At 46.7% G+C, this 70,630-nt stretch overlaps 2 protein-coding genes across 4 annotated transcripts in view; both read right to left on the bottom strand.

The window, feature by feature from the left end:
- TNFAIP2 (TNF alpha induced protein 2) overlaps nt 1-6,680 on the bottom strand; it is a 17,435-nt gene extending 10,755 nt beyond the window's left edge. Inside the window, exons 1-2 of the mRNA XM_030240656.2 lie at nt 6,570-6,680; nt 627-975 (exon numbers count right to left, since the gene is read on the bottom strand). Coding sequence (XP_030096516.1) covers nt 627-963 — 337 coding nt within the window. The 5' untranslated portion in view covers nt 964-975; nt 6,570-6,680. The remainder of the gene's footprint in view (nt 1-626; nt 976-6,569) is intronic.
- A 9,653-nt stretch (nt 6,681-16,333) lies between these two features.
- On the bottom strand, nt 16,334-42,845 carry EXOC3L4 (exocyst complex component 3 like 4). Of its 3 annotated transcripts, none has more exons than XM_009101728.4 (12): nt 42,506-42,845; nt 40,578-40,974; nt 36,965-37,616; nt 34,277-34,394; nt 33,158-33,283; nt 31,811-31,911; nt 30,346-30,441; nt 28,601-28,715; nt 26,523-26,645; nt 26,088-26,240; nt 24,508-24,629; nt 16,334-22,351 (listed from the first exon to the last, which is right to left on the bottom strand). In XM_009101728.4, exons 2-12 carry the CDS (start codon nt 40,915-40,917, stop codon nt 22,189-22,191), a joined length of 2,109 nt encoding a protein of 702 aa, XP_009099976.1. In that variant the 5' UTR covers nt 40,918-40,974; nt 42,506-42,845; the 3' UTR covers nt 16,334-22,188. The 3 variants fall into 3 exon arrangements, with proteins under 3 accessions (XP_009099976.1, XP_018762750.1, XP_018762749.1); XM_018907205.3 differs by lacking the exon at nt 16,334-22,351 and adding an exon at nt 23,084-23,695; XM_018907204.3 differs by lacking the exon at nt 16,334-22,351 and adding an exon at nt 23,716-23,825.
- Nucleotides 42,846-70,630: the final 27,785 nt, after the last annotated feature.

The following is a 70,630-nucleotide window of genomic DNA, read 5'->3' as shown; positions in this document are numbered from 1 at the left end:
AGAGACACCTGGAGAATTAGTAAATCCTTACTGGGAAGTGGTAGTGAACATGTCAGTTATGACCCCAGGATGTACTCAGTGAGAAAGATCCAGCTGAGATAGGAAAATAGGAATATATTGTACCACATATTGGTGGTGTCTCATCTGGAATATTTTCTGCAATTCTGGTTGCTTAAAAAAAAAAAAAAAAAAAAAGACAGTGAGGCAATGCAGTGGATGGAGAGAGAGATGCCAATTAGACAGGTAAAGGCTTGTCTGGAAATGAAATAATTTGTACTAAAACAATGAGACTTTGTAGGAGGAGATGGAGGAACAGAGCTGAGAGTTACACCTTGGTCTCTCACCCACCTGCAGTTCTCTGTGCCCCCATGAGAAGCAGAAATAAGTTTGTTTTGGACAGAAAACCTGCAAATGGACAGTTCCTCAAGGACTGTGTCCTTGGAACTAAAAGACTAGGACTTGAGGTCATGTCTCCCTCAGGCCAGTTTTCCCCAGGCTTCTTGGTAAAGTCACTTCAATCTATCAGTACCTTTGTTTCCCTAGCAGACAATACCCTGCCTTATACAGTCCCTCTGGAGGAAACTATGGCCCATGAAATGCTGCAAGGAGGATGGAGGAGCACTTACCACTGGGTGGCTTGGTCTTTTTAACTATTTTAAATGCACTTTTAAGCATTCCCTTTATTCCTTTGTTTCCCTTCTCAGGGCTGTCCCCGGCAGAGATGCAACTCTCATTGCTGGTGATGGAAGAGGCACGTGAGGCTCTGCAGGCTGCCTCTGGCCTTTCTCTCATCTTCTCCTGGTCCCTGGACCAGATGTCATCTGCAGAAGGTTCAGGACAGGCAGGGACTTGCTCAGCTACTGATGGTGAAGTGTTTTCAAAAGGCCTGTTTGCATCAATGCAACCCTCTGATCCACTGCGTATTCCAAAAGGACTTTGGAAAAAAGGTAACATTTTCATCATTTTCCTTCTAGCCTGTAAATTTCAGAGAAAAAAAAATCAGATTATAACACTTAGGAAGAAAAATACCAAGGAGAAAAGTGTGGCAAGGCATATGTGTGGGCAACATGGAGAATGTTACACATCTGATGTGAGCACAGGAGAATTCCTGAGCAACACCATCCCGGCTAATGTCCAGTCTAAATTAGAGAAAAATCAAAGAGCATGTACTTGGTGATTCAGATGTCCTGATTGGAGACCTTGAGGTTGTCAGGCTCTCCCATGGGATGTGTGTGTCTATGGACATGAGCATGGATGGGCACATGAATGATGTGGGTGGGATAAGTGTCCTGTGCCTTCAAAGCAACCACAAAACTCTCATACTCTTACATGGCATTGGGATCAATTCCCACCTTACTCAGGGCCTTTTTTCTTGATCTGTGCTCAAGATAAGTGGGAACAAGGCACGAGGATCAGGGTAGTTCAGCCTTGTTTAAACAAACATGATCCTGCCAGAGTCCTGCATTATCACCAACACTCTTACACTACAAATAATTAACAACAAAAATTTGTTATTGTTACAGCTTCTTCTCAGAATTCATATTTAGAATTATGTTCCTCTATAATTCAATAGATTGCAAAATATTTATTTGCATAACTATAACCATTTGTATAATGATTATAAATATGCAATTATTGTAAATAAATAAAGTGACTCACAGTTTCCAATTCTTATTCTAATACTGCTTTATTTAAAGTGAATTGCTAGGAGACTGAAGCAAATCTGTTCAAAGAACTCTCAGGCAAGCTTTGGTTTGCTTTGTACTGAGTAATGGCAGAAAAATTAGACTTCAAACAAATGAAGAATTTGGCTTCAGTTATACAGCCACAATGTGGTGATCTTCAAATACCTTTGTAAAGTTTATAATGTTGATATGTGTCATGCTGAAACAAAAGTTGATATTTATCTCTGGGAAAACTGGTTGGAAGACTGTGGCTTTTCATTCTAAGTTATACAGAGAGCAGTGAGAGCCTGGCTTTGCTGAGAGCTTTCCTTCTCCCTGCTTTGGATGCCAGGCCATGTCCAGGATTAGTAATGCTATTACCTTCTAAACACAACAAATATGAAAACTCATTTGGGAAGGAGTTCTGCTTGCATGAGCAAGCAAAGGGGGCCTGAGCACCAGAGCTCAGCTGTCAGGAGTTATAGAGTAGTCTGAGCTGGAAAGGACCCAAAGGATCACCAATTCCAACTCTGAAGTGAATGGCCCATACAGGGATTGAACCCACAACCAAAGATACAGGGATTGAACCCACAACCAAAGGCATTATTAGCACCATACTCTTAACTAACTGAGCTAATCCCAGGTTAGCCAGCAGCTGTGCCATGGCTGAATCTGTGCACATACATCTCCCTAGCACATGTACTGAGGAGGGGAGGGGAAAGGAAACCCCCTGCAGTTCACTCCAGCTATGGCCCCACACGATGCCCCACAAGAATCCTGAAAGCAGTGGAAAAAGAGTTCCTTTTTGTTACATTTCCACTACAAAAACACCCAAAATTACAACCAACCAGCCCAAAAAAATTATGGCAACAGGCATGCTCTGCAAGTGACCTGGACTTGCCTAATTTTTGTAAGGCTCTTTTCATAACCTGCGTTTCCCAACACAAAACTGTGCTTAGATTAATTCTGCCAAATCCCTTCCTTCCTGTTTGTTCAAGCACAGACTTGGACTCAGCTGAGTGTTTTCTCTCTCTCCTATTATTTCAAACAAAGCATTATTGGGTTTTTTGTTTGTTGGTTTGTTTCTTTTTTCTAACCAAGGAAAGTACCTCATCCCTTCCAAAAGGCTAAGGTCTTTCATTTTAATGAATGATGATCAGAAAGGTGGACTTTGAAGTTTTGATTCTTCTTCAATGCCAAGATAAATGCACTAGATCTTTGAAAAGCATTGAAGTGACACTACACGTACAAGCCTCCCTAAGGGAATGATTAAGCTAGTTAGAAGCTGAGTTTTAACATCTGTCAGAACTTTGTCATGGTAGTGCTCAAAAAAAGCCAGCCTCAAGCACCTAGGTCAGGCTGTCAATGCAAAGCTGCCATGCTCTCCCATTTGGCCAGCTTGAACTCTTGCTCAGGGATTATCATATGCCACTGCTGGTAGGCCTGCGTTTGTATCTGCAGCAGGAAGAACCAGTAAACCCCAGCTCCCACTTCTGCCTTGAAATGCAGCCCCTGTCTTAATGTCAAGGGGTACCAAACATTCCCTGTCGATCTCATTATTGCTAGATAACCAAGACCTTACTGTAAGAAATACTTTTAAGAAACTTACAGAAAAAAATGCCGACACTTTCTACAAGAAATACTCAGCTAAAAGGAGGTGGTCCTGGTTACATCTGGGGTGCACAGGCAAGAGATGCTTTGCTAGCACTGCACCTCCTGCCTCTGTCAGGATGTGCTCCTGCCCAATGCAGCAGACAGAACATGCCAGGAGATGGCTTTGGCGTGGAGGGCTGCAGGCTGCTCCTCTATGCCTGTGCTCTTCTTACAAATGAAAGCCTGCTGAAACTCCAGCAGGCTTCTGATTTTTTTAGCAGGAGAAATGCTACATCATTTCCCAGAATTCAAATTCAGGTATTGGGAAATGTAATGATTTGAGGTCAAGAGCTGACATTGTTCCCAACTCAGTATTATTACTAATTTACTGTTATCATCATCATCCTCATTATTGTTATGTGGCAACACGGTTTGTGCCAGGGGAGCCTTTAGCTCCAATTATTTCTGACACAGCATATTCAGCTTGTGGTTTCAAACCAGAAGAGCAGCACAGCTCAGAGAACACCCTCTGCCACCCTGTCCAGAAGCCCTGCAGCACTGAGACTGTAGTGCTGTGACTGCTGGTGTGGCTGTGGTGGGATACAGCGAGCTCTCTGCTGATCACAGCACCTACCTCTGAGTTGGAGCTTTTCTGGGGTGGGCAGCATGGGCAAGGAAAACACTTGGAGCAGAGTCAAGACACACAAGGACCCAGCCTGGACTCTGGGCACAGTGGCTGGCTTCCCATTTTCTCCTTTTCCTCTTCAAAGGAAACAGCTTTCATGCAGAATGATCTCATTGGTCAGGGGTAGCTCATGGTGTGCCATGAGCACTCAGGGGAAGAAATTTATTAATTATCCCAATTCTGAATTTTTTTGCTGAACTTTTTCTTGACTTCTTTTTCCTGAGCTGCTGCCAATATTAACAAGCATTTGTTTGGATTTTTGGTCCTCTCCAGCCTGCTGACCTTACTAGGTCATGAGGATTTATCTCATTTTAGTGAGTATCTCCCTTTCTCGCACAGCCTCTCAGAAATCCAGAGTTATCTAGCAGAGTTATCTAGCAAAGTTATCTATCTGCCCACACAAGAGAATTGCACTAGGCCAAGCAGTAGAGCAGTGCAGGCAGTTTGAGTTTAGTGTACCTTAGATCATGTGCTGACACCTAAACAAACTGCTAATTCATCAAAGCAAAGAGGTCCAAAAACATGCCAGACTCAGTCTCTGCAAGCTGGCAATCCTCCTAGGAGGTGAGAGTTTTTTCCTACCATTTTTGTTATCTGGGTTGAGTACTAAATGGAGACACCACAAATCTGAGGGTTCCCATTTGGCTCTGCCTGGGAAATCACAGCCTATAGAAGAGCTGGGCCACCCAGTGCCCATCTTGACCCTCTACTGTGCTGCTCAAATCCATAGTCCTATCTGTAGACACCTGTGAGACACCCACCACCCAATATGTGCTCCAGCAGCATCCTGATGGTGGCCAAGTTCTGCTCCTAATGGGGAGCTGAGAGAAAAAAAACTTGTCTCCAAAGAAGTCAAGGCAGGAGCAGAAACTCTCCAGAGGACTCACTCCATGTGCCTCAGCATCACCAGGCAGCTCTACAGGGCTGGGGGTGATGGGGAACCCAAGGGATTCAGGGGAATGGTAGTGGCAGAGCAGGGAGAGGACCCCAGGGCATCTCACCTGGCATGAGAGAGATGCTTTAAGCCAGCATAAAACCATGTGTAGATACAGCTGTGCAGTGCAGCAGTCATTTCCAAACGAGACTCTGATTTCCCTAAATTACTGACACACATCTGAAAACCATCCAGAAACCATCATTTCCGTTGTTACTGAGAATCTTTCATACAGAGAAAGAGAAAATTCTATATATACACTGTTATTGGGAAAAACCAGAGAGAATGCACTGTAATACTCTATTTTTTTCTTCTTGCTTCAAATCTGAGCAGCATAATTTTGAACTGTTGCTGTTCAAAGAGCAACCAGCTTCTGCTGTCTAGAGTTTTGTTTTCATGATACAGTTCCAAAGCCAAATCCTTCTTTAAGGCCTGGAGTTTGCAAAGTTCACTGCTAGAGCTAACAGCAGCTGAGAAGATAAACAAATTCCCTGGGAGCTTCTCTCGGCACTTTCAGATTCTTTGGCTTTCCAGGCATCTTTTATAGAGAGGGTAAATTAAGCAAACCCAAACCTGAGCTCTCTGCTCCCTTGTGATTTTCTTTAACAGAGCTGAAAAGCCTCGAAATCCCTTGCTGGGGGGCAGGCAGTTGACACTTTGGACAGTGTTTGTTCAGTTTTTCTGTCCTGAACTCGGGTATCAAAGTGAGGCACCATGGCTTCTAGATCAGCCATATGCTCCAGTCACAGAAAGTCTCTTCTTCACTTTGCAGCAGCCTCAAAAAGAAATTCTGCTTTGAACACCAAGGATCCTAACCCTGGGGCTGAACTTTTCAATTTGTGCTGAGGAGCTGATGCAATGGATATGGGGCAGCTGCACAAAGACAGAAGGGAATTTCTACAAGTTTTTCAGTGCTCTGGGAAAGGCAGATCCTAGGAGCTGTGGGACATCCCTGACAAAGAAAAAGCAGTCACAAAAGGGTAAGCGTGGCAATGCAGAAATGTGCCAGCTTGGCACAGTGACCCTGGCAGGGCGCAAGTCCCAGGGGCTGCCCAGGGCCATCCAGGTCCAGGCTCTGAAATGGTGTTTTCAGTGCAGCCAAACTGAGTGAATCACAGTCCAATTACTTTCCTGTGGTTTGGGGGAATACCACTTCCTTTAAATAGAGACAAAAAAGAGAGGGCAGAAGTGCCATACTGAATCTGGAATCCAGTGCCTGATCTGGGTTTAGGACACTTTGGTGCCCAATACCTACATCTGGATTTTAGGAAAGGTGTTGAAAAGCAGAAGGGTAGGAAGGAGGTGAATGGCTTACAGTAGTCATGACTTGAGCCTGTGCCCTGAAATTTAGGGGAAAAGCCGCACAAATCAGACCCAGCTGTCACAATGGAATTACCAGACACAAATCCTTGCAGAGCCCAGCCCTGGGATATGCCTGGAGCTGCTGTCTGCCAGCGGTCCGATTTATTCCCCATTCTTATAATTACAAAGTGGGGCTGAAACCCGTCCCTGTGCCCGGCAACCCACCCTCCGTGGGTGCCCCTCGTTCCCCACTTTTAGACCCAGCAGAGAGCCCCCAAGCTCCCCAGCAAGTGAGCCCGGAGCGGGGCAGCGGCTCGGGATACGCCGGGGCAGCGAAGCGGGATACGCCGGCCCGAGGGGAAGGGGAAAGACTCGAGACTGTCGGACTTACTCTGCGGCGGCTCCCGGGCGGCGGGGCTGGACGCGGGCCAGCAGCACTGTCACTGTCACCAGCACTGTCAGAGGGTCTGTGCCCGGGGCGGGGGCAGCCCGGCTATAAGGGGACGAAAGCGGGGGCGGGACCAGCTGCCGGGAAACTCCAGTTGCACCTCCTCCCGAGAGAAGGGAAGCGAGAAATCCGCTCGGCAGGAAAGCGGCCGGCAGCGGAGTGCCTGGTGCCGAGGGTCGGTCCGTGCGCAGGGGCTGAGCCCCGGCGCCCTGTCCCGACAGAGCGCTGAACGCCGGGCCCTGCGCTCCCTGTCCGAGGGCTTGGCTGTGCGATGTGTCCCATTGCGGACTTGGAAACGCGCCGTCGGGATAGAGCAGGTGCCTCCAAAAATGCCGTGTTCTGCCCCTGAGGTGGTCATCTCTGGGTGTGCAAACAGCTTGGGGAATGAGGAAAGGGACCTGAGACTCTTGGTCGACGGCAAGTTGAGCATGAACCAGCAGTGCCCTGGCAGCCAGGAGGGCCAGCCGTGTCCTGGGGAGGATTAGGTACAGCATGGCTAGCCGGGCAAGGAAGGGGATTGTTCTGCTCTGCTCTGCACTGGGGCCGCCTCACCTCGCGTGCTGGGGGCAGTTTTGGGTGCCACAATGTAAGAAAGGAATAAAGCTATTAGAGAGTGTCCAAGGGAGGGCAACAAAGATGGTGAAGGGTCTGTAGGGGAAGCCATATGTGGAGCAGTTGAGGTCACTAGACTTGTTCAGCCTGGAGAAGACAAGACTTAGGGAGACCTCATCGCAGCCTACAGCCTCCTCACAAAGGGAAAGAGATGAGGCAGGCACTGTTCTCTTCCCTATGGCCACCAGTGACAGGACCTAAGGGAATGGAAGCTGTGTCAGAGGAGGTTTAGGTTGGATATCAGGAACAGGTTCTTTACTCAGAGGGTGGTTGGGCCCTGGAACAAGATCACCAGGGGAGTGGTCATGGCATCAAGCATGCCAGAGTTCAAGAAGCATTTGGGCAATGCTCTCAGACACATGGTGTAACTTTTTGGTGTAACTTTTGAGGTTGTCCAGTGCAGAAATGGGTGTTGGACTTGGTAATCCCTGTAGGTCCTTTCCAGTCAGGGTATTCCATGATTCTTGAAAGCTTTGCTTTCTGAGCAGGGCACTGCCACCAGCAGGCTGTTGGGGATGAGGTGTATGCCTGAAAGCACATCGCCTGTATCCGGGTCCTGCATCGTGCCTTCCCCAGAGCAGGGCTCACGGCACTCCCAGGAGACATGAACACCCTCCAGCACCTTCAGAGTGGGGACTGACTCCCTGCCTAGAGACTGAAAAGGACAGCTTGCCTTCCTTACCCCAAAGCCTCCAAAAATCTGTGTTCCACTTGTGGGTGGGAGACCTTCTTGAGCCTTTCAGTACTTGAAGGGGGCAGGGGACAAAGGTTTTAGCAGGGCCTGTTGCAATAGGACAAAGGGTAATGGTTTGGAGCTGAAGAAGGGTTGATTTAGATGATAGAAAAGGAAGACATATTTTATGATGAGGGTGATGAAACACTGGAACAGGTTGCCCAGAGAGGTGAGAGTTGCTCTCTCCCTGGATACATTCAAGGTCAAGTTGGACAGGAATCTGAGCAACCCGATGTCGCTGAAGATGTCCCTGCTCATTGCAGGGAGGTTGGATTAAATGACCTTTAAAGACCTCTTGTAACCCAAACTATTCCATGATTCTGTGACTTGTTTTCCTTATTTCTGTTCCTGATTTCTAGCCACCAGCATCCCTGGCCATGGAGAGTGGCTCCCCTGTTACCTGGAGAACCATGCTGCCACAGCAGGGGCTGACTGGAGGGCCGGGGTGACAGCAATGGCTGTGGGGGACCTTTTCAAAGGGTCTGTGAAGGCTGTGAGGGCTGTGCTGTCCCTTGCTTAGATAGCTTCAATGGAAAGCATCTTCTGCACACATCTGGATGAGATCTGGGTGGAAGCAGTTGCCCTGCAGGCAGAAAATCAAAATATTGTGGTCCTGCAGAGCCTACCTCTTCCCCCTTTCCTGGGAGGCTGCTGTGGGGCAGGGAGTGGGGCAGGTAGAAAGTCCAAGTGCCTGGTTACTGTGCTTGGGAGAATTTCTGGTTTACATCTGATAGGTTTGGTCTGATGCAAAATGTAAAAAAATGGTCCAGGGATTTAAAGGTGAGTGTGAACAATGAGCTTACCTGGTGCTCCTGATGCCCTCACTCAGCACTTGTATGGCCACACAACTTTTGAAGGGGCTGCTCAGGTCCTGTGTGGGGACATCCCCAGCAGCAGACATGGTTTGGAGCCATGGTTTGTGCTGGAAGGAAGTGCCCAGTTGAGCTGGCACAGTGCTGGAGAGCAGATGCCTCTCCTGGTCTGTGCTTTTTGGCAGGCATCCTCTCGTCTGGCACAGCCACTTTCCTCTCTGGCACTCTTTTTCCAAGAAGTCTATAGTAGCAGGGAAAAACCTCACCCTCAGCAACGTCTGCCAAGACAGGAAGCAGAAGCAGAGGGGCCGCCCTGATGGGCAAACCCATGATCTTGAAAACACTGATTCATGTCATGCCAGCCTTTGGCTGTGCTGAGCAGAGGGTTCCCCTCTGGGATTGCCCCAGGGTTGGGTCCCCTTACTCCTTGACAACCAGTGACCAGGAATAACCATGTTCACGGGATGGAAATGCTGAGTGCTACATGAGCCTGAAAATCACTGGAAACAGTCCAAGATTTGGCCCTGGAGTGCTGGAACTTCCTCTGTGTTTCATCACCTCCTCCAATGCTAGTGAGAAAGGGAGAGGAGAAAATGTTTGAAATCTGCAGTTAGAGCTGGTTTGAGGACAGCTGGAGGTGAGTTTGATGCTGCATCCAATAACCTTTTGATGCAGGAGGTGAAGGTATATGGCTCCTGGGAGGAACCAGGGTGTCTGGTGTGCTCCAAGGGTTACACACACACACATACACACACACACACAGAGCTCTGGGCATGGCTGGGAAGGCAGTGTTTGTGACTGTCTGAAAGCATAGGATGCTGTTCTGGATGCAGGAGGGAACCTGGGGCTGGTTCCTCACATCCTCAATTATGTGATCCCTGAAGGATGCAGGGATGTCTATCACAGATGTGCTGGGAATCTGCATTGGGAAGTGGCTCAGTGACACATCTCAGATCCACTGAAACCTCTCTTTAAATATTCAGAGGGTCTTTGCACTTGGCTCAGACAAATGTCTCATCCCAGATTACCCACTGGGGCCCTGACTGTAGGAGAATTCCAGTTAGGGATGGGGGAAGTCAAGGGAGTCTGATGCTCAGCTGGTATATACGTGCAGCAAATGTAGCTGCTGATTTGTGGGCATCCTGGGTTATTTTCTTGAATAAATGTTTGTATAGAATGATTTATGTGGGATCCAAATTAGATTAATGTAATGGGATCTGTTGCTGGGCCTCATCTCCATCTGTTTTAAGTTAATTTCGGTGGGGTCAGGGCATTTCTGCTAGCAGAGAAGGGAACAAGAAGCATCTTGTAATTGGGTTTTAAATTACACACAGAGTTTGGGTGACATCCCCTGGCTGCCCTTGTTTACCCAAACCAAATGTATCACAGCAGTTTGACCTCCTGCTGTTACAGCAGCATGACATTGCTTGTCTGTGTAACCTGGTTCCTGACACAAGTATCTTGTACCTACTTAAATAATATTGGGTAGTGGGTAACCAGGTTAAACCAGGCTGCACATCTTTCCAGTGCTTCACAGCAACTTTTCTGTGCTCTGTAGCTACTCAGTATATTGCACAGGGCTACACTGATATCTGTGTTTATGGCTTATGCTATCTTAGAAGTTAACTGAGGTCTGGAATCCCTGGAATCCAGGGGTTTACGCCTCACTTCTCTAATACACAGGATATATTTCTCGCCTGAAACTTACACTTAAAAGCAAGATGTGCTTCAGAGATTTGTAACTTTATTTCCCAGTTGCTTTCTTAAATTTGAACAGTGACTTGCCTAGGATTGTTTCCCCCTTCTCAGTTGAGCATCAAAGTCAATTTTACTGCCAGTCCTAATATCCAAATTTAGCTGAACAGGAGCCTGCAAATGGGGTGTGCCTCTACTACAAAAAGTTGTGAATTCTTTGCATTAGACAAAGAAAGATCTACCTGTAAAAATTAAGATACTACCAACAAGAAGCATTTATAAGGAAATTAATTTTGAAGTGCAGTTTTATTTCCTCTTTCAGGGTCCTGAAGAGCTGTTATCCTCATTGTTAGCTAAAGGTGTGTCAAGAAGCAGATTGTCATGAGGGTAAAGATGCTCCTCCTGGAGTCCATAAATTCAATATGCTTATTCATTGAATGGTATTTGAGATTTTTGTTCAAACTTGTTTTCATTACCTTTATTACCAGACAGGAAAGATAATAATTTTCCTGTGGGATTTTTTACGAGTTTAACTCATTTGCACCAAGCAATTCCAGCTCTGCACATTTCAGAGTAGAAAAGCAGCAGGTCTGGGTGCAGGTGGCTGGCAGCAGCTTTCTGAGTAAGCAGGCTCTCCTTGCCACCTTCTGCTGGGAATGTGTGGCTATCTCCTGGAGCTGGGGGGACACACAAAGCCCAAGTAGAGGGGCCTGAGTTGGTGTTTGGAAGAATCAGTAAATACTCTCAGTTGGGGTTGGACTGAAAAATCAGGGTCAGGTAATATCCAGCAGCTTTTCCATGTGGGATAGGGTATGCAGCAGCTTGGGGAGGGAAACAGGGAAGGATGTCCCTAGTGTGGTTGACCTTCCTGCAGTGCTGGGGAGGCATGTGAGGCAGCATGGGGTGAGGGTTGCATGTGCTATGACACAAGCTGCTTGTAGCTCATTGCTTTTCATCCTCCTGTGCTGGAAATAGCTCTTTCATTTCTGTGCAATTTTATAGAAGTGGGGTCGCGTGCAAAAAGGGGTAGCAGAAGAGGATTTGGGGTCCTCATTAGAATGTGAGGTAAAAGACCAAGAAATCACACCTGCCACATTTCTCTGGCTCTTTTCAAAACTTATTAAGTTTTAGGTCAGCAGAAGAATGAAAGTTTGAGTTCTGAAGGCTGGCTCAGCTCTGCAGACCAGAGCAATGTCAGCTAGGTCATGAAGGGGCCCAGGTCTTCTCTGTAAGTACAGGGACATGACAGATCAATAAGTTGTGGAGGAACTTGCTGGCTCCAAAGGCACTGTCACTGCTCAGCAGCTGGGGCAGAGCAGCCAGTAAGTGGTTGGGGGTCTGGAAGAGGTGGATCCGCCTTTCAAGACTTTTGAACGTTTTAACTCTGATCACTTGGGTCAGCTTGCAACAGTATTATTTCCAACTGATTGAGGTGTCTTCCTCTTCCCTGTTTATGATGACTACAAGTAATAAAAAGGATTTCTTTTTCTCCATCAGCAACCAGGCTGAGAGGAGCTATGTGTATATACCCAAATGCTGGCCTTACAGCAGAGGGACAGGAGCAGAGTCTGGGCAATGGGGCTCTGAGTTCACCAGCAGATTGTGTCACACAGTGTTTACCACTGAGGGAAAAGTTCCCGAGACAGGCCATGCTTTGTGTAAAAAGAGACATAACCAAGGAGTGATGGGCAAAGACTGGATACCCAGGACTTCCCAGACAATAGCAGAAATCACTAGGATGAAGTTTCACTCTCTCTTCCAGTTTCTGTATGTGTCAGGGAAGTGAAAACCTCCTAGACTGCAGCTAACTGGACTTCCTCTTGATGCCCTAGAGGAAGGTGGGTGAATGGAGAGCACCTCCTGGGGTCCAAGTCTGAAACCTTTCAGTCTGAGGGCACTGTTGTTTCTAGACAGTCTGAGACACCTGTGAGACCACAGGATACAACCTCTCACTTTTCCTCTTATTTAGTGACCACCTTCCCAGCCCCAACTTTGTTTTCATTTGTTCTTTATAAGCCTTGATAATTATGCATGTGTGAAATGATATGCTTTTAGTACAACATCTTTTGTCTTTCAAAATTATCACAGAAGCACACCAAGGGATGGAAGTCTGCTGTCTTTGAAGCTTGCTTTTGGCCTTCTCCAAAGAATTCCATGCAGGCTATGTTTTGTGGTAGGCAGGGAGCAGACTTTTCAGTCACACCTATGGAAGCTCACTCTGAGGTTAGAGGGAACCATCAAGTTGGCCAATTCTAGCATTATCTTACTACTTGAAAGCAACATGTAAACCCAAGATCATGAAGCCAACCAATATGAAATATTTAAGTACTAAAGCACTTACCTAACCTAATGTTCTCAGATACAAAAAGTTTCCTTCCTCCTGCAAAATACTTTGTCCTTTCCAACATGGACCCTATTGCCACAGGGAGAATCCTGATCTTGTGCTGAAAAGATTGATCTGCTTGTGATTTTTTTCAATCCAGGTGTGAAAGCCAAGCAGAACCATGTTCAGCAGAAACATCCTTGGCAGCAGTTGATCTTCATCCTCTTGTCATAGTTCTGCCTCTGTTGTCTTCCTCTCCAAGTGATGAAAACCTGTTTTTTTCCTTGGTCTGTTTGAAGGAGGTTGGTGTTAGAGGTTTGACCTGCAGCAAAACTGTGATTTGATAACTTCAACAGTGTGAACCCCTCTGGGGAACTTTTCTGCCAGTGGTACCAGCCTCACATGATGATAGTTTTGTCCTCTCTGGTCATATCTGAACCAAGATAACCCCAGAGAACTTTCCTGATTTTGGTTTCTTCTGGCATTAGAGATACAACATGCCTGAGTAATGAACCAGGAGTTCAAAACTGACAGAAATGTCCTAAACCTTCATCAAAGGAAAGGCTTGTATTCAAGCATGGTCTGCATCCCCATCCTGGTATTTCTGCTTGAGGAGTGGTCGTAGCTGAGGCTGCTGACACCTTTGCTGATATTCTGGTGGAGGAGGCATCTGTCCTTGAGGCTATCCTGGCACCCTCCCCTGGCATTTGAGCGAGGGAGGTGTGCATTTCTGTGGTTGTTCTGACATGGATAGGGAAGAGGGATTCATGTCAGAGATTTCTGGCTGGGGTCAGCTGTCCCTGACATGCTCACAATGGGCAGGAGACATCACGTGCTGGAAGGGAAATCCCCTTGACCTGGCAGCCCTGGCAGACAGCTGTTCCCAGTGTGCTATGTCTGGACCTTCAGCCAGGCATCTTCATAGCCTGGGAAAAGTCACCCTGCCCCATGGGTCAGAGGGAGTGATATTGTCCTCTGTGACTCAGAAGGAGTGATATTGTCCCTGTGTTTGGTGCTGCTTGCAGTCTGATGGGCATCCTCAACACCTGGCATGTGACGACTTGGGGAGGAACAACAGGTGCTGAGGGAAGGGTGTAGCTTTTTCCTTTTCACCTGAGAGAAACCAGAAGTGTTCTTCCTGTGTGGAAGTTCAGTTATCTAAGCACAATTCACCCCAGAGGAGTGGGAACTCCTTCCTTCTATCTTGCTCCTGTTGGGAAATGGAGGGCAAGTTGTGGGGTCACAGCACCAGGCTTGGGCTTCAGAGCAGATCTGGAAGAACTCTTGGCTGGGGCCATTGTGGGGGATTCACAACTGCCTGTAGTACAGATATTCTGAAAAACATAGCTGCTTTGGAGATGGTTGACTGAAAAGCAGAATTATTTTTAGCATCTCGTTTTAAAGGTACTCCAGTGTCCCACAGTCCTTTCTTTATATCAGCTTACACTTGTTTCTTTCTATAAACACTGCTTCTCTGTTTACAGCTTCCTAATGCCTTTGAGGTTCAGCATGAAGACACAAGGGGCAACTCCCTGTGAAGCCAGAAAAATTTGTATGTGTGCTTCCAAGATGCAAGTTGCTTTTCTTACAGTGCCCCTGCATTAAATAGGGGTCTCTAAGTTGGGGACGTTTTTCACATGGGCTGAGGGAAGGCAAATGCCTCATCAATTAAGCTACAAGAAATGGTGCAAGGAGCCACATCCTGAGCAGCATCAGACACTTGTGCTGTCTGCAATGTGGCTCAGAGCTCCAGATGTGATAGCACAGCCGTGCTGCGCAGCACAGGGCTGGGTGTCCTGACAGAGCTACTCTGTCAGCTGAGCCCAGGAACTGCCAAACCCACCCTGTGTGGTTTCCTGACACCCAGCCGTGTCAGCAGCTCCCGTGGTGTGAGAGGAATGTGTTCATCCATATTTAAGAGCTGGGGCCAGGCCATGCCTGTCCTCACCAGTGCTCAGCTGGTGGATCCTGTCCGGTCACCCACGGCTGTATCTGGGCTGACACAGGGCTTGTGTGCAGGGGATGAGAGGCCTAATTTTAGATCAGGGAATGCAATACTGGAAAGGTCACTGGATGGGACCAAATCCCAACTGGTCCTCATGATGGCAGCAGCATCGTGTTTAGGCCTGGTAGAACTAACCATGACCTCTTTTCACTGCAGTTGTTTTACCCCAGCCCAGGTACCTCTCCTGGCCCAGGGCTCTCTCCCTTGGGGCCTCTCTTTTTGCCCAGCAGGAAAGGCTGTTCGTGAACTCCCCATCACAGGATGGTGGAAAGTACTGGGGGAAAGCACCCAGGAAACTGCAAAAACAGTATTTCTGTTTGAGGTCTTGACAGTGAAACACCAAGAAGTTCTTCTGTTTTGAACTTCCTGTGGCTCCTCAAGGTTTGTCCCTTCCTGTTCCTCGCCTCTCTCCTGTGGTATTATGCTCATGTGCCCAAGCAAACTTGGGCTTGATAAATGGTGCAGAGGGAAGTTTCCAGGGGAAATCCAAGTAGCCATGAGGACAGCCTGTGTTTCAAGCCCTCTGACTCAGCAAGGAGCTTATTGCTTATATTTCACTGTTGAAATCAACAGGGTTGTTGCTGCCAAGTTTACTGACAGAAGAGAACAGCCCTTCACTTCTTTGTAAATAGGGACATATTTCTGAAGGAGATTTACAGTTCTCCTGATGACTGAAATTCCCACTGATCAGGCAATGAAATATTCCTTTTCTCAAAAAAACATCTGAGGAATCTTGTTGGATCTTCAGGGCAGTGACCTTTTCTTTTGCCTCCCCTGCCTTGGCACAACCTGCACCCTAGGGCTGGGTAAGGTGCTTTGCTCCTAGGATTTTTCCCAATAACACAGTGGCCAGACATGGATTCTTCTAAACCACTTCCTAAATGCATGGGGTTGTCATAATTATTTTGAGCATCACCTTCAGAGATAAGATGAAAATATCTAAAGTAAATAAATGCGAAGTGCTGGATAGGAAATCCAGTGTTGCAATGTAAACTCAATAATTTGGATGCAGTATGTAAAGATAAGTCCTGTGTGTGTGTTTTTAACTCCTCCAAGCTTCTCTCTACCTGCATCAGAAAGAAGCTGCTTCACTCATCAGAGGTTGAAAGGGCAAGCTATATATATTTTTTTTAACTGAGGAAAATAACATTCCTTTGATGGTTCTGTTTGGTAAACCCTATGCAAGCATTTTCCCAGAAATACAACTGCAACAGCAACAATGCAATTCATTTTTCTTGCTGTGACTAAAACAATGGCATCTAAATCCACACATCAAGGCTGAAGGTCGACTGATTGTGGAGACATAGCAGTTCTTGTTTTCAATGGATTGTTTATAACTTTGGGAAATGGAAAAATATTGCTGTGAGTTGTCACGCCTGCCTACAGGCAGTTTTTTTAACTCAATATTTTCTTCTGCTTTGGAGGTTTAATAGAACAAAATCAGACATTCATTCAAGTATTCCCACCCAGTTGCAAGGCAAAGAAATCCTCTTTTTAAAAAAATTAATTCACTTAGGAGACAAAGCCTTGAGCTGTCTTAGTATTTAATCACTTGCAAAAGGCATTTTGGTGGAAATGAGAAATCCCAGACCCAAGGGTGAGGGCCAAAAGCAGAGGAAATTGTGTGTTCAGGTTCAACCTCCTCCCTGCAGGCAGTGCTGAAATGTCACATGTGGAATTCCATGTGGTGCTTCCAAATAACAACTCCTTCCGGAGCTTGCTGGGACAACATCTTACCACAGGCAAATCCAGCCTTTGAGCTGGATTTTGGGCTTTTGTTTCTCTCCAAGTCTGCTCGCAGACAGCGCTTCCGTCATCCCAGGAATGGTCTTTGTTTCAGAGGGTGACTAACAGCTGCTTAGCAAGGCACAGGGTGGATTCAGCCTTGAGATCACTGAGGGAAAGAGGCACAGTGGGCTTTTGCTGGTGCTTTGGAGGCTCAAGGCCCTTTTGTTTGAAGAGCTCTCAAAACGAAAGCATGAGAAATGCATTCCTGAGCTCCAGCTGGGGCCATGAGGGGAAGATGACAGTCCGTGAGTGCATGACGTGCTTTTAGAGACGAAAGCCACCAGACTTTTGGCCTTGTGCTGCCTCATGAATCCCTGATGATTAATTCCATGATTGCCTCTTACCCACTCAATGAGCTTCTATTCATAGTTCAGTTCTTTTGGGAAATATTTTTCCCCCAAGTTTTGGAAAAAAGTATTGAAAAGTTGTGAGCTCCCTCACTGAGGAAATGATTCCCAGCACTTTGTGCCTTGCTCAAGGTGCTGGACTTGTGTGATTAGTTTGATTTTCCCTTCATTTCAGTTCTGTGATTACCCATGATGTGCTTCACCAGGAAGTACTGTTGGATAGGAGCCTGGTCTTGTGGAAGGTGTCCCTGTTCATGGCAGGTGGGTTGGAATGAGTTGATCTTTGGCATCCCTTCCAATTCTAACCATTCTATGATTCTGTAAAAGCCCCTGGTGGTAGGGATCACATGGTGGCCTCAGCAGTCCGGCCCTGCCAGCAGTAGTGGTGGTTTTGCTGCTAACGTGGGTCTGCTTACTTTGGTAGAAGCTTCTCTATGCCTGACCTCCACAGAAAATGGAGAGGAGCACATTCCTTCCCTTTTGCAGCCATTTTTTAACCAACTGGAAGACAATTGTCACATCTGTAGTCTGTGGCACCCCTGGAAATACTTCCTTAGTCCATAGACAGAAAAAAGTTGAAGGCCACTGCTCAGCACTAACCAATATTAAGCAAAGCTCTCATTGTCTATGAATGCAGCTTGTGAAATCATTCCTGTTTTCTGGGCTTTCTTCTGATTCTCAGCCTCTCTTTCCCAGCTGTAGTTTGCCATCCCCTTCCCTGGGGCTGAGTGCAGCCCCCTTTCTGTCTTCTGGCTTGGTTTGCTTTTTCTGCACTTCTGCAGTGTTCACACAAAAGCAGGTCTGTCTTGCCTGGCGCCAGTCTTCCCACAATCCTGGGAACCAAGGCATAATCCTGCATCCCCTAGCAAAGCCATGGCATGTCCCCAGTGCCACACTCATTATGGAGCTCAGGCAATGGGCCTACTCATGCTGCCAAGCACAATTTCATGCCTGGCCAAACATAAACTATGCCTGGTCAAATGTCTTGGGACTTAGGTGCTCACATTTAATCTGCCCTTCACTCTTTCTGCCTCATTTAGAAACAGCTACAATCTCTGTGCAGCTTGCAGGAAAGCCTTACACTGACAATTCAAGACTTTCAGGTAGTATGAAGATGGCAGAAATACTACAACAGACTTTTTCTGGAGTTTTCTGTGCCTTACATATTCTTTTCTGGGAAAATGTATTCTAATGGTGTCATATGAATTTACAAATACAAGTTGAGAGTACTACACTAGAAGAGTATTTGCAGTACTCTGTGTGACAGGGATCAAGGGAGGCAGGCAAAGTTTGTGCACTCTGTGTCCTCAAGCTGGGACTAGAGAATGTTCTAGTAGTTTTTTAAAAGTTAATCCACTTTTTCAACCCATTAATGTACATCAGCCTTCACCTTTTCCCAGTACTGTCTTTTTGTTGTAACAGTGATAGCAAATATTTTAAATCAATGCTCCAGCAGCCTGACTGCTCTCTTGCTCAGGTTTCATGGGGGAAGTGGGCCAATCCCAGTAGTAATGTCAGGTGTCATTAGCAGTATTACATAAAATTGTCCTCAAGGAATGCAAATGCACAGTGATGCTGAGCAGAGCATTCCTGTATCTGTCCAGTACCAAAGAACCAAAATGACTGGCTTTGGGGCAGTAAATCCAACCAAAACAAGATTTCCTGAAGAAAGATGCAAAATATAGAAGATAAATGTTTGCTAACCTCTGCTGCTTGGGAGAAGAGTGATATATAACTACTAAAGCAGTGAAGCCTTAAACTAATACAACTGAGATAATAATGCCCTGGCACCTCTTGTCATCTCAGCTGTGTGTTTTGGGGTAGTGTCAGGTCACATCACCCAGCCTGTAAAGTGGATGCAATACATCATTCCTCTTCTTACTGATCATCCTTAATATTTTAAACCAACTGGGAGATAATTTCGGAAAGATACCACATGACAAGGAGCTAAACTTTACAGTGGTGCTGCACTAAAAGGCTCTTTTCAGGAATATTTTGACTGATTGATTATGATCCCTAGCTGAGGGACAGCCTCCTGGGCATTCACTGGTACTTGGTACTCTTGGTACTTTTCCTTTCTTGCTTCGAGTCTCTTTCCCATATCTTTCTTCCAGGAAAGAACAACCTCACAGAGCAAAACTGGTGAAATGGTGGCATCTGATGGCTGGTCTCAGATGGCAAATGCCAGCTCATGCTCCCTGACCGCTGTCACTGACCTTTGCTTTTCACCCCAAACCAGAAAAAAAGTATTGTGAAACATCAGAGACTTCTGAAACAATAAAAACAAAACATTTTTCACCACCCACACAGCACTGTCACCTGTGCCAGATCTGCCTCCCCTCCCCCCGAAATGCAACATTCACTCCTGAGAAGCTAAGTCTGGAGAGAGTTTGCCTTTTTCATTTAGTTTGATGCTTTTGAGACAGCATTATTCACCAGAGATGCATATGCATATAGTAGCTTGGGCCATTTGGGGTAAAAGTGAGAAGAGTGTCATGAAGGGAATGTAACTTTGTGCTGGGATAGAAATAGGGATGATGGTGTTTTTCTTCACAGAGAAACCACAAGCAGAAGGAATTAACAGGGTAATAATTGAGCTTCTTGGCACTTTCCTACAAGAGACACACATATTCCACGTTTAAAAGCCCTGGGAGGGGCCTTTCTTCTTTTTTTTTTTTTTTTTTTTTTGGAATGTGAAATATGGCTGTAATGAACACTGGGTCTTCCACAGAAGACAGCTGTGGACAGCAGCAGCTCATTTTGGAAAGCCCATCCCTTCCTTTTTCCTTGCTCAGCTGGCTCCAGGGTCTGCTCTGCAGCCCAGACCAAGCATCCCTCTGCTCCTCACCTATCCCGGAGCCCCCTCTCCACTTGCACAGCTGTTGGGGCAGGGCTGAACCATGGCCTTGACGTAATGGGGTTAACCTTAAACTGGTTTGCTCAAGAGCAACAGCCAGAGAGCAGCAGCTCCCAGAGGAAGCTGTCTGTGCGCCTGGCACTCACTCACAGGATGCCAGGCTGCAGGATCTGAGTTTCCCAGGAGAGGCTGTGACAAAAGGCAGACATTGTGCCCAGCTTTCCTCTATGACTTCAGGGGAGCAACTTGCATTTATTAGGAAACGGAAACCGAGCACCTTATCTAATCCCAGGGACAGGCAGCTGGGGCCTGAGGAAAGGCAGTGGCTTTGTGGAGGTCTGCCAGTAAAATAATATGATTGAAAACCACAGTATACATTTAAATAATGCCCTTGGGAAAATGCCACAGCTGCCTTGCATGAGGTGCTTGGATGAGAGATGCATATGCGGTAGAGGGAAATTTCTGATGCACAAAATCTCTCACTGAGGCTTTAGTGCCTCAAATCTGGCACTCCAGGAGTGCAGCTTTAGAAATCTCAGGCCTAGCTTGAAAAATTCAAAATCCTCTTTGTATCTCTCCCACTCAGTCAATCCTTCTAACAATAAATGTAAGTCTCTCAGCACTGATGCCCTTCCCTGCTGCTGGGAAGGGGAATGTAGCTCACAGACCCATGGGGGTAGGTGTAATCACAGGGCTCCTTGCTTGCACCATTTCCCCAGCTCAGGGGAGGGGAACTCCAAAGTGTTCATGTGTTCTGCACACCTAATGGGAGACTCAGATGATACTTTACTTCTCCTTCTGCATAGCAAATACAGGGAGTCACCAAGCTGAGCGTTTGTGGGAATTGTCGTGAGATGTATTGAAGAGTGGTGCAGGGTAGAAATTCCACCCAGGATTTCCTGCTTCAGGCTCTCAATTTATACCTGATATTTCAAAGCCATCTTTAGAAAAACACCTTATCTTGACTGTGGAGGTAACAAGTCTTCCTTAGAAAAATTTTCATATGATGATTGTGAATTAAAGGTGCACTTTGTGCTTCTTTATCCATCAGAACTTTTCCCTTGGCCTGCCACCAGTGCCTGCTGCTCACCCAGGCTGAAATTGATACTCATGCAACCCAAAGCAAAGAAAACAAAAGAGACGCACTGCTGATGCCATAAGCTCTGCTGCCAGAAAAAATAGTGTTCAAGTCTATGCCATGTCCACATTTATCAGTTTAGTAGGTCATAAACACATCTCTGTAAAGTCTTAGATTAAATCCTGTGGAGGGCAACCTAAAGGATAAATTGAATTAAATAAAATCAGATTTATACAGCTTCAGGCTGCTGAATGATTCTCTCAGTCTTCCCTGCAGATGCTGGATGTAATGCTTTGGATCCTTCATGGAGTTAACCCTGTAGTGATCATGCCCATCAATGGGATGATGCTGGTTTATACCAGATGAGGATCTCATCTGTAGTGCTGTCTGTCCACCTCACATTTGGTTTCCTACTGCAGTCAGACTGTAACAGATTTATTAAAATGCATTTGAACACATATGAAAATGGACTGGAGGCATGGTGGCATTTTCCCCAAGTCAAGGAGAACTTGGAGCCTCCCTCCACATGGCATCTCCGATCCAGACGTGTCTATACACGTGGAGATGTGATGGCATGAACAGATCTTCAGTCCAACAGGACTTTGGCAAGGCAGCCCTTGACTGAGGAGAATCTGCTGAAAGGCCAGAGGGGCCATGCGGGCCACCCTGGAGGGGAGAGCATTCCATGTGCTGTGGGTCCTGGCCGTGGGGTTTGGTTACCCGATGTTTTCCTCCCCAAGCAGGTTGTGGTTTCTAGCCTCAGGTCACAGCGTCATGACCTTGTGTCATGCCAGCTCAGCCAGCTGGTTTGCGGGGGAGGAAATAAAAATTGGGTCCTACCACATCCCTGCCCAAGCTCTGCCCCTTGGTGGCTCATGGGCACTAATTATGAGGGAGGCTCTTGCTCTGCTGCTATATAATTATGCAGAGCACAGTCCAAGCCTTAATATAGGGCTGAGGCCTTAATATAGCTCTGAGTGAACTGCTTTTGGTTCTCTCCTGTTCTTTGAAAGTATATTTAATCTTGTACCAAATAGTGGAGCAGCCTCCTAGCAATAGAATCCATACGGAACATGAGGTGGACACCGTGGCAGGGCTGGAGCTGCTGCCCAGGAGCTCTTACAGGAGGTTGATGTCTTGGTGCATTTGTTATCTTTGGGTTCTGAACTTGGGGTAGCAAGTTCAGGAAACTACTCCTTTCTCCACAGCAGTCAAAAATCTGGGTTTGCAGAGGAGCAAGGTGGGTTAGCAGATTTTGGATCATGTGTAGAGGCAGTGTAGGAGGAGGCAGGATGCTGACTTTGGTCCTGTGTTAGAAGCAGCTGCAGATTACTGGAACATCAATTTCAGCAAAGAGTGTGCCGCCCTTCCCTTCACTGGAGCTCTCCTGTGCATGGCACACTTGCTGAAAAATCGCTGCTCTCCTGGTGCGCCCCAGCCCCCGGAGCGCCAGGATGGCCAGGATGTGCTCCTTCCTGCAGAAACCAAACAAGACCTGGCTCAGATCTCACCAGCAAAACCAGCCCAGAGCAAGTGGTTGTTGTGAGCAACCAGCAGCTGTGCTGGAGACAGAGCAAGGCTATAGCAAAGTGCCAGGGACTGACCCCTCACCACACTGGAGGAGCCACCAGGATGGGAGTCTGCAGCCTCTGGAGGTAATAAACCAGCGAGCAGCAGCTCCTGCCACACCACACTGGTGGGACAGCCTCCTGCTGCTGGTGCTGCAGGGAATTTCCTCCTCTCTCTCCACAGCCATGATACCCTTTGCGTGTTTTCCAGTGTGGCTGTGGACCTTTTGTGTAATGATTATTTTGAGATGAGTAATGGAAGTGCTAATATTTAGGAAGCTGATAGGTACTAATTAGATTAGAACTGGAAAGCCAACTTGAAAACATACCCTGTTCCAGTAATCTCAGTGTATTCAAATTTATAATGTCTCTGAGAGCTCAGGGGAAAAATTAACAGGGACCTGAACAGGAAGTAATGCAGGTCCAGCAGGTTCCGCCACGTTTTCCGAACTTCATTGTTAAAATAATGTTACTCAATAATGGAAAAGCAGAAATTAAATAAACCAAGAGGACAAGTCTTAAAACCTGGCTTGGATCTGAGGCTAATGATGAAAAAGTAGCACAAATCACAGCCTTGTAAATGGCTTTTCTGACTGGAAATTGGTTTTCAAATAACCATTGTTGATGATTAGCCGTCATTTACCTCCCCCACCCTTCCCAGAACAGGCATGCCTCATTCAGCTTAGTCTGGCCACTGGGATTAAACCCTTATTGGGGTTTATTTATTTGCTTTGTTTTGTTTGGTTTTTTGTTTGTACCTATCTTTTTTTGTAAGATTGGTATGGTCACCTAGGTAATTGCTCAGGAACAATTGTTCCTTTACATTTCCATGTCTTGAATTCCCTCACACAGATAAGCTTGAAGAATACCTGAACCACCCAATTTAAATCTAGTTATGAAAATATTTGAGTCTCAGTTTTGGGGAGTATATTTAATGTGATCTTTTTTCTCAATATTTGAGGCTCCACTACAATATTCTAGCAATTAGTTAAATCTTATGGATTATTTTGATTGCATAAATGTCATCCAGTGCTGAAGCTTTTGGTGCTTTTTGTTGTGGTTTTTTGTTTTTTATGAAATTACTCTGATGAAATGGAATTTATTGCAGTCTGTACTACTGATATTCATTCACAGTGTTTGAAAGAAGAGCTGTAGAAGAGAAGGTAACTTCTGATTTGCAGCTGCTTAGCCATGCACAGAGCTAGTCACTTTCTTTACTTTTCCAGGAGTTTTAAATTTTCCAGATGCAGCCTTGGAAAGAAAATGGAAAGTACAAAAGAAAGAATTTGTAATTTATTCCAAAATTTAATGGTTGTGTTGAGGCCGTTTCAGAAATTGCAGCTGAACTGTGTCAATGGTTGCCACGGTTTGAGGTCTGGGCCTGGGAACAGGAGACAAACTGTTTGCTCTAAATCTGGAGCCTGCAAATTTGCAAACAGGGCTGATACTGGTAATGCAGTGGAAAACAAACTGGAGCTTCACTGTGAAATAAGGTTCATTTAGAGCAATAAAATGGAATTCAGTGATTTAATGCATGGGGATGGTGCAAAACTGTTTCAGGAGAGCTCTAGACTTGACATTATGAAGCATTTTTAAAATGAGGTGCTGGAGCAGGCTTCCTAGAGAGGTAGTTGATGTCCCAGGCCTGTCAGTGCTCAAGAGGCATTTGGATAATTTACATTAACAGGCCTTTAATAATTTAATACATTAACTTTTGGTCAGGCCTGAAGTGATCAGGAAGTTGGACTGGATTATCACTGTAACTCCCTTCCTAATAGACTGAAATAGTTCTATTCTGTTCTATTCTATTCCATTCCATTCTAAGATGAAAAGGCTTTGAAGGTAATTTGTGTGTATTATATGATACAGCACACAGGGAAAAAAAATAAGTATGCAGCCATAAAGAGAGAAAAATAAGTTGGGATTCCCACTGTTGCTGGCATCTTGATCTCTAATGTGTGGCTACCCACAAACAGAAGCTGAAGAGCTCATCCGAGGCGCAGGAAAAGCTGGTGCTGTTTGGGATGGAGCCCAACAGTCCTGGCATCTGCCACTTCACGTACCTGATATCTGGATAGTCCTGGCACAACTCCTTGACATATGACTTGATCTTGTCTTTTTTCTTCTCCCCAATGATATTGGCAATGTGGTATATGACAGGGAGGAGCCAGTCAGCTTTGGAGCCCTGTGGACAAAGAATCACATGGGGACATCAGGGACATCAGCACCTGCTAAATGCCTTTTTCCCTTCGGCCAGAGCAGGGCAGTGGGATGTACTGGGGTGAGCCAGGACTGGTGCAGGCAGGACAGGTTGCCTCAGGCAGGCAGCAGGGTACTGGGTGGCAATGGCAAGCCACCCCTGGGGGCTCTCCCAGACCTGACCCTGCACTTCCCCATTCCCATGAGCACCCAAGCAAGCCAGACCCTGAGCAGGGCATTGTGGCTGTGGTCCAGCATAGCAGTGGATGCCAGCACTGCACTCCTGCTGCCTGATAGTTTCATGTGCCTCATCTCTGAGGTGGGATTTAGTGCCCTGGAAGCCTGACTTTCCACAAAATCCAATTAATTCAACTTTGATTTCCCTGAAAACCCCAAACTGTTGCTGTGAGAGATGGAAATATTAAAGGTTAATGACTCAACCAACTGCAATCACTGTTTTTGACCAACAGACCCGTAAACTGCAACAATCAAGTCTTGTTGCTATATCTACAGGTGGTGATACCTTCTCCCTCCTATCTGCCTTTTTCTTTCTTTTCCTTATATATTTTCTAAAGTGATATTTTTATACTTTTATAATGTTATATTACTATAGGTAATAACCAAAATGGCGACATACCTCCTTTCCATTGTAATCAAATTGTTTTAAAATAAACCAGCCATATACACACACACAGACATCCATCCATCTATCTATCTATCTATCTATCTATCTGTCTGTCTGTCTGTCTGTCTATCTATCTATCTGTCTGTCTATCTATCTATCTATCTATCTATCTATCTATCTATCTATCTATCTATCTATCTGTCTCACACCAGTTATTCAGTGTTGTGCCACTCTAATCTGGCCCAAGGGATTTATGGACAGGAACCTCAGTTACCCCACCTTCATGGCTGGGTTGTAACAGTTGTCCAGCTACAAAACTCTCAGACTGCCACCACTTTTTCCCCTCACCCTACTGTACACAGGCTGTGTACCCAGATGACAAGGCAGGGATCCTTGTCACCAAAGGATCCCTGCCCTGGTACAGCTCAACTCCATGAGCTGTACCAGGGCAGGGATCCTTTGGTGACAAAGTGCATCCCATGGCCTGAGGGAACAGGCCCAGGAAGAAGTTGCCACAGGATGAGTGTGATCCTACAGCACATGAACCACCCTGTGCAAAGCTCCCTGGGAACACCAGGTGCTGCCATCAGAGAGCTGCTGGCTGAACATGCACAAGCTGCCAATTCAGAGAGGCTGCCAGGCTGGAAACCCACACCATGAACCTGCAGCACACCCTGCTCACTCTCTTTTCAACACTTCGATATTTCTTGAGGCTTGTCCTCCTCAAGAGCCTGCTGTCTGGTCTCTGTGAAGCCAAGTGGGAAAATTGCACCTCTGGGAGTGGGGCAGCCAGGGGATGCCAGGAGACAACTCCCATACCTGATCAATGAGTGCATTGTGAATGATTGCAGCTTCCTGGCTCATCTTTCTGCTCACTTGCTGACGTGTGTCCCCATTCATTTTCCATCTGGGTTTGATGATCTGTGTGACATATTCCTTCACCACATATTTATGAACTTCATGTAGAAATTCCTGGTTAAAAAGAAGCAAACCTCATGGGTTTTTTTGTTCATTCAAGACCAAGGCAGTGAGAGAAGGCAGGGAAAGCCCTCAGGACTTTGGCAGCACCTGAGGGCATGGAGGAGATACAGGAAGGCAGCACACCATCAGCACACACTCACTCATATCTGCAGCCCTCAGAGTTATAAAGAGCAACCACTGTTGCAGAGGAGTCTGCAGGTCTTACCACAGCACAGAAAATGATGGTGTGGCCCCTCAGCATTCCTGTGCCCAGGTGTGGGACTGGCTGCCTACCTGCCCCAGAGGCTCCCTCATGTGCTGCAGGTGCTCAGAGAACTGCGAGACAGCCGACGCCAGAGTCTCCGGCCTTTCCGTCGCCAAAATCCAGTTCTTGGTCAGGATTTTCTTAAGGAGTGGCTGAAAAAAGAGCAACTCACTGATGGCATGGGTATGTTCAGAGTAGCTGACGATGCCCTAGCTGAGGGCACCCAGCTATACACCTGATCTCAGGCTCAAACTGAAAGCACAGAGCACCCCCTCTGCATGAAGGCACACGAGGAGCAGGCTGGGTTTCTCTTTCCACCCCAGGGAATTCACACCCATGTCTCCCCTTCCTGTAGGCATCTCAGTACAGAGAGAAGCATCACACTCTGAGCAGGAGATGTTTTGGCATTAAAGGCTTATTTAGAATACCTCATTTCCTTGCTCTGTGATACCTTCTGATCCACCAACTCTATTTCTTTAGGTAAATAAATGTGTTTTTCTAATATATTGGGCAAGAAAGAGATAAGAATGTTAATCACAAGCAACTCAGGCATGACTAGAACAGGCTGTGGTGGGCAACCATGTATGCCACTGTTACATGGAAACAAAAATTCACTTGGTAGTGAATATCTTGGAAATTAGCCCAGTAATCCATCACCTCTAGAGCCTTCTCCATAAGGAAATCAAGCTCTTTGTGTTCACAGTCCTTCTAGGAGGCTCTCTGTACTCCTGCAGACCTGCATGAAGTCTTGCTGTGATTTTCCTTCTGCTCCTTGCTCTGATGTGGTGGTAGGGGGAATGGCAGCTGGGAGCATCTCCAGCTTTATGTCTCATGGTTAGGGATAGCATGGGAGTGATGGTGCTGTTTCCCATCTGTCCTGGGTACAAGGTACTCTGACCAAGTGTCCTTAACAGGTTCTTTTCCTTTGTTGGGTCCCGAGAGCTAATGTACCTTCATATAGAAACAGCAATATCTGCTAAAGACTTCTGGCACCTGGAAGACCCTTCCCTAAAGGTCAAATGCAAAATATCCTTTCTTTGACATGTCCCCTTTTCTCTTCCTAGCTCTCATGATCTCTGTCTTTAGACTCCTGGCAATCTCCTTCCCAATTACCTCCCCCCTTGCTGTGCTCCCAGCCTGCCTGAGAGCTGATTAGAAATGCTTTGACTCGGCCTCTCTCAGTTCTCACGACATTTCAGCTCTCTTGCTCAATGCCTTGGCTCAGGGCCTTTCCTCATCTGCTGCTTAGGCTCCAAGACAAGATCTGCAGTCACTGGAAAGTCCCCTTGGCCAGGAGGGCTTGGCTTAGGTTGGAGAAATTCCCTGACTGTCCTAGTTTCTGGAAGTTATGTTTGGGGATTTAGAAAGTGAATTAGGATAAGTGAAAAGGGGTGGGACCAAAGGCTTGATTTCCCCCATCTCTTCTATAATACCAGCTGGAGCTAGCAGACCCCTACTGGCTGAGGGCAGGAAGGTTCATCTATAGCACCTGAGAAGCACAAACTTAATTGCAGCACATTGTCTTTTAGACTACTTAACACAAGCCAAATTTTATCAGAGTTTTATCAGTTGATACAAGACCTTTAGCATTCTCATTCTGGAACAATAAGTCTTTTGTCACCATGGGAACAGCCTGGAAAAATCACCCCTACCAGAATGAATTCTGTCCTATCTGAAGAGGTTTCTGACAGGCTGTGATGGTAGGTCTATGAATCAGTAAGTCAAAGTCCTGAAAAATCCAAATGATTTGATAGAAAGAAAAGTGTCCCATTGGTGGTGTTCAGCTGGCTTCTCCCGTGCTTCACTTCACATAAAATTTTCCCCACTGCTTTGCCTGAGAGACTGGAAGCTGCTAAATATCCTTTTCTTTTAATTGCTATTAACAACTTGAAAAATGTTTCATTGCTCATAGCAAAAAATTCCCAGGATGCTGGAAGTGTTGCTTTTTAAGGGGGATTTCCACAGGTGTTAAATACATTTTGGAAGGGCCATAATGTCATGTGCTGCAAAATGAGGTTTAGTTGGTGAGACAAGGGAAGGGCAGTGACCCTCATCTGCTGCACATAAACCTTATAATGAGGAAATAATGTGGCCAAGATCTTCTTACCTGTGTTTTTGTTCTTAATTTTGTTAAAAAAATATTTGTGAAGTTCCTTGTCAGAGCTGCCAAAATCTTCTGTAGTTCATCAGTATCGACTTTAAATGCTGTTTCCAACCCTGACCTACAGAGAGACAGAGATCACCAATGAGTTAATGTTAAAATGTAAACTATTACATGGCCCTAAGCATCTTATCTGGATTGGCATGTTGGATATTACTTTTAAATAAACTTGTGTTTCTACTACTTCCTCTTGGAAACACTTAGTGAGTCAAAGTAATGGCTCTTTTTGCACAATCCTGTACACTGAAAATTAATCATAGATGAGTAACTGTGGTTAAAAACCCCCTCAGATTTCCTCATCAGGTTCAGTGACAGTGCAGCCATACAGAGCAGTTGTGTAGGCCAGTTGCTTTTTCACTTGAGCAACATCTCTGCAAAATGATTTCCAGGTACCTGGGAGAGAACTGAGGGGTGTGGGGGAAAAGTAAATAATAAAGCCAGAGAAGGGAAAGCTGCTGACCCTGTGTCCCCCAGAGCCTGTCTGATTTACTCCACACAATGTCTGTCAGCATCAGCTGGGATGGTAACCTGTGGAATTTCCTAAGGACAGTGCATACTTCTGCAATGTTTCATCTTACGAGAAAGAAAACTTCTGAGAGGTTGATGAAATTCCCAATGTGTGTGTGTGTGTGTGTGTGTGCTTTAGGGGCATTGTGACCTCCTGGCTTTCTTCTCAGTTTCCATCCCTGTCCCACTGTAACATGCTCAGTGTTGGTGAGGAGGGGAACTGAGGCAGCACCACCACAAAAAAAGGGCATCATCTGTGATGCCTGAGCATCCCTGGATGTGCCACATCCACTGCTGTAACCACAGAGAACAGCAGGTTCCTGTCACTGCCCAGATTTATCTGTCTGAGGCTGTGCTGGCAGGACTGCAAGGCACCCAACACCATCCCTGTCATCCCAGGCTGGAGCTCAAGACTGTAACTCCGGTTAAACACCTGAAGTCTGGGTCCAGCATCCAAAAGAATTGTGCTGTTAGGACACCTACCTCTGCCCCACAAGTCATCACCCCAGGCTGAGGAATGTTTAACTTGACTCAGGAATAAACCCATCACCCAAACACTTCTAGCTCCCTGCCTGGGGCTGTCGTCTCCCTTCAGCCCCTCTCCATTGCCCAGCAGGGAAGGGGCAGCAAAGTCCCGCAGGGGCAGCAGGAGGCAGGGAAAGCCATTTCCTCGGCGAGGTGAGCATTGCTGGAGAGACCGTGCCATCTAGAGACTTGCTGGCGGTAGTGCTCCCTGCAGATGGAGCCGTCGGCTCCTGCGAGACCCAACACGAAATCCCCTCCATCCCCTGAGTAATTCTTGGCATATGCATCTCTGCCGGAGCGGTGCAGCAGCAGGGGCTGGAAATCACACCCTAATCTTTCCGATGGCCAGAGCCCACGCACTAATCCTGTAGTGTTTTGCCGGGCTGACAAACAAAAGCATCACATCTGCATGGCAAAGATATCCCCAGATGCTGATAAGCCCCTGGACTTCAGCAAAGATGCCACTGCATCCATCCATATTACTGTCTCTTCACCCTTGTGGCTTTTATTTGCATCCCTTGGGGGAAATCCTCCTGTGAGGATTTCCCTCTGTGGAGGCTGTGCACCCACCAGGGCACCTCAAGGAGAGCTTGGTCTTTCCTTTCTAGATCCTGCCACCCCCAGACCCCAGAAAAGTGGCTCAGGGGGAGCAGACTTACACCAGGTCATGGAAGCTGTTGATGTAGGCAACAAGGTGGGGCACAAAGATGGGGCTGTCCTGGGCAGTGCTCCACGCCATGAACTCCTGCTCAAACCTGTAGGAAAATGCAGCCAGGTGTCATTAACGGTGGGGCACTGAGAATGCCCTGTCTTCTTTGTACATGGTGGTGTCAGGAGACACCTGTGGCTGGCCCAACCTGTCCCCTCTGTATGCAGACAAGTTTTTTCCAGCTGTCATAACAAGTGTGTGCAGTGGAGGGAATAGATGGCAGATAATTGTGGGTTTAGGATGTGCTCGCTTGAGCAGGTGTGCAGCACTTTTGGAGAGATGCCAGGGATGTTGGGAGGCCAAATCTCTGACTTTTCTTCATGCTGAGGGTTTAATTGCAGGTGTGGTACACAGGCTTATAAGTCTGAGCCTTCATTTTACTGGCTTTTGGGGCAATATATTATGTGCCTTTTGAAAACACAGGGCTGATTTTATAACAGAAGATGTATAGGAATAGGGCAGCACACCTACCTTCCCTCCCCGCAAAACCTCACTGTGGCTTTTAGGTTGGGGTTTTTTTTTGTAACACCAATTTCATGGGGTTGACAGCTGTTTCACAGCCAGCTCCACGCTGAAGGCAGGGGGCTGTGTGCTCAGGCAGGCTTTGCCTGGTGGTCCCATTCTTTGTTACGGTAAAGGAACCTGCTTGAGCTGGCCCCAGCCACTTGCATCTCAGGTTTGTTTAAGTAAAAGCTTAAGTTTCAGTGTTCCCTTCATCTGAGAGCCCTGGCTGCTCCAGCTTGCATTTGACACAGTTTTTGATTTAAAATTAAAAAAAAAAAAAAAAAAAAGGAAAGGAAAAAAAATAAGGAAAAAAATAAAAAAGAGAACAAAGAAAAGGGAAAAAACAACAAAGAAAAAAAGAAAAAACATTATTTCAACAATTTCCTTTGGGCACTGGGTAGATTTTAAGGGACTCGGGAGGCAGCCCAGCTGTGTGTTTTGCCAGGGTATAGCAGAGAGGGTCTCATCAGCCCTTTTTTATGCCCATAGCCAGAGAAAACCACTCAGCAGGACTCATCCCAGGATACCCTTTTGGGCAAAGAGGCTTTTGGTCTGAGGGGTCCATAAACAGTACTTGCTCATGACTGAAGCTGCAAGTGATCAGTATCCAATGTCACAAAAGTCCTGGGTGGATGGGACTGTAGTGATCCCTTTCCAGGTAGCAGCTACTTCCCAGACCTCTGACATTAGATATCTGGGCTCACAGAGTCCCATCTGGGTCTGTTTATGACTCCCTCCAAGTTGTTTTGCAGCTTGCTTTTTACTGGGCTCACTGTGATCTCTAATTCTTCCAGGAGCAGACTTGTGCCTGCTCAGTGCCAGTGTCTGGTCCAGTGCCTGGCCCTCTTCCCTGTTTTTTTACCAGTGTGGGACTCATTTAGAAAGAAAGTACCGCCCAGAGCAGTGATGACCTTGGTACGAATTCAAGCAGCTCTGCCATGCACAGCTCAAGCATTTTGTTTTCCAGGCTTCCACTGATAGCTCCAGATGACTTCACGAACTGCCCGATGATCTAGAAAAGGGAATGAAGAAACTCGAGTGAGTGGTACAAGCACTGGTGAAACATCCATCCCAAGGATCTCAGGCAGCTTTGGCTGGTAAGAATGGCTCACCTAGCAAAGGGGCAAACAGCCAACTTGTTGCCAGGAGGTTTTCATTAATCTCTGGTTGTTTTAAAAATTATAATGCAGAATGGGCCAGGAAGCATCAAATGATTTGTGATGTTATCATTCACCCCAATGGCCTCATGCCCTTCTGCTGTCTGAGTGTGAGTTAGAGGCAGTGTTGGCTGGAGCTCTGGCGTGTCCTGGTGTCATCCTCCTCTTTTGGGGGAATTGCTGGAATTCCCCCAAGCCAAAGCCCAAGGGGAGCTTGTCCCGTGTAGGAGCCCATGATAAGGGTGACTATAAGACCCATCTCTGAGGCCCCACACAAGCCCCCTTCTCAGGAGTGATACCAGGGCAGCACAGAGGGTCAGGCTGAACTCTTGTTTGCACTGGAACTCCTCCCAGATTCCCATTCCCACAACCTCAGCTGCACTTCTGGACTGAGGTGTGTTGCAGTCCTACTCTGATACTTCCCATGGCTTCCTATCCATCTGCTAAACCATTTCAGACCTGCCTTCCCTGTGATCACATAATGTGTCATATTCCTCTATGGAAAAAGAATCACATCAGCGGGCAAAACTCCTTGATTTTCTTTCTTTCTCTCTCCCTCTCTTTTTCTGTTAGTATTATTTAATTGAAGTGACTCAACCAATTGAGTGATGAGAATTAATCCAAACCCCTCCTGCCTTTATTAGCCTGTAGTCCCTAAAGCTAGTAGGGGCTTTTGTTTTTTGTACTGTTTAAATTGGAGTGGCTGTCACTGCCTACAGCCTTTCCCCGGCTTCCACAGCCCTGGGACAAAGTTGCTCTTTAAGCCAAAGGTTTTTTCAAAGAAACCTTTTCTTTCCACCTTTTTTTCAATTCTCTTTCTTCTGCCTAATCAAAGAGGTTTAGGGACTTTAAAATCAGTTGCCTATTATGTTGCTGACACAATTGACAGCAGGTTTAATTTGCAGCTAGAAGGCAAGCGGGAGAGCTAAAAGTTGTAATAAACGGCATTTTCTGCTCTAATGTATTCTGCCAGTGTGTGACTTACATAAATTATCGCAGGAGGCGGTACCTCCACCCCAGAAGGAAATGATCCAGTTTCCCTGGAGCCACAGAGACACCTCCCCCTCTTCCCCCCCCCCTTTCCCCCAGCTAATTAAATACCGTTTGAATATCAAAAGAGAGTGAGGCGTGGTAGAGGTTTTCCTTCTCTTCTAAATGAACTTCCTTCTCCCACTTCTCCGTGACCTCTAGTCTCAGGATGTTTCCAAAACAACTTTTGATTTTCTCCTAAATGTTAAACATAGGAAGGAAACATGCAGCTCAGGATAATGAAGCAAACACAAGTGCAGCACCTCGCTGCATTTTGCTCCCTAAGCAGGTGGGTGCGGCCACACGAAGGGCATGGAAAGGTGAGCAGAGTCATGGCTTTGCTCCAGACCTCAGGAGAAAACAGGAGCTGTGCTCTGTGTGTGCAAGGTACTCCCCAATCAAAGGAGAGCCATTCTCCTGGCAGGGAAACAGTGGATCAGCTGTTTGTTTGATTGCAAAGTCCTCCAGCACACGGAATGTACCAGGTCAGGATTAAAGATCAAGCCAGTGCTTTCCAGGGTACATCCAGTCAGGCAGGGAGCAGCACTGTTCAGTTCTGGCCGATAAATCAATCTTGTTGCTGGTGAAACAAAGTGATCTTTCACCAGCACGGTGGAGCAATATTGATTTCATTCAGCTGGGTACCTTGAGCTCACCTTGAGCTGTGCCTTGATTCAGAAATGATTTGCAACAAAATGTCTGAGCCCAGCAAAGAGCCAGGAAAGTCTTACACAGGGTGCCAGACAAGGACTGCAGAAAGACAACGGGGAAGGGGCTTCATCAGAGGACACAAACCATGAGTGTATTCTCTGGTGGGGATGCCCAAAGTCTGCCAGTAGCACACCTCACATGGGCTGGAGGAGATCCCACACAGGGACAGTAGCTGCTAAAATGCCTTTGCCCCTGACTTTGCAATGCAAAGTACGGTCTGCTGAAGCCCAGCGATGACCTTTCATAAGTGTCTGCCATACTGAGTGGGTCTGGTACATCCTGTTGGCTCTGCTTGGGTCCCCAAGGTGCTATTCAGGAATATTTTGCTTTAGAGTACAGGCCACTCTGTGTGGGGCCAGTAGGACTCAGCACCTGGTGGGGCTGGAAATCACAATGTAGTCATCCAAAACATCTTTCTGGGAGGCTGGGGCTCCTGTACCTTCCCTGGGGGGCATGTGGGGACTAGGTCAAAACTCTCACCTTTGCAGACGCAATGTAGTCATTTTTCAGTTTATCCCAATCAGCTGGTGTTAGCAGCAAGGACAGGTTTTCTGTCTTAACCTCTGGTTTGAGCTCAGGATGACCCAGAAAGAATTCACTGGAAAGAATCAAATGAAAAAATTGTAATGCCTCAGAGTGTGAATAAACTGATAGAATATTCATGCAGCATGAGCTACATAATTACTAAGCCATGAGAAATATACTTAAAGCTTAAAATGTGCCGCTTGTTTTCAAGGTTTAACAAGAAAATCTTTCCTTTCTATTCAAAATCCTAATTATTCAAACCCAAAATGATCTAAGGTTCCAGCCCACTTCAGAAATCATGAGACTTCTGAGTTGTTTGGACATGAAAAGTGCTATGAGAATTTACTTTTTAAAATAAACAACGTGAAGCTGATTCATTTGACTAGAAGCTTGCAAAATGCCTTTCAGGGTAATTCCTGTAGTAGCGTGTTTCTTTGGAGTTAGTCCATCTCCCTGCCTCCCCTGCAGTGTCATATCACAGCTCATGTCAGCCTGTGGTTTGTCTCTGTGCACTATCCTGATCCAGGGGAGGTGGCAGAGCAGGACCTGGAAGGCACTGCCATGCCTGGGACATGAGCCATGTTCCCCTGCAGATGGAAGTGGTGGGTGAACGTGCAGCTACAGAGTCTGACTCCAGAGAGGGCTCAGCTGACACCAGACTTTGCTGCTCGCTTTCCTCTGGACTGACACGTAATCAGGCCAGCTGATTAGCACAGAAGCAGGGGAAGGGAGGGAGCGCCTTTGTTCATCTCTCTGGGGCAGGAAACATGTTATTAGCCTGCACAATTGAATGTGCTACTCCTACAACCCGCCACAGACTGTGGAGGCACCGCATCTTGCAGGGCAGTGAAGGTGGAAAAGAGAAGGAAGAAAATATTTGTGCCCTTGATGAAGGTGGGGCCTAAAGTTTGAGCTGTCATCTTGTTAATGGAGGAACACGCCTGCAATGTCCTACACACAGCCTGCACATTTGCTCAGCCACCAGAAAGGGGTCCCATTGCCACACCAGCACTGTGCCCACAGCCAGGTTCAGATACAAGTGAGGACTGTAATGTACAAGGTTAGGCTGCTGCAGAGTGACTGCTCAGCATAAAATAAGTCCAGCCTGCTGGTAGTGTCCTGGAGTCAATGGTTCCGTGGTCATGGTTCAGATTTCCCAGAAAGGAAAATCTCCACACGTGGAGCATTGCACAACCCAGCTGCTACCAGAGCCTGCTGCTCCTTTTAAAGGAGAACACAGATTTAAATATGGACTCTCCACCACATCTGAAAGGACAAGTGTGTACTCAAGGCTCAGGGGGCCTATTCCCACCTCTTTATTGTTTTTTTCCCCCCCATTTGTTTGAATTGTAACATCAAAATGAGTTTGGGTCAGTCAGTCTCTTCCTTTTTGATTATTTACTCCAAGAGAGAATGAAGTTTTTTTGAATGGGAAAATCAAATGAAAATAGCCCAGAACAGCCAGGTGACTGCAAGCAGTGCCCCAAACAACTGCAAACTCTCAATAAGCCCTTTCAAAGCAATTTAGAGAAATACGGCAGGGGCGCTTTTCTTTGGTACAGAACCTGGCTGCTGGAGCTCATTTTTTTCCTTGCTCTCCTGCAATGCCAGGGTGGGGCCATGCAAGAATTTCCCTTCAGATGAGAACTGCAGGGGTTTGTGATGCTGAGGGGGTTACATGCATCACTATGATCACCACACTCTAGGTGGGGTTTTAAGAGCAACTGGGTTAAGTTCACAGAAGAAACCTCTTGAGGGCTGTTCAAAACAAAGACCTCCTGCAATGGAAATGTTTCTTACCCAAAAGCTACCCCAGGCTGGGGGTGTTCTGGGCAACAGTGTGCTGCTGCTTGCCCCTCTCTGTCACTGCCTCCTTTCTGACCATTTTGACCCACTGTATGGCTCAGTGCTGATACTCCTGTCTTCACTTCTTCTTTGTTTTATTTGAGGACTGCCAATGGGTTTGTGTTTCTCCCTTCCTTGAATATCTGGCTCAGACCATACCTGGAGGCCAGCTCCAGACAGACACAATTTTGCTTTGACAGAACTGTTTTCACGTGTTCATTTTCCAGAACCCCTGAACTGCAGGGAGCTATGTCTTAAACCCCTCCCATTCAACCAACAGACACATCTGAGACAGAGCCTTTGTTTTCATATGTCTAATTACCCTCAATGATGTCTTGACTCCTCTTTTAGAGGACTGACCCCATGCATGGGGGTTAATGTGGCCCATTTCCAAATGTATTACAATTTTAATTAAACAGGAAGAAGACATCCCCCACAGGCCCCTGCCTGTGCCTGGAAAAGTCACTGAACAGCTGTTGAATCTTGCAAAATATATGCAGAAAGGAGCACATTTATCAGAGCAGGTTTATCAAATGCGGGGAGGAGCTTCCTGGCACATGGGAACAGCAGGTAGGAGACAGGGGAAAATGGGGTGATGTAGATCTGTAAAAAGCAGTTAAGTGCTTTATCCACAGACCTTTGTCCCCACCTATTAACAGATTTGCTATCTGGCTCTACTCTAGTCACTGCATCTCGCTTGCTTGGAAAACTGAAAATGGCCTGGTGCTTTTGGAGTACCCCTCAGCCCCATGGCTCCCCAGAAGAGGCAGAGGCAGTGTGGCAATCACAGCAGCTCACCTGTGGTAGGTGTTGGCCACCCAGTTAAGCAAGGTGTAGAGCTCCTGGAAGTCCAGTGGTCCCTGGGAGAGTTCTTGCAAATGTGAAGCAATGGCATTGTGAAAAGCTTCCACATATGTGTCACACACCTGGTACTCCTCTGGATAGCATTTTTTTACTGATGACTTGATTTTCAGTAAATCTTCCTTCAGGTGTTCCTGGAGGAAATGTAAGTGGAGATCAAGCCAAGAAGTTGCTTCTTCCCTTGATGCCATGGGTGCCATCAGAACTCTTTTTCTTGCACTCTCGTTGATAGCTTCCCTCCATTGCTCCCTCCACTTCCTGGGCCTGCCCAGCAAATCTGAGCCGGGACGAGCAGCATTGTCTGTGCTGGAATGAGCTGCTTCTTCAAGGGCAATTAAAGTCACCATGGAGGTCAGCATGGTATGCTGTAAAGTGGGATCCTCCAGTGTTCCCTCCACTATGGACTTGATTGCATTTGTGATGGAATTATAAAGCAAATCCACATCCTTGGATTTCCGTACAAGCTCCTGGGGGTTATCACTGTATTTCTCAGAATCCCATTCAGAGATGGTCTCATCTTCCATTAGCTTGATACTTGCAAATGCTTCCAAAAGTTGTCTTTTCTGAATAAGTTCATTGATTTCCATTACTGCAGAAACAGGGGGAACAGAGCAGGCATTAGGCTATTGACAGGTTGGTAACAGGACAAGATGCCTGACAGGGAGACTTGCAGGGGCCTGTTCAGAGTAGTCAGGTTCCAGCAGTGCCTCTGAGACTGCCCCTGGGCCTCCCTGATCTCCCCAGCTCCTCTTGGACACAGGAGAGGAAAACAGTGGGAAAGCAATCACTGCAAATTGAGCCACATCCTTAAACAGCTGGTTACAGAGACAGGAAATATCAAAAAATCTGCTGATAGCTCTGCAGGAAGGCCTCAAGCAATGGCTGGTAAGGCTGCACAGAGGGACACTGGAGGCTCAGGCTGCATAGAACTCTGCCCCTCTTGCTCTGTCCCTCTGCTGGTGTGGAGATGAGATGGAACAGGCAGCAGGAATGGTTCAGGATATGCCTTACCAGCAGGATTTCTTTTAGTATGGGTGTCTTTGTTTTCCTGCATACCACTGTGCTCAGCACAGCTCTGCTGCTGTGTTGGCCCTGGTGGTGTAGCCCAGCTCAGGCACCTCTGGCTGAAAGGACATTTCAGTGTGCTGCCCAAGAGGGCAGGGAGAGTGCCCAGGGTTCTGGCAGGGGCAGTGGGAAGGAACACAGCAGGACAGACCCCTTTGGGTGTCCTGAACTCTTGGGTTAGGTCTCTCTCTCTGGTCCCAGCCTACCCTGTTCTCAGAGATACCAGGGCTCTGAGAGAGCCTCCTATCTGTAATCTTGCAGACAGGTGCCAAGCACTGCCTCACACCAGTGATGTTTTATCCCAAATGCTGAGCACTGCTGTCCCTCAGTGGTTTGGGGAGTTATGGGCATTGTAGAGCCATCTAAACCTTTGGATCTGTGGTGCTTCTGGTACTCAGGTCTCACGTGGGTTTCTCCACCTCCTTTGCTTTTGGCACCCACTGCCAGAACGGGCTGGTGTTGGCTGGGGGGAAGTCACCCAATACTGCTCCTCCCAAAGTGGCTGAGGTCTACTGAGTTTCCCACTTGTTTTGCAAAGTCTTGCTCCTGCAAGAACCACTGCCTATTTACCAGTAAGATAAGAAGTATTTGCCCTGTGTTGAGGACATCCAAGAGCACTGTTAGCTTTTGAGAGACCCTGGGAATCTCTCACCCTCTCCATCTCCCTAACAGATGCATTGAACAGGAGATCCCACTCTGACACTGGGCATAAGAAAAATACTAAAGAGAAGGGAAAGGGTGTCCCTTAGGCACTTGTGGCCACTGCTTCTGGGACATACACATACAAAATGATACAGAAAAATTGGAGAGTACTCAGAGAAGGATTGGTTCATAGCACATCATTTCTGCCCTTAGGCTTATCTGCACACAGGTTTTATGCCATATGTACCACGTGATCTTTGTAGCATAAGAGTATTTTTGTGAAGACAGAAAAATGCCAAATAACCAAACTATTGATGCCTCACAGAACACATAGATCTTCGAGTGCCTACATGGTGCTACAGTTGCTTCTGCACTCAGAAAGAAAGAAATTCTACCAATTAACTTAGTCTCTTCTAGATAAATTAATATAAAACCTGTGTTTACACAAATGCTTGCAGTGAGAGACTAGAGAAATACATTCTGTTCTGTTTATCAAAGTGAGAAAACACCATTTAATCACCATCTAGCATAATTATTCAGGGAGGTGATGTTGGGTGCTAAATGGATCTTTAATTCAGCAATACAATATCAGCCAGCTGGTGGTTGAAGGAAGACAATTGAAAGGCAATTAACTATTATGCAGCTTAATGATGCACATGGTGGAATCTCCATCACTTGCCATATTATCTCAGGATGGGATGTGTTTCTGACAGAGCTGCTCTAGTCCAGGCCAAACACAAGCTATTGGGCAGAGAATGGGCCTTATTCGTGTAATTTCTCAGCTTGTTTATTTCAGGAGATCAGAAAGCTTGTGATAACATTTTCTGCCACTCCTCCTCTCTGACCCTTGGAGATCAGACTAGCCAAGTTTATGAGATGGGCTCAGATCCAGCTTACCAAGCTCACAATGTATCAGTGTAAAGCAGTAAATCACTTCCCAGCACAGTAGAGCACATTACAGCAGTGAGGCAGTGTCAGCCCATGCATCTGATCCCTGTGGCACCCTACGCAGTACACCAAGAATTTCTTTCTAGAAATTTAGGCTGAGGAGAGCCAAGTCGTGTTCACCTCAGTCTATCTCCACGTGAATGCATTGTAGCACCTCTGCCTTGAGAAGGTGGAGGACAGCAGTGCTCAAACCATTATCAAAGTCATTGCAGTCTGCTCACACCTGAGGGAAAGGTGAGAGCTGTGCTAAAAGGAATTGTTATAATTTGTCTGAGACCTATCTATAAAATTCTGACAAAACACATGAGAGTAACCAGCCTGAGGAAGACCATAATCAAATACTTGCAACATTGCTGCTGTGAGGACAAGTGGAAAGTCAACGCAAGAGAGCAAAATATCTGTGGAAGTCTCTTTGCAAGGCAATCTCTAAGATGAAGAACCAAAGTGGAGCTTCTAAGCCAAATCAGAGCCAAACCATCTTTCTTCCCCTCTAGCCCTTGCAGCATCCTACAGAGCACAGCTGGAGGACCATCAGTCTGAGAGCTGAAGAGCAGAAATTGTCCAGGACAGCAATGCAGGCAATAGCACACTGCACTTGTAGGTATTGTCAGACCAGCAGTTCCCAAACTGTGCTCAGCAGCCTGGGGACTGATCCTGGGCAGTATCATACTGACAGGCTGGTAGGTTGGCTGCTGATATGGCTGAGCTAATGCAGGGGAGGCCACAGAGCAGCATGTTCAGTGACAGAGCCTTGCCCAGCTGGGCTGGGTGACACACCAACATGCAAGGGGTGCCCAGTTCTTTAGCGCCTCTGCTGGGCCCAAGCCTTGCACACTGTAAATTAATGTTACATTTATCCTGACAGGAAAATGGTACTGGTGGTTTTGTGTCTTACCTGAAAGAGGTTTTGCTTCAATGGGCTCACGTAGTTCAACAACCTTCTCCACGCTATTACAGGTCGTGGGCTTGCTCTCCTCGTAGCTCCTGAGTGTTTGCAGAAGCCTTTTTGCATTCCAAGTGGCAGTATCTTCCTTCCCTCTCTCTTTCTTCAGACTTCGTTTTGATTTCCGGATGCTTAACATTGTTTTAATGCCTCTTTCAAAGAACCCACTGTCCCTGCTCTGCCAGTCAGTCCCTGGGCTGCTCAGTTCAGAAGCAACCTCCATCTTTTCCTCCCCTGGACTCTTCTGGGGAGAGGCTGGTTCTGAGGTCACACTCCTTGTGTCCAACTCCATATTTCTATTTATCTGGTCCTTCAACAGGAGGCTTACCAAAGAGGTTGATGGCAATCACTGAAATGCATACAACAGCAGAATTAGAGATGTCTTTATCAGGGTATTAGTGTGTCTCCAAAGTCAGTCCTGGATTGAAAATCTGGCCCATTCTTTTCCTGTGCCTAAATACAAGGACAGAGCAAGATGTTGTGACCTGTAGCTGCTGAAACAATCTCTCTACCCATAGACAGCAGATGCTGGCCTAAACCTGGTGCTCTGGAGAACTTTTAACTCCATAAAACAGGCAAATGGCAACTATTTCCCCAGCACCAAGGAATCATGAGATATCAGAGAGGTTGAAATTTGTGTAAACATACAATTTCAGTGAGTAACCAGATATGGTTTTACTTTCCATTCTTCTAGGTGGATTTCCAGCCATGCAGGAATAATAATCTTCCTGAATCTCACTGGGTTGTTTCCACTTTCTGGTGTGAATATGGCATCTTTGGGTTTTGTTGCTACTTCTGCCCTGCTCAAACCCTGAGCTGCTGCTGCTGCTGCTGGAGGTGGCCCAGGGGTGAGTGGTTCCCAGCAGGTGGCTGAGCTCTGCTCTAGCCCCTTCCACCAAAGCCACAGCTGTCTCTGCACTCTGAATTGTCATGGTTACAGCACAGGAGGCAATACAAGGCAGGAAGGGTTCACATCACTCATCCTGCCTCAGAGCACTGCATCCCATTATGCCAAGGATGGGTATCTCCAGGGTCAGACAAACTCTGCACAAGCCACAGGGGGTGCTGCAGGAGATTCCAGATTTCCTGTCAGAGCTGCTGGGCTGCAGTCACAGCCTCTGCACTTGCTCAGTTCCTGCCCTGCTGCAGACAGCCTCCCCTCTGCCCACCCTGAGGGCTGCCAAGGTGTTTGGGAAGAGGGAGGAGAGAGGTTTTGCCTTCCTCCCTTGCAAAGGGCTCCCAGACCAGCTGATATAGCCCATTCACAGAGCCATTGTACATTGCAGTGCCCTGAGAATGGAAAATGTCACATTTCTTCAGAGCAGGCTCAAGGCAGCTGAGTGAACAGTTCAAATTATTAGAAACACCTATTGCTTGAGGTGACACAGGACCTGCCTGTCTTGGGTCTGTCCAGCCTACAGAAGCCAGAGAGTGAAAAATAATTGCAGTCAATAGACACGTTGGGACTCTAGAAATAGATCTCATCCTTCCTCAGTCAGATTTTGCTCCCTTGTGCAAGGTTCCTTCACAGGCTGTGAAGTGCAGGGATGATATCTTCCCATGGGTTTGCTGAGCTGCTCGCCCAGCGGGGCTCAGACCCTGTCTCACACACTCTCATGGGAGGGAGTATTTAACCATTCACTGCCTTGCTCAGGAGCTCACCATCACAGCCCATACAGAGGGTGGGAGGGAGAGGAGGGCACCCCGCTGCCCAGGGATTTCAGTGAAAGGAGGCTGAGATCTCAGCTCAGACTCTGCAGGGGGCTCTGCAGCCAGAGCAGAGGAGCAGCAATGCTCAAAGGGGTGACCGACATGGTGGAGAGAGCCAGGGGAAAAGGAATAAAAGGTGTGAGCCCATGAGAAAGGAAAGGACTACATACCTCAGTACTGACAGAAGTGATCCCCTCCACAGCAAGCTGGGATAGCACAGGTGTGATCCACAGAAACTGGGAGCAGCTCCGTGCTGCAGGAAATCCAGGGCAGATGCAGTGGCAGGTGAGCAGCTCTGCAGGACAGAGCTCCGGGCCCACTCACCCACCTCAGCTGACTGGGGCACCATCACTCACACATGTGCTGGCCAAGGGGCTCCCTCTGGGAGTGGTGCTGCTCTCCATCCTCCTTAACCCTGTGCAAAAGGCTGTTAAAAGTGGAAAAAAGGGCCTGTCTGCTCCTGCCCAGGGGCTCCAGCACCTTCACTTGTTTGATATCTGGAAAAGACTCAACACTGTTTCACTTTCACTACGTCTGAGCATTTAAAAGAAGAGGCGGGGAAAAAAAAATCCTGGTTAATTATTACCCTACAAGGGGAAATAGGGCCTCGAACCAGGGGTCCTACAGTGGGGTGAGCTGCTGCCTTGAGATGGCATGGGGCAATGAAGGGAAGGAGCATTTCAGGATGAAGTCCTGTCCTGATGGGCTGAAGCCCCACATTATCTGGGTAGGGGGGTTCAAAAGTAGCCCCAGAGCTGCTGTGGGATGGCTGCATTTCACCCCCTTCTGCAGGTCAGAGTTTGTGCAGGTCACGGGTGGTTTGGTTCCAGTAATGATTGTCAGACTTGGGTGAGGGACAGGGAGTAATGCGTCCCCTGGTTAAATATTTATATATTCACGTCCTCACTTTGCCCTGTGGGCACTTATTTCCGTGGGGTTGCTAGCCCTGGATCCCTCCATTCTCAGAGCATTTGGGAACTTTAGAGGGAACTCAAAGCAAAAGAGCACTTGAAGGTTTAAGCAACATTAAACACAGTCACTTGGTTTGCCACGGAGTTGTGTAGAATGATTTAACACTGTGGCTCCTTTAGTGCCCAGATAGAGGCAAGTCAGGCTGCCAGGTGTCCAAGGTCCTGGTGTAAAGGAAGAGGGGTAAATCAGGAGGAGGTGCTGCCATGCCATGGGCAGTGTGCACTTCTTTGCTTTAGGAGCCTGCCAGCATGCCACCTGTCAGTGTGATAAGGGACATCAAAGGGATTAGTGATTGATAGATGCAATAAATGGCATTTGGACTTTGTGCTGTGCAGAGGAAAACAGAGGGAGAGAATGGAGGACAACAGTGTCCTCTACCTCTGGGAGAGACTGTGTTTCCAGGAGATGGAAAATGTGTGGGATGGGAATAATTATGATCATATTAAACAGGAAAGCATGGCAGCATGGACTTTGTGTGAAATTGCCCTGATGGTGAGATGGGACTGGGCAGAGCATCGTTTGTGGCTTCCCCCTGGTGCAGGGGGAGTCCTGCCTGAAGCCTCCCTCAGCCAGGCAGTGCAGTGCTGAGCTTTCTGTCCTTGGGCTCTTCAAAGTCTTGTGTAAGCCAGACACTGCCCTGCTGTACTGGGGAAAACCATTACTTCTGCCACCTGGCAGGCTGACAATGTGAACAAAGGAATGAGCTATTTATTCAGACACAGGTTGAGGGGTGGAAAGCCCCTTTGGACACAAAGTCCAGCTAAACCTGTTTCCGTTCCACAATTGCCTTATTCACAAAATATTTACATGATGTTGGTTTGTACAGACAGGCTCCCTGGGACTGGTGTGCTGCCAGAGCAGGCAGCAGGTCCAGCATGGTTGCGATCTGATCTGGGCCTCTCTGGGGGCTGTCAACTACCCCAAGGCACAGCTAGCACCAGGGCCTTCCGCGATGTCAGACAGAATCCTGAGGGAGCTCTGAGTCTCACAGTCTAGGTCACCTCTTTCCCTACAAGCCTTTCTGGTGCTCTCTCCTAGCAGTAGCTCTCAAGGAATGTTTCTGTTCTTGGAAATGCCAACGGGGCAATGCTGTTTCTAGGTGTCTGTCCACAGAAGGTCATGGGAAATGAAAAATGTACTAGGCTTTGCAGTTGTTTTCCATTTTTCTTCAATAATGGCTTTTGAAAAATGTTCTGTCAAATTAAAATCTGCAGGGGTGTTGCTGTCTGTGTTGCTGTGGGTTGCCCTGCACCCACAAACCTTGGTGAGGCTTTCAACTGCTGCTTTACCTCCTGACCCTTTGGAATATTTGGTTTGGTGTTTATTTGATCCCTCATCTCTTCTCTGTGTCTTTAGCTCATATTTGTTGTCTTTCTTATTACTTTTCCTGCAATAACACCTGTGGAGCAGTGTAGCACTACAGAAGTGCAGTGCTCCTTGCCAAGAGGTGAGGGGCAGGGAGAGTGGTTTGGGGGAGTCCTGCAATTCACTCCATAGCATCAAGGTTTTCATCAGCTCTAAAGACCAGGAGAAAAACATATTGCTGAGGCTCCAGGGGAATACTGACATGATGCATGTTCAGAAAGCTGCACCAGATGCCCCCTCACAGCCTCAGCAACACAACTGGCACAGCCCTGGTGGGGCATGCTGTGACCCACTCCCTTTCTGCAGGTTTCACTTGAAATCTCACCCTGTGTGGGTGGAGGAGACCCCAGAGCTGCAGTGATTTATTGCAGCAGTGAGATTTGATATTTTTAACAGCATGGGCAATGATGGATGAGGCAAAGACAAATAAATGCTTGAAGGCTGCACATGCCTATGCAGCCATTTCCTCCTGAGAGGTGGTTTGCAGGGAAATGAGAGATATTGTTTCACCTGAAATATTTTTCTTTCTGCTTTTAGGTTGAGGGAGGTTTGAGCCTTAAGGTGAAAAGTCCAGTTGCAGGAAAGAAGTGGGTTGTGATTTAGAGGTTGGCTTTTACAGAAGGGATGCTGGCCCCCAGGTTTGAGTGGAAGAATTTGGAAGGTGCATTTCTGCCAAACACAGGAGTGTTACCACATCTGGGAGAGGATGTGATCCAGACCTAAGTATAGTGTCCTACAGTGTTCCTGTGTAGCCATGGGAGGAGACCACTTGAACCAGTACATATCACACCAGGGAACAAAATCACAAGTGCTCATTTTGTTGCAGAAAGGTGGCCCAGGAGGATTTTCCATGAGGGCTGCAACTTGCTGTGGAAGTCCATCCTAGGTGCTTTTGAAGGTTAGACATTAAGGGTTCCCTTCCTCTTCTCCTAGAAGATGTCTGGAAAAGGCCTGTTCAAGCAGATCTCTCACACCAGTTTTCTTCTTTTGAAGTGAAATTGTTTTAACACCTTCAGCAAGCCACCAGCCCCATGTGCTATGCCAGCTGTGCCGGAGCATGCCAGGACTCATGTGAGCCCAACAGGAATGGCAGGGCTGGGAGACAGGCTTTTCCACTCTCCTGATTCTTGCTGCAGCAGCCCCAGAAGCATGTTTTGCCTGCAGGCACAGACCAGCCCCCACTGGCTCCAAAGCTGCGTGGTGCAGCAAGGCCCGGGGCAGTGCCTGTGTGCTCCTCCAGCCTGGCAGCAGCTCTGCTCCTAGGGATGCTCAGCTGGTGCATGAGGGATGCACTGTGGTGAGCATTTCCTTCTACTTGTTTGTGACTGCTGTGAGCTGCTGGGTTGATGGAATAGCTGGCTCTGCAGGCTTGCAATGGTTTGCAGTGGGAATCAGCAAGGCCAGGGTGGAGTCCATTAGTCCAGCCTCGAGACTGAAATGTCACAGCTCATTTGCTTCAGGTGGAAGCTGCTGTGTCTACTGAGTAGGGTGCCCTCATCCCTCTCATCACAGAAGCTGCCAAACCAGAACTCAAAGAGCAGATGTTCTTTGTGCATGACACTGTCAGTGGATTATCTGTGATTGTGCTTCTGCTCTTAATTCACCCTACGCTTTTCCAAAACACCAGCCTGCTGCCACAGCTTTTCACCGTGGTGTGACTCCACTGGCTTCAGTGGGATGGAGTCTGATGTCCAAAAGAGCAGGGGGTAACCAGCCCCATCCCTGGAGATGTGGCATTGAATTTAACAGTGAGAATTTCCCCTTGGAGCTGGCTAGGGCTGAATGTTCCCAGTGGATAGCAGCCTTTGAGCAGGAATAAAGCCCTGCTGAGCAATTCAAGAAAAGTTAGACTACTCTGTCATTTAAATTAGGTGACTAAGAGCAGACCACTTCTGGAGCCAAGGCACCTGCCTGCTGTGCCTGTCACCACAGCTAGATGTCTGCTCTTGAAAATGTGTCATTGAGGCCAAGGACTGAGCTGGGAGCTCAGCACTGCCTCTGCTGCAGATGACGGGGAGGTTGCATAAAGCAGGAGCTTGTGCTTCTCCTTTATGGGGTTTTGCTTTACTGCACCAAAATTTCCACTCTACAGTGCTCAAAAACTTTATCAAAGCCAGGTTAGCAGTTGTTTGCCACATCGCTGCAGGACATTCTAATGCACAAGGACCTTGAGAGAAATCAATGGAGCCTTGGGAGAAACCTCTTTGGTATTTTCCCAGCTGAACTTTCTCCAGGTTAATCCTAGGCTTGGTTTGATAGAGGGAAGAAAGGTGCAGGCTGGTTCTTATCTGAATAACACTTTGAGTCCCTGGCTTTCTTGCAGTGCTGAAGGGCTCTGGTATCACACCTTTTTATTGCCCACACCAGTGTGAGCTTTGGTGCCCATTGCAATGCCCCAGGGAAGGGAGAAACAACTTTTACTGAACATCTCCCTGGTTGAAGCCTGACCTCTGGAAATCTGAATTTTCTTTACCTTTCGTGGACGGGAAAAACTGAGAACTAGTGCTTTATTTAAATATATACTTCTGCACCATTTTTTTTAAATTAGTGTTTTTGAAGTTGCATTGAAGATGTTGTCACTGTAATCATTATATTTCTATAGAGATTATAATGACTCCTTTTGAAGAGTTAGTCTCAGTCAGTCAGTGCTTAATTCACATATCAATGACTCCATAAACCCTAAACCCATAAATCTGCTGAAACTGCTCAAATCTATTGTGCTAATGAATGCTTACAGGCCTCATCATTGCAGAGATAATTCACTTAAGAAGCTGCCCATATGAGAGTGGGTGGTCAGTGATGGCAGAGGGGCCTCATCTCTGTGAGGCAGCTGAAGGTTTTATAACCCAGCCACACTCAGAGTGAGCATTAGAGCCCAGACACTCTTTTTGGCTGATATTCTCCAGACTATTTCATGTGCAGTCCGTCAGTCTGACCTTCAGAATCTTTCCCATCATGGAGAGAGCTGGGCATCATTTCTGTGTGATGGTGGGATGGGTGGAACCAGTTGGTGCAAAAAATCATGATGCCATTTTGTTCAGAGTGAACTGGTTAAGCCATAGCTGGTTATTAAGCCAGCAAAAGCAGTAGCTCCTAACCAGTTATTAGAGTGTTTGCAAACCCTTTCTCCTGCTGCTGCAAAACACCGGGCACCTCTTCTGGCTTACTGGAATCTGTCTAATGATGCTATTGTAAACCAGTCCTAGGAGCTTGTCCTTTATTTTAATAAATGCTTAATCTGTATGGAAAACTGGAGACCAGTAGAAAACAGTGCCAGAATCCCCTGGAGCAGCAGGAGTGTGGGCTGCTGCCAAGGAAATAGGTGGGAAACTGCATGTCCTCGTGGCAGTCAAGTGATGCAGGTGTATAATTTGAGTAGCCCCAAAGCACTCAGCCCTGACAAGTGTCAGTCCTGCTTGTCCTTTCAAGGGGGCCAGTTCACTGGCAGTGTTTTTCTTCCCCAGTCCAAGGGGATTTATATAGCCATGTTTTGAAACCTTTTGGTGTGGGGGCCTATAATGGATCCCTAATTGCTGCAGCACAGCAAGTGCTGCTGCAAAAACACCATCTTCTTTTTTGTAGGGTCTTATTTGGTTTAAAGCAGTGACAGGAACACTGAGCATTGCTTATATTTGCTGGCAGACTGCGTCCCCCTCCTTGTGGTTCCCGCAGAAATGGGTGCAAGGGCAGTGTATGGCAGCACACGTGCCCCTGGAGAGGCTGCCAGTGCCAGCCATATGCCATGTCTCCATCGAGTTCCAGCTGCAAGGACACAGGAGAAGCCCACTCGTGTGCAGGCACCCCCGTGGGGACTGGCTGGCTTTTTGGGGCCATGGGCCACCCTGGTTGCTTGTGGGGAGCGTGGCTACCAGCACTGCCCTCCCTTGCCGTGCTTCACGGCCACCCTTCGCCTACGGCCGCTCACACATCTCTTCTCGCTGGGCAGCAGCAGCATCCCGGTTCCTCCGGCACCGCTGCCGTGGCAAACACCCTGCAAGCCGCTCAGCCGGCCCTGCCTCCACATCCCCGGCCGTGCCCGCCCGTCCTCCGGGAGCCGGCGGCAGAGATGCCCCCCCGGCCCCTGAGCCCCGCAGGTGGCGCAGGCTGTCACACCAAACCGGACTGTGGCGATGGGGTCCCGTGTGTCCTGTGGCCCTTTAAGAGAGCCTATACATCCAATTTCCCCGGGGAAAAAAACAAGAAGGCAAGTGGAGCAGATGTAATTCTGCAGTGCCGGGCTGACTGTGTGACTATGTCAGCGGGAGGCCGGGCTTTATCCAGGGTGAAACAAGGAGAAGCTGCCGGGAGTGCGCTTGCCTCCGCCACGGGGTTCGTGCCGCTGGGAGGGCAGAGCTCCCACTGGGATGTGTGGGTGTCCCGGCTCCCAGGGTGCTGCTGCAAAAACCTCGCAATGCTGCAGCCAGAACCTGAAAGTAAAAGATCTGCTTAATTGCCTCTGCCTCAGGATCAAAAATCAGTGAGGCATTGTTGGACCTGCGGAGACAAAACCGACTTTCTTCCAACTTGGGAAACAAAGGCTTCAGATTTACAGTGTTTCCCTACCTCCACATGGTACTACATCACACAAATACATGCTGTAGTTGTAACCTGTCTGCATGTGCTTGCAGAGAGATGGCTGTGTTCTCACACGTGTGTCACCGCAGGAGACAGCAAAGGACACCAGGATATCCCATCTCCCTTCATTGCAACTCTTGTGGTGAACATTTCATCCTCCTGTAGTGTCTCTCTCTGTTTCTTTCCTTCTGCAATGTTCTAGTGCCAGCAGGGTGAGGATTAAAGCACAAAATAATTTTTTAGTTTACTCTCTGTATAGGGTTCATGAGACATCTGCTTCTGCGTCTGAAAGTCACTGAAGGTCAGTCTGACTGCCCAACAAATCTTGCAGGAATGGAAGCAAACCATGATACAAACTTAAGACTCAACTTTTCTCTGTGGAAGAGGGATGAAATCCAGCACTTGCAGAGCCACAAGAATCAAAGGTAGAGGTTGCAGAGATCCACATTTGTCAGGGACCTGACAACCCAAACCCTACTGATCTCCTAGTCCTCATGTCCAACAGTGCCTTGGACCACTCTGCACCCCTCTGCTGAGGTGGGGTCAAACTTCAAGGCAACACAGCTGTGGCTTTATCCCTGAGTCCACAGAAAATTCTTCCAGACAATGTTTGTGAGGTTCCTGCAGTGTCAAACACACTGTGGCACAGATGAGATTGAGCAATTGGCATCATCTGCACCACCTCCTAGCTGGGCAAACCCTGCCAACCTCTCTCCTCTTTCACCAGCAGATGTAGTTTAATTTGACCTAATGCTACTGACACTGTTTTGAGGACACAACATGCTCTACAAGTCACAGCACAGCCTTGGTATGCAAAAAACTCCAGTTCCCTCCTAGGACTGAGCCAAACTTGCCTCTGCAGAGCTGAGGGTGTGCTGGTAGTCTGGTGTGAGTTGGAAAGCTGGAAGATGGATGGAGCTCTCAGTGCTCTGTCAATGGAGCCTCCACAGCTGTGCCACCACAGAGCTGGGCTCTCCAGGGAGCTCTGTTCCCACTGCCTGGACAGTGTACTGGAGCCAGGCCTGCAGTTTGCAGTGGTGCCTGTGTCCCTGCTGAGCATGTTGCTGTGGGCACAGCACTCATACCACCCCAGGGATGGGGTCCCCAGCCCAGAGCCTGGGACTCTTGGCTGCTTCTCAGTGCTGCCAGTGTTCATGGCTTTGCCACTGCCACTAGAGGAAAGAAAGAATAATTTAAAAAATAATTTTGAGCTCATCAGAGGGGAGTGAATTGAGCTCTCTGTCTGTTTTTATGGAGCCCCACATGAGTTCCTGGCTCCTGGTGGCTGTCAGCAACATCCCTTCCCAGAGGGAGATGTTCTCCTCTCTCCCTGCAGGGAAGGAGCAGCTTCTTCCTGAGCACCCAGCTGCTTCAAACACTCATCCCACGCACTGAGCAGCACTGCAGAGCTCTGCCTTGGCCATGCAGATGGACACCTTGGAGCTGGGTAGTCCCAGAGGGAGCAGCAGCGCCCGTGGCAGGCTGGTGCCATGCCCAGGGACATCCCTCTTGCCTGATTTCCCAGACCAGCAACCACACTGAGGAATCTGATGGGTGAAAAGGGAGAAATCAATTTATGATTCAACTAAATTTTAAATTTTTCAATGTTTTATATTGTTTTATTTTGGTTCTTTTTAAGTATTTTGCATGAAATCTTGCCTGATCTTTCCTGCCCCTCTCCAATTTTTGCTTTCATTCTATGGTTAGAACTGGCCAGCAAGAGGTGGCAGATGATGCCTGGTGTTCTCTCTGGTGTCCCCCTTTATGCAAGCACACCTTGGCAGCCAGACCCTTACCCAGATACGCACAAAGTTGCCCAGCCAGAGGTGGCTGCCTGGCCTTGCACCAGGGACTGCTATGTTGGCTCCAAAAGGGATACTGGCTCCATCCTCCCATGGCAGTGCCTGGCACGCATGCTGGAACCACAGAGCTTTGTTCTGAGTCAGGCTGCAGTCCTCTCTCAGGCAGGAATTTGGATTTTGGTCCATATCTAGCAGTTCTCCAGAACAGCAAACATAGATGTGTTTAAATTAACCAGATTCCAAGGGCATTAACTCTTCTGCATTGTTTTCTAATCAGCCATTTGAGACACATTTTCTTGGAAGGTGTGAATGAGGATGAGAGATGATGACACGAAGGTGTGTAAATCCTCCCTCTCTACAATTGCAAAATAGCAATGGGAGCAATAAATCACATTTTAAATCCTAGCACAAATATCTTCCCAGACTGCTAAAAAATCAAAGGATAAACAATGAAGCCAAATTTGTATTGCTTCTGTGGTTATGGCATATTTTGTGTCCCACATTTTAATTGTCTCTCTGGCCTCATCTGCTAGACTGATGTTTAGAAAACTTGGCCTCATGGTGATTATCTTTGTACCACATCACAGAGAAATGTCAGTCATCTCCTCTTCTTTGACCTATTAAACACTTGTCTCTAATATCTTATTGACTTTTATCAGATTGAAAGAATATAACCAATGAGCCTTTTTGATTTTCCTTACTTGGTTTCTCTGTTCCTTCCCTATTAGGCTTTTGTTGTTTTTTTCACCAGTGTATTCTGTCACACAATTCACACTCCACTCAAGCTGCAGTTGTGGGCTCTGAGTTACTCACTGCAAGTGTAGTTTGGCTTCAGATTTACTACACACTGCATCACCTTGTACAACCCACAGTGCTATGGCACTGCACTGAGGTGGAAATAATCTCCCCCACGAGCCATGACTCAGGTCCTTATGTGCAAACCAGTAATTGCACTGGTGTAATTTATTGAATCACAGCCTCCAGTCTCTCCATGCCTTCAGCAGCACTGATACATGGGGATAGTCCTCATCCCTGTGAGCAGCCTCTCCAAAGTCTAAGGACTGCTTCTGCTTCAGCTTGATACTTCCTATGAATTTTTTATATCTTTGAGGAGCAGGTGGCATGAAATTAGTATGGATTTACCTCATGCCCAGCAGCTTTGGTGGGAGCACAGCTGCCAGACACTGGGAAGTCCTGTTACAGATCACGGAGCTTCCACATGTTGTGGAGTCCAGTGGCAACAGAAAAAGTCAAAAAGATGTGTAAAACCTGACCTTGAAAAGCCAAGCATCAGAATACATTGTAGAAAGTTAGAACTGTACATTTACCTGCTGTGTTGCCTTTTAACAACTGAGGAGCATCTCATTCAAATGCTCTCTGTATTCAAATGCTGCCGGTGCACCTGACAGCATTTGAATACAATGGTCAATAGCCAAGATCTCTCAGTAAGATAAAAAGCAGGACTTGGCCATGGATGTAGACCAGGACAAATTAATGCATCCTGTTTGGTTCTGGTCACAAGCCAGCTGCTGAGTCACAGCCCACATCCTTGAGCTTTACTGACCCGGACAGTGGGCAGATAAGCAGGATAAACTCTTGCAAGGCGAGTTGTGAAAGAACCATTACTTGGGACAAAGGTCTGTGCCCTGTTTTTCTGGTTTACATCGAGGTCTTAAAGAAAATAGGGTGTGAAACTAGTGCAGGTAGAGTGCTTCTGCTTCTTGTGAGGTGGAGCTGACTCTTGGTGAAGGCAAACCCTGGATTCAACTTTTTTTTACAAGGGATGTAAGGTCTGGACCAAGATCTGACAGTGCTGATTGGTGTCACCCTATCCACGTCTGCTGCAAGAATAGCGAGTTCCCAGACCCCTCCCACGTGCCCCCAGGATGTGCACAGCCCCTGCCAGGAATCCTTCCCCACCGCCGCCGTGTGTCGAGCAAACACACGGCAATGTTGACACAAGCAGAAGCCGCGGGCACGAGTGGCTCCCGCGCTGATCCAGCGGAGCGCGGTGCCAAGGACTCCCGGCTGTGCCAGCAGGCACCGCCAGCAGAGGCTGCACTCAGCTGAATCCGCTTCTTTTTGTAGACGCTCAGGAGTCTTGTTGTGCCTCAGCACACCGATCCTACGCAGGTTCCCAAAGAGGTGTAGGAAGTTGCAGTCACATCCTGCCCCCAACCTCCTCCCTGCAGCCCCTCTCCTTTCACACACGCTCCATCACTGGATTTTCCCTGGGAGAGGCTACAGCATCCATGCTTCTTGGAATTGAGTGGCTTTTAATCCCAAGACAGAAAGCAAAGTTCACTAAGTTTAGGGAGACTTTTACTCTACCTCCAGGAATATTTAACACACCAGGTCTGAGAGGCAAAGGCTTTCTAGTGTTTGGGCTGAACTAGTGCATATTTGACATTGTTACTGGTATGGACAGCCAATTCCCTGCTTCCCAGCATCCCTCTGGTGGCCCCCACATCTGCTCCCCTGGAGGGTCCACACTCTGCTAGGGGGCCCTAGAGTTGATGGAGAGCAGAAGAGGCAGCACTGAGTGGGGGGAAGAGACAGGAATATAATACATTTTGTGAAGGAAAACAAGTAAAGACAACAGAGGGAAAAAAGGAAAATAGCTGTCAGAAATAAAAATCCTTTCAGCAGAGGAATGAAGACAGATGGGAAGGCAAAGAGAAACAGTGAACAAAGAAAGAAATGCAGAGAAGTCAAGGAGAGGTTGGGGGAAGGCTGTGCAATCATTTGGCACCAGCTCCTTGCATTAGTTCCCTGAATATTGTGTGAAGCGGGGGTAGAGAACTGCGGATTACTGGAGTGTAGCACCACAATATCGTGGGCTGGCCACTAAATTACCATTCAGAGAGTCTCTTGGCTTAGCCTCGCTGCTGCCATGAGAAGGAGCAGGATGTAAGCTGAAAAACAGATATATGGAAAATAGGGTTGAGGCTAGAAATTCCATTATATTCTTGGCACTTTGACATTTTTCCTCCCCTTTTGTGAAATCTCAAGGGAGCGCTGCCTACTCTTGCAATAATAATAATTAAAAAAAAAAAAAGGTAGCATATGAGTTGGCATGGTAACTTCATCTGCTAAGTAACTAACATGTAGCATTTGCTTCTTGATCTAGAATAATAATGTCAACAGCCCCCAGGAAGATGCTTCCCTGTGACTGACTGCCTATTGTCACCTGGATTTCATGTTTCACTCATGTTTGGTGCCCTTGGTGAGACTCGCTGTGGTGCAGGGACAGACCTGTGCTACTCTGGCACCAGACACACATTTGCTGGCTTTGTATTACACCCTTCAGGCCAGCAGTATTTGGACATGTCCACATGCTGGTTTACATTTAATCACTGTTATTCTTATTCCTGAAAGGTCAAAGTGTTTCAAATGTGCCCATGCTGGGACCATTGGGCTGCTGCTGAACATGGTCACTAGTAACTCCCAGTAACTCCTGCTTCTGAGCTTTCCCTGCCCATGGGAACAGGCCAGGAGGTTCTAGTGCTCCTGCTGAGCCTCCCTGGGCAGGACAGACGTCCTCAGAGTGATACTGGCCAAACAATTCTTCCTTTAGTGCCTCCAGATGGGGCATGTGCACTGCTACCCTGGAGAGCTGAGGTATGGAGAGCTCAGTGGAAGCAGCAGCAACACAGGGACCAGAAGAAGTGGAAAACACTTCTTGTTGCCAGTTTCAAAAGATGGGGAAAAAAAAAAAAAAAGAGAAAGCAGCCTGATACTTTATTTTGCCCATGTTTATGGCTGAGGATTAGCTGTAAGGTTGGACTCCACACACCTGTGCCCCACTGATCCTTCACCCAGGGCAGGTGCTTCCAGACAAACATGTACAAAATGCCCAGTGCAAAGAAAAAGGGTTGCCTGTGAGGAGTGGGAGTGGTGAGACCCTGGACCAAAATGGAATTGCTTCTTGTCTTTCTGTATTTTTATGTGTCTATAGATGGCTTTCTCTCTGGGCTGGTGAGGGGACTGTGACCATCTTGGTCCAAGAGCTAGTCAGCTGCAATTGTCCTCATCAGGGCCCAGGGAAGAAAGGTAAGGGCCAGGGAAAACTTTGCATTCTGTGGCATGGCTGCTCCTAGGAGCTGGCTTCTCTTCTCACTTCTTGATTTAGATTCCTGCATCCTTCAGCTCTTCCTTTTCATGGGTCCCACGTAGTTTATTTTTGTCCCAATGTACAGACACTGTCATACTGGTGTAAAGATGACTTGGATCAGGGTGGCTTGATTTAAAAGACCACAAATCTGGCAATACCACTCCTGGCCATAGGTCCATCCAGCCCAGCACCTTGTCTCTGAAGGGCATCATAAATGGGTGTGCAGAGAAAAGCAAGAAGAAAACAGATGCATCAGATATTTCTGCAGCCTCCAACCATTTTCAGCTCAGGGCTTCCTGAGCCAAACATGGTTTGCAGTGTGCATGTAGCAACATTCTGTAGGTTCCTTTCCCAGGAACTTCTGCTTCCTCCTGAATGCATGCAGACTTTTAGCATGCAAAACATCATCAGCAAGGGGTCCCATAAGGTCATCTGCTCTCTGAAGAACAACTTGCTTTTGCTTGTTTTGAAGCTGGGCTTTCTGTGAAGCAGGCTTCAATTTCTGCCCCTAATTCCTGTACTGGAAGAGACAGAGAATATTTCCTTCAATGTACAGGAGAAGAAGGTTTCAAAAGACACCTATAAATTACTGTGTGGCCTGAACAGTGAGCTGTACTGTCCCAGTGTCACTGATTTCAGTTCAGTGCAGCTACGCAGCACCAAGCAGGTTGCATGCCAGCCCTGTGTGCTCTCCACAGCCACTGCAGGCTCAATCCTTGGTGATAAATTAACACAACTGCAAAAAAGACAAATTGTAGGATATCCAAACCCTTTCTGTGCCAGAGTTTGTCCAGTTCTTCCAACATATCAGCTGCTACAATATAAGATAAAACCTTCCTGCACTCCTTACCTCACTTACAGCCTGGGCCTGCCACTGCCTTAGCACAGCTTCATGTTACCAACAGTGTGCTGGCTTTGTAGTCCCAAAGAGAGCATGGTGAGTGCAGAGATACCTGAATGAGTTTTAAATGAGTGAACTCTGTTCCTGTTAACAGTGGCCAGCAGCTAACCCCACCAGGCTGCAGTGTCCTTGAGCCCCTGTGTTTCTGCCTGGCACAGCACCCAATGCACCTGGGTTGGGGAGCTGCTTGTCCCAGCCTGCCCCAGGGGATTCCACTGATGCCCAGCTCTGCTCTGCCATTTTAGAGCTGGTCGAGACCTAGTGGGTCCTCATCCACACACCATCACTGAGGGTCTGCTGTAGGGTAATTCAGCCTCCTGTTGGGGAGGGTGGCTTCATCCATGAGGACATGTGGTGTTTTCCAAATGGGGGCCCATGCCTCTCTGCAGGCATCTTTTAAATGTGAGGGATGTCTGGTTTAAAGATTTTCATAGCACACAAAGCTATTTAAAACAGTTGAGTGCTAACCTCCTCAAAGGAAGATTTATAAATATTTGCATCCAGCTCTCAGTGGCACAATAAAAATATATTGTACTTTAGATAAATGCTTTGCCTAGAGTCCCAATAAAGTCAATTATCTTTTTTGTTTGTTTGTTTGTTTGTTTGTTTGCTTTAAGTGAGCAACAAGCTCAAAGGTCCTTTATTTCCTTCACTGATCAGTGATTTAGAAATATTCCTCAGTGCAATCTCTTCCCTGTAGAGCTCCCTTTATTCTTTCTGTCTGTGCTGGAGAAACAGGTAATCAAAAGCCAACAGCAGATAACACATAAACATTTTACTTATATTTTATCTGAAGCAAGCATGAAGCACACAGGGCTTTCTGAGAGTTTTTTCAAGGTTTCCAGAAGAGCTTTGTAAATGCAGGATGATGAGGCTGTGTTTATATCTTGTGTGGGTGTCTGTGAGGTGGTCCTGTCCTGTGATGCCCTAGCATCAGCTCCTGGGGCGCAGTGACACACGGCCAGCAGAGCGAGGGTCCAGCAGCATCCCTGTGGGAAGTGGTGAGTGGCCATGGGACACTGCTGACAGACTGGCACAGATTCGGTAACCTGGGGAAAAACGTGGGCTTGGAACAGAGGGGTGGAGAGCGTGCTTTGTGTTACTTTTGTGAGGATCACGTTGTAATGCAAGGGAAACAATCATGACTTGTTTGTGCGGGGCCTCCTCCGGCGTTCGTGTGCAATCCGTGCTCCAGCGCAGTGCTGGGCTCGGTGTGTCACCACAGGCACCACGCACCCTCCACTGGTGACTCAGGGATGCTGGGGGAGGCAAACAAAAGGAAGCTCGACTCTGTTCCGTGGGTTTTTTTCCTTCCACAAGACAGGAAAGAGGCTGCAGGCAAGGAGGCTGTGCCCAAAGCCCCACCACTGCCGAGGGAAGGGGTGAGGGAGGTGTCAGTCCTTGGGGATAGAGATGGGCTGCTGATGGGGAGTTCTGGCAGGCACTTCTGCTGTGCAGGTACCCAGTGAAACAGCTCTGCCAAGGGGCTTTACATCCCCTTTTGTCTGAGGAAGAAATCATCCTTCTCTTTGCATGGGGCACCTGTGAAAAACCAGAGTGTATCTGGCACTGGGCAGCAAAAAGCCCCACTGAACAGGAGTCACTAAAGCCACATAATTTTTGGAAGGTGAGAAGTGATATAGAATAGGTGAAATCCCTTCACAAATTTTTTTTTTTTTTTGTATGTGTCACTAAGACCTCCTTAAGGTTATTATTTAATTGGTGCTAATGATAAGTAAATACTCCTGATCAGCTGATGGTTTATGGCTGAAACATGTGAGCCAACAAAACTCTTTAACTATGGTGGATGGTGGCAGTGCTGTTTTTGCCACAGCTGTGCACAGTAATTTGTAAAGCAAACAAACAGAGAGGTATCTCTGATGACTTTATTTTGTGCTTTGTGATAGTGTTAGAGTGAGGTGAGTTGTGATGCTGCTTATTTTCTTGTGGGTGATGCTCCTTGGACTTTCTGGAGACCAGAAGGATTCTTCTCTGACCCTCTGTAAGGGCAGGAGGAAGCTAAATGCTGGGTGGGAGGGGTGTGCATAAAGATGCTGAAAGCTTTGGTGTGAAAGGGCAGCACGAACTGAAGACCTTGGGGTGAGAAAACAAGACTTTCTATTTTGCTTTGTGTAAAGGACGTGAGGATGTTGAAATGTCAGGTTGTGAATGTTTTGGTGCTGGTTCATCCACATGAAAGTGAATTTCCTGTAGAATTTTGCTAACTGTTGCCTATATACTTACTTTGGAGTTCATTTCAAAGAGACTACTTCTTCTCTTCCTCAAGCCAAATGTTTTGCCAAAGATGCTCAGAATGTTCTGTGAATGAGCCCAAGGAACAGATTTCCTGGCTGATAGAAACTGGCAAGGCTCCTCCAAAGTCAGGCAATATTGGGAGACAATAATTTTGGACTGCTACTAAAAAGCTTACAGATCTGTAAACTAGTGCACAAAGTTGTCTAGCAATATTATTTTGTGAAGTTATATAAGTTTGCAATGAAAAATGTTTTTAAAATTGGCTCTTTTTGCTTTCCTGATGCTATACCAGGAGACAGAAGTCGAAGTAACATCAATGCTCCAATTCAAAGGCAAAAAGGTGGGTGTTTTAGGATTATATTTAACGCTTTACAAATGGATAAAATTAGGCCTTTCCTTGGGCCATATGAATGGCTGAAACCCTTTCTATTACCATATAATTAACACTGAGTGTCATGAGATTGGACACAGGATTGAGGCATCTCAAACCCAAAAGCTGTAATAAGGAGGCTCTAGCACCCCTCAAAGTTCAGGCAGCTTGTAGGAGCCTTGCTGATACTGAAGGGATCATCTTACTTGACATCACTTTGGTTCTGATGCTCCTGCTGAGCTCCAGCCCACCCCCCTGGTCATCCTGACACATATCTCAGGTGCCAGATGTAGGGTGTAGAGCTTCTCCCTACCAGGAATCCTACAGTGGACAAATGCTTTTCATTTTCTCAACCTGTTCCAGTATAAAATCATTGATGTCTTTGCTTTTATATTGCAGGGATGACACTAGGCTGGTTTTCACTTGGGGATTGCCTATAACAGGGTTTGTTCAGAGACCCTTTTGCCCAAGTTTTGTAGGACAGACCCAAGATGATTCTTCATTCCCCTGCTGCTCGTACAGCTGCACGTGGACCTGTGCACTGTAAGATCTGAGCAGTTTTTGTTGTGCCTGACCCTTTTTCCTGCTGCAGATGTTCAGAATATTCATGGTAAAGGCTCTTTCACTGTTGTTGGCTGGATTTACCTTTCCTCTGACACTCTGACCTCTGCTTAGTGCACTACTGCTAAAGAGCTGCAGCTTAGTGCTGGAATTCCAGTACTGATAGTGGAAGAAAAAAAATCCAAAAGTGCTATTTGCAGTGGATGAAGCTACCAGATTTAGGAAAACTGCTGCAAAACTAAGTAAATGCATCAGAAACTCTCCAGAATCCTGTTTCTAAGAGGTCCTTTGAGGACAAACTGACTTTTTACCCCTCTGATTTTAAGATTTTGTTTGCTGCTGGCTGGTTCACACTAGGCTGTTGGTGTGCTGTTGCATCCTGTTTATCACTCAGGACATAAATGTTGTTAGATAACCCAGATCACTGTTCCAAACCTGGAACTGCAGTTTCCATGAGAAAAATCAATTCCTTCCAAGGAGTGAGTATTGGTTCCAGAACAGGGAAGGAGAAGTATTTGGTTATGTTACACAGTAGCAGCACTGAACATTTCTAGATGTCTGGAAGTTTCCTCTAGATTTAGATAACTAAATATTTCTAGCTTAGCACAAATTTTCTGCCTGAAAGAGAGAAATGGGGAATATAGGAGAGGTCTGTGAAATCACAGGAGGTAATGGAAGAGTTGAATGTGTGAGGGTCATACCCTTTCTCTTGTCAGTGTGAGAACTGAAGACCATCAAGTGTAATTAACAGGAGGTTGCCTCAGAATGTAAAAGAGGTTAATTTTTTTCCACACAGTTGATCTGTGAATTGCGTTGCCAAGGGATGTTGATGACAGAATTTTACGAGGACTCACAAAGTGAGTAGGTAGTCAAGGAAAATTAAAATCCACTGAAGGCAATTAAATGAGAGGGTGGTTTTCTGGCTCAGTGAAACCTTAAATCATAGGTGTTTGGGGTGGGAAATGAGAGTGGGACATCCTTGGGTGTAGGGAGGGAGGGGGGGAATAAATCACTCTATGCGTGCTCCATACCTGTGTTCTTTCCCTAAACATCTCTTGTTGGCTGCTGTTGGAGCCAGGTGACTGCTCTGGTGTCAGACAACATCTGCCATGTGAAGTCTGTGTCTGCCCTGTCAAAGACTTTCTGAGAGCCAATATGAAATGGTCACATGATAGCTGCTGTTCTTCCATTTGTTCAGATGTGGAAAATATGGTCAATGAAAGAACAGGACAAAATCCAAGTTGCATTGGAAGCCTGTTTTAACAGTGTTGTGGGCTTTGCTTAGTGCTGGTTTGCCAGAAGGATTACCTTGGAACATGCAACAGCATGCTTACATTCTGATGGCTGCTGTAGATAAAAACCTATTGAGGAAATTTTGAATTTCCCCATCCTTGGGGTAGATTGCTTTCCCAGGTTCAGCTGAGGAGATAAATCTTTATTTCAAAAATTTCTTTACAAAGCTGCTGAGAGAAAATGGCAGGACTATAATGGTGTGTTGCTCTCTAAGTCTGTACTTTGTTGGCAATCACTTTGAAATCCTCTAAGGTGATATTTGCTCATAATATAAAATTCTACCTTTATGATGATAAAAATGAATTTTGATTCAAGTAATATCTATTCAACATAATTAATTAAAAGGTCTGCTTAAAGTATTCTTTGTCCTTCACAGATAGAGTATTTCCATGTCAGTGGTGTTTGAATCACTTTGGTTGCAGCTTGGGTTTAGGAAGGATATCACACGTTCCTTTGTGCTTGCCATCTCATGTTCCTGGGCAAAGCTGTCAATAACATTTAGCTTTTTCTCTAGCTGATCTTTTGCAGCTTCAATCAGGAACATACTTTTCATCAGTCTTTTTCTTCTCTCTATTAATAGTGATGGAATTCTGAACAGCCTGTTTATTTTCATGAGGACTTCTCCCATGGTATTTTGCCATAATTTTTGCCTTTTTATCTCCTGTCCTCACAAAATCACAAAACTCTGCAATATTCACATGCATGTACCTGGCATACATTATTGAGAACTGGGTCCCATGAAGATAAGTTGTCTGAGGGCTGGAATTCAAGTTTTCTTGTGCATCTTAGAAGTTTTATTTATTTGCTTTTTGCACAATTACTTGGAGGGCAGAAGAAGCATTTGGGTTCCTGGCTATACTGTCCAGAGCTGCCTTGTGCATTTAGGCAAGCTCTTTGTAACAATAAGAATTTTTCTAGTAATACATATTTCACTTTTAATATTTTTGGGGGAGAAAAATGAGAAGTTGCCAGTGATTCTCATTGCTGTTGCTGATGCCTATTGATGTTGCTCAGTTCATTGCTATCTGTTCTCACTTGTGCAGCCACCTTGTCTTTGAAAGGTTTGGTTTTGGAACCTCGCTGTAACAAAGTCTTTGATGACATGACAGCACTTGTCTCCATTTTCTGTCTGCACCCTTCTTGTTTGTGGGTATTGCTGCATGATTCCAACAACATAGTCCATGTCAAGGGTCTTGCACCTACTGCTGGTCTTTGTGTTTTGGCATCACTTGGAGGCAGGGCAGTGTCCCCTCTTCCTCCAGCCAGGGTGTCTCAGAGGTTCATCACTTCCTTGCTCTTCAGTGTGGTGCAACCTGTTCCTGCCTGTGCTCCCTGGTGCTGAGCAGGTCATGGCTCTCTCCACCTTGCTGGTGACTCAAGCTGGATTTCCAGCTGGTGTTCTTGAAGGTTCAATCTGCAATCAGTCTGTTTCTCCAGGCCTGCTTTTTTTCATCATACTGACTTCTAATTCTGTTTAGGATCAGTCAGTAGGGGACCACTAACTGGTTCAAGGATCATAAATAGCCATCAGAATGCTTTTTTTCTCCATCTAAGAAATACCTTCTGATAGGCTGAGTTGTCAGCCTTGTCCTCCACCTAGAGCCCCCAATCCTCATCTGCATTTCTAAGCCTGAGAAATCAGTTTTGCCCAGCCTGTATAATTGTGCTTCCTAAACCCCTGCCACTGCCAGGTCAGAAATCCCCCTGCTCCTGTGCACTGTGAGTACACTGAGAAAAGGATGAGGCATCAAGTACTGAAATGGGTTGAAGTTCAAGTCCCATGTACTCCTTTCTCCTATGCTTATTGTGAGAGAAGTAGCAAAGAATGTGCAAAGTTAAGGAGAAACGGGCACTCAGTCATCTTTGGGTGAAGATGGCGCAAGAATTGTTTTGTTTCTTGTTTTTACGTTAGCAATTCAGCTCTTGTCTGCCCTGTTTGTTTTTTGTTCACTAGAGAATTAATACTATTATGACAGTGCAAGTAAAAGCTGATTAATTTCAACTTGAATTGCTTTTCCTACAAAATGTTTTAAGCAATCTGTATTTAGCTAACATTTATCTAACTCCACTCCCAACCAACAGTTGGAAGAAAAAAAATCTTTGCAGTTCAACACCTCCTCCTCTCCCTATTTCACTAGAAGCTGCAAAACCTCCCACTCTGCTTCTCTAGATCTTCTGAGGAGACCTCTGCCAAAACACAACTTGATGTTGGATTCTTTTTTTTTTAAGTATGAAAAGCAGAAAACAAAATACTTCCAGCTTCTCATACACAAAGAATCAGAACAGGGCATGAGTCCAGCTTGTTTCCCTGCCTGTATTTCCTGAATGTGTACTCTCCCAGAGGCACCCAAAGCTCTCTGCTACAGCTCTATCCACCAGCCTTGCTGAAGATCTCTGTATCAAGCTATCTCCAATGTGACCCTATTCTTTAGGGTGGGCATCAAAATTGGGACTTTCCCAGGCTTCTGAATGTTTGGCACAAACATTCAGAAGCCTGGGAAAGGAGATCCTGTCTTTTTGAGCCTGAGACAAACTCCGCAGTGGTGACACCAGCCTACTGCAAAGACTCTGGTTCTTCCTTGTAGGCATTGTTTCTACAGGCATTGACCATTTCTCATGCAATTTGTGGGTGTAGAGGGTTTTTTGAAGTAGAGAATGGACAGGCTTCCCAAGGCTTTCCCAGGAGGTGGCAGGCAGGGAGCATCTACCCCACAGTCTCCTGACAGGATCAGGGGGAGGCTGTGCTGGAGTGAAATGGGCTGTGCCCAGGGCTTGGGAGCAGGCCTCCTGTTCCACTGTGTGAAGGAAATGGAAGAGACTCCCAGCCCAGGCTTCTGGCCAGCCTGTGGATGAGGTCCCAGCTGGGACAATTGAGTGAGCCCTGTGTAATGACCCTGCCTGCTGTGGGACCATGCCTGTGCCAGGGTCACTGGGCAGTGTGCAGGGCAGCAGCCTGCACATGCCAGGCCAGAGCCAGCAGCAGGAAACTGGAATAGTAGTCTTTTTAAAAGAGCTTCTTTTGCCTGTCTAGAAACTCTTTTTTCCTTAAAACCTGCTGATCAGTTGGGAAACTTCACTGCAGGCTCCTAACCCCTAACAGCAGCCAAGCTGTCTATTTTCCCACCACACATGAGAAGTTAGCCAAGTCTGTTTCCATTGACATGAAGGCAGTGTCAGCTCCAAGAAGACCTTCTAATTTACTTTTTTTTCCAGTCCACAAGTTTCTTTACCTATAAGACCACAGCTTCCAGGAAGGCTGTTATCTCTTTCCAGACTATACCTGCCACAAATGAACAACAGCTCTGGTGTCTCACTCACATTGTACAACCTGTCTCTGCTCAGCCAAGCTGCAGGTACAGTCTGAGACAACTTAAAGCAGATTTGCCTGAGAGGTGGCTCACCCCTACCTTGTTTCCAGTCTCTAGACATCCTGAAGGATGTCATAGATGCCTTCTTGCATGGGCAATCCCTGACTCACTCCTATGAATTGGCTTTATGAGCTCATTGTCTTGCTGCTGTTGCCTCACAGGGCAGCTGCAATCATAGTTTGACTGATGGTCAAGAACACCAATATTTCCAGTTACCTCTTAACAAAGTGTTGTGAATTCATCAGTCTCTCATGAGACACTCATCAAGTGCTGCAAAATAAAATGAAATCTTCAGTATCTAGTAAGCAGGGGAATGCAGAGACCTGGTGCATCTCTGAATTCAGCACATGTACAATTCACTGGAAAATGAAATGTCAGCACTCCTTGCTCTTCCAATTACTCCTCAAATACCTTTTGATCCCATTATTTGAAACCTGCTTCAAGCTTGACTTCTTTTGCAACCTCTCCACAAGCAATAGTGCAACCTGACAAACATCCCACATCTGGGGATGTCCCAGGGCAGCTCAGATGCCACTCTAATGCCTCCAGGCTAAACACACAAATCTGAACAGAAATGTAATTACTTTAGGAAGCATAGGTGAACCACCCCCCCCCCAATCACTGATAGGTCCTACCACTGGTGCAAGCTTTCTTCCCCATCACAAAGGCTGTACAAAGAGCCTGTCTCCAGAAATGCTTTCTGTGAGTTTGCAGGTTGGAGGTGGTGGCTGCTGCTTTCCTGAGTTGATTGTTCTCTGGAAATCACCTTGGTAACTACATTAGAGCAACAGTCCTGGAGACCTGTCCTTTCTGAGCAGCTCGTAGAGTAAAACTTGACAGCTTGCAAGTTAAATGTTGGGTTTCCTGATCTGCCTGCTGGGAAATAGGAGTGATAGGACACTGAGCCTTGTGCATGGCCTGAGATCATCCTGCCTAATATTAGTTACCAAACTGTGGTCTTGAAAGTAGGAGCGGGGTTCATTGTATAGTTGGTTAAGAGAGAGGGATCCCCCTCTGCTCAGCCCTGCTCAACACCCATCCTGAAGCACTCAAAGCAGTTGAGGGAAGACAGGATCAGGATCTCTGCACAGCCACCTGCCCTGGGAGCAGGCTGGAGGTGATGGATGAGTGTGTGGCTGCATTTCTCACCACACTGCTCGTGGTGTGCTGTGAATGGAATTGCCATTAACCTCTGCCCTGTTAACTGCTGCTCCTTTGTCTTAATTACACACTCAGGAGCTGATGGTGCTTACAGAGCTGTTCACAGTGCTGACAGAGCATGGGGCTGGTGTGCACTCCAGCTGGCCTGAAACCAGAGGGGAGCCCTTCTGAAACAAAATCAAGCCTTTTAAAAGCAGAGGGGACTAGAAGGCTCTGAGAGTAACCAAGCTGTCTGGCTTTGACAGAAGATTTTGTCCTGGACCAAAGGAGGAACTACATCAAAAATTTTAATAATCCCCACCAGCAGTGGAGCATTTGCTGGGAAGATGGTGTTTCATGAGCACATTATGTGCTTTGTCAGTTCTTGGTTGTTTAATTTTAACATTTTATTGAGTAACTCAGATTCTCCCCTCTTCTGCCTGTAGGGTGATGTACTGTGAAGGCTGCATGATGTGGAGACGGAGGGAGGGGAACTTCTGTGTGACCGTGTCGTTCTTCACCTCTTGACTTTCACTTCTCAAGAAAAAGTTCAGTTTATAACAAAAAATGCTGCCTGGTGCTTGTCATCAGAAATACCAGTGTAAAACCTTGTTCTTTTTAAAGTTTCTTGTCAGCTGGAATTGTCATCTTGACCTTGCCACCTCAGTCAGGCTCCTGGTGTCAAATGAGTGGGTCCCAGGCTTTGCCTCAGGCCAGGTTTAGGCACCTGTGAACATCAGTGGTAGTAGATGATGTCTCCAGAGGTGACAGAGGTGTATGCTGAGACCACCCCATGTCCCTGGGGTGGTCTCAGAAGGCAAGTGGGAGGTCTCAGTACTGCAAAGCACCAGGGCAGGCAGTAGGTGTGTGATGCCAGGTGGTGCAGGAGAAGCAACTCAAGGATAATTAACCTTATGCAATGAAGCTGAAAGGCGATGCACAGAAAACTGCTCAAGGGAAAGAGTCTTTCCCTGGTGTCTGGGTTGGGGAAATCATTATCTCAGTGCTGTGGGGCAAGTCTGAGAGCTGAGCAGGTAGGCTACTGCCCCTCATCCCTGCTGCAGGGGCCAGGTTCAGGCTAGCTGACAGGGAAATCCATTCAAAAGCATTTTTATTTTCTTCCACGTGCTGGAAAATACACAACTAATGCTGAATTATAAAGGTTTCCACACAAGTCACTCCCACTGAGGCACAACTTTAGAGATTCAATTGCACTTGTGGGAAGGCCATTTCCTGGGATTTGCTGGTAAGGTCAGCAGTCACTGGAATGGCAGACCTAAGCAATGCTGCTGTGTGGCTGACCTGGGACAGGCTGGGTGACCACAGCTCCTGGCACATTGTCACACTGCTCTGTCCCCATCCTGCAGCCTGGGGGAGTTTAAGGGCAACGCTTCCTTCCCTGATGACATTTCAGCTGGGTGCAGATGGCACCAACTTGTCCTCTGTTTAACAGGGAAGGTCATGTCTGGGCACTGTTTCAGGCTCTCTGCAATTCCCAGTTGCTTTAGCAAATGGAACAGCTTGAGAAGGATGTTTCCATTACAACTTGGCCTGCTAAAATAGCTGTTTCCTGATGGCCAGTGGAGGCAGGGCACCAGGTTGGGGATTAATCCACAGTGTTTGAAAGGGTTGCATTTTAATTTTTTTTATTATTTTGTTTTATATTTTACTCTATTTGAAGGTTTTTTTCTGCAGTCTCCTGACATTGTGTACTTGTTTTTACAGGAATATGACAGAGCATTTAAATATTAATGGCAGATTTGGAATGGAGATGTATGACTGGGCATGACTTGTGCACAGGCAAAGCTGGTTCAAAAAGCTCCAGAGGTAAATCAAGCATGTGAAATTTGAGATTTTGTAACAAATTTGGCTGAGTTTGCAAACAGTATATCTAGCTCTATAAAGACTTAAGGGTTTTTTTGGTTGTCAAAATAGCTCAACCAGATGGCAATAGCCTATATTTGAACTTCAGTTACATAATTTTGCTAAATATTTTCCCTTTCTCCTCCAATTCAAAATTATCTGTAACTCAGACTGTATTGGTGCTGTGTATGGCAGTCTACTGACAGAAAGGCATTCCTGATGTGTTCCCTGTGTTAGGGAGCAGCCAGGGCCAGGCTGCCTGTGAGGGGAGAGGAGCCAGGAGCTGAGATGGCCCCAGGTGGGATGTGCCCTCCCCAGAGTGGTCCCCCAAGGACCAAAAAGAACAGATGGTTGTGGCATCCATGGGCAGACCCAAACACAGCAACACCAAGGAGGCCAGGTTGGGCAGATTGTGGATGGGGGTTCCAGGTGAGGAAATTAAGGACCAGGAAGGAGTTTTGGTGCCCAGGGAAGAGGTGCAGGGACCATTCAAGGTATCTAAGGGGAGCAGCAATGCTTGGAGAAGAGGAGGTGATGGATTTGCAGTTAAAAAAGGCCTGAAGGCATCAATAAATTTAACCAAAGCAGAAGGACACTGCTTTAGGGGAAGGCATGAAGCTGTTAGTGCTCCTTACACCATTCTCCTGCACCAGAGTATGATGGGTTTTAGAAGCAAAATGATTTTGTTCCTTGGTTTTAACCATCCATTGCCACAACTGGAATGGTGAGAAGGGAAGAAACTGCATTTTTTCAGTCTTGAAGTGACAAGACTGCAAAGCTGCAACTGGAGCAAGCCTTGCCTGAGAGCATAAGGGCCTGCTGACAAGGTAGAAATCACACTTCTCTGAAAACAATGTAAGTAGCTCTAAAGAGCTTTTTTCCTCTTTGAGAGACCTCAATTTGAAAACTCAATTGTATTTTAAAGGAGAAGCTCAAAACAAGTTTTAATAAATACCAGTTAATGATTGTTTTCTGAAGTTTGCTTTAGTAATGTAAAAAAAAAAAAATCATGTTGCCAGCATCCTATTACTCCATAAAAATAACCAGAACTCATGATAAAAGAAATAAAAATTGTAGCAGTTTTTCTCTCTTCCTAGTAATATTTTCCTGTGGATTTGGTCATATGCATGCATTTGTCATGGGTTCCCAGTTCATCACAGAGAACACCAAATAACTCCTAGCTCTAGACCAAGTTGGAAAAAGTACTAATAGATGATTTTCCACCAGAAAAAGTAAATTCTTTGCAGGAACGGGATTTTTTTAATGACTATATCTTGATAATCTTACTGATATTAATTGAATGAAATGGCTGAGGATAGAGAAGAGGTCAGAAAGGCTTTGTTCTCAAGTTTGGCTTTTATATCAAAACAGATGCCCTAAAATTCTTTCTTGAGAATTTGATTCACATTTTTGATTGAAATCTGGTCTATTTTTGACATTTCTTAATAGGATGCTTGCTGTGAAGAAGAATTTTGGTTTCCTGCCCAGTATTGACAAGCTCTCCTCCTCAGGTGCCTCAGTTGTGACTTCTTCACAGCAGTGCTCCTGTATGATCCCCTTGTGATGGCTCCTGGTCACAGCAGTGCAAACCCCGTTGGTCTTTGGATGAGTGAGCAGGGGCCTCCTTTAAAGCATGGGCTCAGTCTCAGTTTCTCCCCCTCTCTGGATTCCCTAAAAGGTTGCCATTGCCTTCTGTATACTTGTGAGTTTAGCCCTGCCTTGAGTGCTCCTGACACTGATCTGCACTGTGGTAGCACTTGATAGGGCCAAGAGCTCCAGGACACCAACCACTTGCTGTGAAGAGCTCAGGGAGGGAAGTCTCCTGAAGTTATTTGTAGCAAGGGGGAAGACAGCCCTTTGTTTTCTTTATTTCTTTAATTTTTCTTTCCTTGTTCTTCAAGCAAACCAAAATAAGTGCTTCTATACACAAATATTTCTGCAGTATCACCATACAGAAGGAGAGGGATGGGTGGCTCAACCCAGCCTACTTAGCCCAAAAGAATAACAGGTTTTTTTTGGGTTGTTCTGATTTCTTAAAATATTTTGATTTGGGATTTAAGCCAAAAACCCTCAGCTATTTTCACAGCCCTAATCTGAGCTCTCAGGAGTGGGGTGTTGCCTCTGTCTACTGGAAAGAGAGATGATTCATCAACCTACAGAAGTCTCATTGCTCAAATCTCCTCAAAACATGTCTCTGCTGTCACCCACGGTGTAACATTACCCCACACCACACATCCTGTGTGGATCTGCCAGTCTCTCAAGGTTGTCTGCCTCCTTCCTATCTGTGGCACTACTGCCCCTGTGCATGTTGGGCAGTGTTTGTGTTTGCACCTCGAGCACCTTGTGAGAGCTGAGGGCATGGCAAAGTGAGTGTGCAGCCGGGAAAGTCCTGTCTGGATCTCTGGCTCTGTCCTCTCTCCTCTTCCATCGTTGTCTGTAGTTTCATGGCTGTACTGGCTGCTGGCACACATCTCCCAGGAGCACAGATACAGACCCTCTGCAGCTGACTTGGCTCCAAAAGTTGCTCCAAATCAGTGGCAGCCACACCTGCAGGGATTTCCCACTAGAAAGGAGGCAGTTACCTCTGGTCCCACTGCTGGCACATCACAGCTACAGAACCAGCTGAAGCAAAGTGGCTTTGCTGCTTTTCCAGCTCTGCTTCCTCCTTTGAGCCAGCTGGAAGTGAATCAGCCGTAGGAGCTGCTCGTAGACAATGTCTCTAGGCTGTAATGCAGGAGGGCCAGGATGTTAAAATAATTTAATATCTGACTTGTCTGAGCCTTGACAAGGTGGGAATTGCTAATTACTCCGAGGAGAGAGCCTTCAGAAGTGTGCTGGCTGTGAGTTAACAGGGTGCAGAACCTTTTTCCTCCAGGCCTACAAAGTTTCTTCAGTCTCATGGATATGGGCTGGGTCTCCTGACACCTCACAAATGTGCTATTTTCCAAGGCCACTGGTATGCTCAGAGCTGGTCTGGAATTACCCAGGAATAACTTTTTCCATAGCAGTTACCTGGTTTTATGTATGAGACATTTTATTCTGTGCTGAATGTCCTATTTTGTTTTAACATAAGACAATTGAGATGAGTTGAGATATTTAAGAATGGGGATTGCACTTACAAGTAACAGCCTAGTTGAATCTGATTTGTCTTTCAAGTGTAGGCATGGCCCAAAAATCAGGCTAGGAGCCAGTGGGGATGGTTGCCCCAGAGGGAAGCTTTTGCTGTAGCAGGACTGAGCTGTGCTGGTGGGGTTGGATTGGTGATGTTTGCTGTCAGAGAGAGAAATAGAGGCTTTCATTCACAGTGATTGTAAAGTCTTTCACCAGCCTCAGGGCTATGCCATCTTTTTTTATTTTTTTTATTTGTTTTTTAGCTCTGTCAGGGCTAACTGATGAGAAGATGAGCTCAGTGCAGTGATTTACTGAAGCAGTTATGGGTAGAGCATGGCTGGTTGCTCCTGGTCTCAAAGTCCATCACCCAGGTGTCCTGGGCAGTGACAAACTTGTGTTAGACCTGGCCTGAAATAAAGCTGATGCAGCTGGAGAGCTGTTCTGACCCTGTACCTACAAACTGGGAGTGCAGTTCCCCTGGCACAGACACACTCACAGGTTTGGGCTGGTAGATGACTTTTCTATTTTTTATCATGCTCTTAATTATTTTTTGTGTGTATATTTAAACCTCTAAGTGAGAGGAGAAGACTGCTTATTTTTCAGC

This window comes from Serinus canaria, chromosome 5 (assembly GCF_022539315.1).
Source record: "Serinus canaria isolate serCan28SL12 chromosome 5, serCan2020, whole genome shotgun sequence".
In the NCBI taxonomy this organism is placed as follows: Eukaryota; Metazoa; Chordata; class Aves; order Passeriformes; family Fringillidae; genus Serinus; species Serinus canaria.
Note: the sequence above shows the minus strand (reverse complement) of the source record. Positions and strands in the feature narration are given on the sequence as shown.

Excerpts from the sequence above, each read along its gene's own strand:
- EXOC3L4 (XM_009101728.4), bottom strand. The coding sequence starts at position 40,917 with ATGGAGTTGGACACAAGGAGTGTGACCTCAGAACCAGCCTCTCCCCAG. Across the intron at positions 28,716-30,345 it reads AACAGCTTCCATGACCTGGT|GTCAGGGTTGGAAACAGCAT; the intron begins GTAAGTCTGCTC and ends GTCTCTCTGTAG. Across the intron at positions 26,241-26,522 it reads TGAGGGAGCCTCTGGGGCAG|GAATTTCTACATGAAGTTCA; the intron begins GTAGGCAGCCAG and ends CTTTTTAACCAG.